At 39.2% G+C, this 68,030-nt stretch overlaps 1 protein-coding gene across 1 annotated transcript; it reads right to left on the bottom strand.

Moving 5' to 3' along the window:
- Positions 1-7,342: 7,342 nt before the first annotated feature.
- Positions 7,343-45,645, bottom strand: PTAR1 (protein prenyltransferase alpha subunit repeat containing 1). Its single transcript, XM_055698805.1, has 7 exons — positions 45,434-45,645; positions 40,967-41,136; positions 32,174-32,240; positions 27,395-27,499; positions 23,477-23,690; positions 18,631-18,944; positions 7,343-18,059 (listed from the first exon to the last, which is right to left on the bottom strand). The coding sequence occupies exons 1-7, from the start codon at positions 45,517-45,519 to the stop codon at positions 17,762-17,764; spliced, it is 1,254 nt and encodes a 417-aa protein (XP_055554780.1). The 5' UTR covers positions 45,520-45,645; the 3' UTR covers positions 7,343-17,761.
- Between the last annotated feature and the right edge of the window lie 22,385 nt (positions 45,646-68,030).

The raw sequence follows: 68,030 nt of genomic DNA, 5'->3' as shown, positions 1-68,030 counted from the left end.
TCAAATATGTACATAGGTACATAAATGTATGTTCACACAGAATGTGTTTTTTACAAGGACAAGAGGAAGAGAAGATCCTAGATCTACATTTTTGTCCCTCTTAGGAGAGTTACAGGAGACAGATGTGCTTCCAAACCAGTATAGACAAATTTAAAGTACTGAGAGCACAGTTCCTTTAAAAAAATGTTTGTGTTGCTGTAAAGATGTACCCAGCTATTATGGTTACATGTATTCTCTTTGGTTTACTTTAGCTTAATTTTAGCTGAAAGTAGCCTGATATCTCAGACCTCTCCTGTGGTTTTGTTGTTGTCATGGTTTTACAATATGTCACCATAAGAATAAATTGAAATATGTTAAAAGATTAAAGAAGGAAGCAAGCAAGCACTTTTTTTTTTTTAATTAAACTTTTATTAAAATGAAGCCTGGTTTTATTGATTGAGAATATTATTTCTTTATATCGATCTATACTGAAAATAATACACTTCATAGCTAATGCATAGGAAGACGCCCTACTTGTAAATTGTTTGCATTTCAATTGTTAAATCAGAACAACGGGTGCTGGAGACCTTCCTGAGCAAAGGCTGCTATGAAAACAGTATGTGCAGAAATTAATTTCACTAGTAGTTTTGAAGCAAACTATGGTAGGTAGGAGTTTAAAAAGTTAAACTGTTATAAGTTTTTTCTATATCCAATATGTTCACAAAAAAATATCAATACTAAGACTGAATACTGTGGTTCATATGTGGTATATCACAAAAATGCCAGGTATTCCTTTGCGGCAGTTATAACACTGCAGTCTCAGTAAAAATTATGCACCCTACTCATTAACCTAAGCACTTTCTATCTACTGTGTTTGTGGAATTTAGAAAATGAAATCACAAAAAATATATATACATCCATATATATTCTTGTATTATTGGAAAACATAGGAATACAGAGATCACTCAAACTGGAATTTAAAATTTCCATGCAGACAGAATTTATCTCCTTTGAGTGCATGACCAATGGCCTAAGGAGGCTGAGCCAGACCAGACAGTGGTGTCCCAGATGCCTCTTCCAGAGGATTCTTGTGCGATAATTCATTAAACAATCTGCATTTTGTTAAATATATGCATGCTGAGTATTCTTTGTTTTTTGGGTCCCTAGTAGGACCTGTGGTGTGCTGAGCAATGCAGAGCACCGCCACTGGAAAGGAATTTCGCGAATGTTAGAAATGCTATATAAAATGCTCTGTATACAAAGGCCTCAGGTTTTTCAAAGCAGGGTCAAAATTAATGGCTATTTTCCTCAGCTTTGGTCTTTAGCTTTACTGGGTTAATAACCTATGTATAAAGCATGGGCAGTGTTGCTTTATTTTATAGGAAAACAGAGAAAACTATGAAATATGGAATTAAAGCACGAACAGCTATGTTCACTGTCCGTAAACAAAATATCAAATCCTATATATCAAATATTAATATCAAAATTCCATTCATTCCAATATGAAGTAAACAGATTGCAGACTCCCTGAGGATAGAGACGCCAGCCATCACAATGTTAACTATCAAAACACTAACCACTAAGTGCTGACACTCTCAGGATCAACAACTATAAGACCAAGGATTTTTGTTTCTTTTCTCCCTTGCCATTACCTTTAGTTATTAATAATCTGTTCTAGCATAACTAACAAGCCCTTTCACAACACGTGACATGACTCAGGCTCTTCAGAACAAAAGTGACAGCAGGCAGGTGCTAAACACAAAAGCACAGATTAAATCCTAGATTCATCAAAATGAAACCAACAGTTGCAAATTACTCCCCTTTTGTCCCACAGCATACTGCTTAGCACATTCAACTACTGCACAGTTACCTTCTTTGCCGGAGCGGGGACACACTCCTTATTCTTCCTATGGAACCTTTGGCACTACAAAAAAAAAACAAAGAAAAAGAAGGGGAAAAAAAAGGCAAAACACTTATTCACCAGTCCAGAAAATAACAAAGCGAGAGAAAAAGAAGTACGACAATATCTTGCAAACTAGTCACCATACAGGGTGGTGTAAGGAAGGTTCAACTTCACTGACATCGCCGCATTCCCAGAAACACTCAGTGTAAAGTAGCTTTTACCCTTCACAAAAAGGACAGATCAGGCTTGAGATCTTCTGAGCAGCAGGTCCATTGGCCTGCTCCCTGCAGTGGTACAGCAGGTCTCTCATGCTGCATGATTAAGTCTCCTTTGGGGTAGCGATCCTGTCTTACAATCAGTGTGACACGAAGACCTAAATAATTCAGCAGGCTTCACCTCATCCCCTCCTTTGTCCTCCAGATTTAAGAGAAAATATGTTTTATATTTCTGCTTTCCTTATAGAAACCTCTAAGAAAGGGACGGAGATACGTACCTTCCTTCTTCTCTCGTCAACGTCCAAAGTTATCAACAGGTTGTTCCTGTGCCACCTTCTACTAGCTCCCACAAGTGATCTGACAGTTTCACCCATGTGCTGGTTAAGTTTGCAGTACTTGCTAGTACTGTTAGCAAGGATAGAAAAGAATTAGTATTACCCCAGTTCATTTTTCAGTTCTTAAATATGACTCAGTGCAGGCAGCTTTGCCCTGCTGTGCACCAATAAGCATTGTAAGTTTGCATCCCCATTTTCAACTAAGTGGCATGCACTTCGTTAATGCAGGTATGTTCTCTCCCACACAAGTTTTAGGCTTTTGTAATTGAAGACCCACTGCTGTCTGAGAAAACCCCAAATCTTGTAAGACAGAAAAGGAATTGATCTATTTATATTTCATATTGTTCCCCTTCCATCTCCATCCTAGCCCATAAGAAACTACTTCTCACCTCTGACACACACTCTCCTCTCCAGTTCCTCAACGAGAGCAGCTGCAGTTTTCCCTGCATGTAAGATGGTGCAGTCACAGATGGAGCAGCTGGAATAGTATTTTGTTTCTGTATTAGCTGAAGTCAAGCACCGCTAAACTGAATAGGCTGTGTTTGCTGAAACCAATCAATCTATTTTTTCAAGGCTTTTTCAAGCTTCTACATTTCCAGTCAAACTGAAAAAGGCTTCAGATAGTAAAGAATAAAGTTGTCACAGGGTATGATAAACTACACTGAAGCAAGGCTTTCAACTTCCTTGAAAACAGGCAAACATATTTGTGCAAGGGTATGCAGGAGAGAGCCTCTGCTCCCCTAAGGGTATCTGGTCAAGGGCCTTTTTAATACCAAAGGCAATAATAAGTAAAAGGGGAAGCCATAAACAAGAACACAGAGAGACACAAACCCAACAGATGAACTAACAGAAACAAAGGCAAGAAAGATCTCATCAGTCATACTAACGGATGGGTTATTAAGAAACCACAGGTAAATCAGAAAGTTGCAACTGATTAAATGCAAACCCTAGCGGGTCAGTGGAGCTGTGCAGACTGACGAAGGAATGTGCAGGAATGGGGACAGGGAGGAAAAAAGTAGTTGCAGACAGCAAGGAGCGCAAAAGGGGCCAGTCACCTGCAAAACGGGGCCAGAGAGTACATTGTAAAGACAGCAGTTATGCATAGAGAGGAAGGTTCCCCTTTCCATTTACGTCAGAAAAAAGCCATATTGCCCTTCGGTAGTGAAGTCATCCCAACCAGTATAGAAATTAAGGTCAACGGATTGTCAGTGGCTACAAAATTTTCATGGCTCTGTTGCCTAAACTCCTGTATTGACTATATGTTAAACAAGTATGTACACAAAGTTTAGGTCACACCGATCCACCCTCTCAAGTCATCAAAACCGATGAGTGAAAGGACTTCTAACCAAAGAAGAAACAAAGAAAAGATAATGGTAAGAACACCGTTCTCCAAATCATGCAGAGAGATGCCTCCACGTGAGGAAGTTCTGCCCGTGAGAGGAGACAAACTGGTAAGGTGTTGCAACCCCCAGAAAATTAGCTGGAAGTAGGACAAAGGTAATTGTGCTAGTGGGAGATGGTGACCTCCATCTCAAATAGCCTCCCCAAAAGAGGGCAAACCCCTGCTTGGGGAGCACGTGCAGCTGGTAAAAACCTTCAGCCGTGCTGTCTGAGGATGTGTGCTAATTGGCGTTAGAAGCAAGAAACTTGTAACCAACCCTGTGTGTGTGAACAGAAATGAATATGTAATACACCGTGAATGTGCAAGTGCTCTGCTGTGCATGTGTACCCTCGAGCAACTTGCTGAGCACGCTTGAGGGATAAACCAATGTTGGCTTTATAAACTATCATTTGGTTCGGAGAGTTTTCCTGGTTACCATTTTTGGTAACACCATGTTTTTCATTAGGTACATGTGTAAAGTAATGAACTAACACCACATAAGAAAACAAATGAAAAATGTGGTATGTTTAGATGGTCATTCTCTTCTACTTGCACTTCATAATATTTATTTGTTCTCTAGCACAGGGCTTCAAATCTTCCACTGTTTTCCAATTCCAATGAATATAAACATTTCCCAGCTACTGATAAGTATATGAAGACCTCTAGAACTTCTTTTGCTGGATGCCAGCAGGTAGTGGTGGCATTGTCTGGTTTTTCAGAGACATGAGCACCGGGCTGTTACCCTGCAGTCTGTTAGGGGTTGCTACACGTTTGAAAGGCAAGCCATGTACTCACTGCTTACTTTGTAACAGAACACTTGAAGCACCTTTGAGAATTACTCTTCTGCAGTATCTGGTAAAGATGTAAAAGGAGAAAGGAAGTGGAAGTGTTATGTCAAGAAATACCTCAGCAGAGAGAAGGAAGTCAATGGCGTGTAGTACGAAAAAAAAAGCATAAGAAGTGGTTTTGTCATTTGGCCAAGTCTTACAATTATCTCCATGAGTTGTATCTGACATGCAGACATGCTGACAAGCTACAAAACCAGCGAGTAAGGGAGGAAGATAGCAGTTTGAGGGCAATTGTTTCCATAGCTGAAGTGGAGCATTTGCAATGGAAGTTTTCTATTTTATTGTGGGACAGCTTTTTTTTATTATTATTTCAGTTGCATATATTCTCAGCTCTGATGGGCCCTGTAGTAGTATCACTATTTCTTTTGCCAAAGTAACATCTGTTGGTGATTTCCATCTCAAAGGACAAGGTGGAACATAGATTTATAGCTGCAGAACCCATGGGGTTTCAAAGGTCTGTCTTGCTTTCTCCACATGAGCTTGCCTGTTTGAACAGAGGTGTTAGTGTGCCTGAAACCTCCATCGGACTGGGAAAAGTGACATTACTGAAGGTGCACTTAGTGGTTTCCACGGCAATCAGTGATCACCAGGTGGAGTCAAATAGAAGCCAGGAACAGAAATATCAGCCCTGCCATTTATCATCATTATCCACCCTAAAGCTAAAAGCATACATCTTTAATGAAACACGTACACCCATCAACCAAAGTAAAACTACAAGGCATCCCAGTTCTCTAGTGTCACTTCAGGTTAGTGTCCCATACAGCTAAACGTGCATACACAGAGACATGGCCTGGTTTTTAGCCAGGAAGATTTATCAGAGCTGCAAACAAATCAGTAGGGCTGTTGCCGAAACTGGTAACCAGGAAAACTCTCCAAACCAAACGATAGTTTATAAAGCCAACGTTGGTTTATTGCAGTGCTGGGAGCACGGGGGAATGTTTCCTCCAAGCGTGCTCACCAAGTTGCTCGAGGGTACACATGCACAGCAGAGCACTTGCACATTCACGGTGTATTACATATTCATTTCCGTTCACACACACAGGGTTGGTTACAAGTTTCTTGCTTCTAACGCCAATTAGCACACATCCTCAGACAGCACGGCTGAAGGTTTTTAGGCTGAAGGTTTTTACCATGTGTGCTCCCCAAGCGGGGGTCTGCCCTTTTTCAGGGGCGGGGTGAGCACCATTTGAGCTGGAGGTCGCCATCTCCCATTATCACAATTACTTTATCAGTTTGTCTCCCCTTTTGCAGCCACAACTTCCTCACTTGGAGGCTTCTTCCTGAATAATTTACCTAACAGTGTTCTCACCATTATCTGTTCTTTGTTTCCCCAGGTTGACCCCCATGGTTAGATGTCCTTTCACTCGTCAGGTCTGATGACTTGAGAGGGTGGGTCATCTTGACCTAAGCTATGCACTTTCTTGATTTAACTGTATCAGAATTTGTTAATTCGGGAGTTTAGGCAGCAACATCAGGATGACAAGACAATCTAAGAAACATTTAAATCAACTTCAGAATTATTTGACCTATGATTCCAGTCATGCCCTGTAAAACACACAACCATCTAACTTTATTTGAAAAATTTTTATGTGCAGTTACATTGAAATATTCTAACATAGCCATTTCTACGATTAAAAAACGCAAGCCCAACCACACATTCTGTCACTAATTCAGTATCTTTTAGATTCATATTTAATAATTTATTAAATTATTAAATTTAAGTTGTGTGAATCTCAGAATTATTTTTATTACAGCCTGGAATTAAAGCTATTTAAAGAGCTATTAATTATTCTGATATAAAAGGGCTGGAAGCAAATCTACTGCAGCATTAACTCGAGTCTGTGAAAGACACCTTAACAAGTCAGACAGTTTTGAATAAACAATGAACAATTTTTGATACCTGAAAGCACAAAACTATCCATGAAGTAGAATGTTATTTAAAGAACTTAACTGCAGATCTAAAACCTTGACACTGTGGATCCAGGTGTTAATGCATATATATTTGCATAATTAGAAAGTTTACAAAAAAAATGAGCATACCTCCACCATCTTTTCATCCAGTTCAGATTAGGCTGCTTCTTCAGGTAGTTTCATAAAATTTATACAGCAAAATTTATGTTCTAAAGGCAATCAGCTGGGATCAAAGTACCATGCTTCTATATTATCTCAGACTTTAAAGTATGTTTTTTGAATATAAGATGGCAGTTACTTGCCTCTAAGATCTGTGAAAAGTTTACCTTCAACTGTAACAGTACTGAAATTGTACAGACCCTGGAAAGACTGGCATAAGCTATTTCAGTTGATTCCAGATTTTAAGAAAGGCAATCACGTCACTGAACATCATGCTAAAACCTAAAAGTTACCAAAACATAAGCATCATTCAGTGGCCCAAGTTCTCCAACACTATACAGTACAGCCAGCTGTCTATTGCTAGAAAGAGATCTCACCGCTCATCACCATCCTTTTATAAACCAAGCTTGAACAAAAGATATAGGAATGCGTAACTGCCGATGTTTAAATAGATAGAAAATAAGTCTGCTGCCATCAACTAAATTCACAATAGGAGACACAGTTCCTGTTAAAAGATTAACACTGAGAAGAGATTAGCAAGAATTAGGAAGGATATCTGTTAATAAACAACGAAATTGGAGTCCAGGATTGTTGTCACAGAAAACAAGGACTTTTTTAGGAGATGAAAAGTTTATTTAAAAATTGCCAACATTTAACAAAACGATTTTACACTATGTTCCATTTTCTACAGAAATACAATAACTTACAGCTGTGCTTAGTCCATTCTGTCACTAATACATATAAAAACAAGTCTGCTGATAAATATGTGAAAAAAACCAATCTATTTACCAACCACCACTAAAATAGTACCTGTAAGTTTTGGAAGACATCTGCATAGAATAGTTAGGACTGTAGGGGTGTTTGTTTTTTTTTTTTCCCCCCCATTTTATTTTGTACTACTAGGATATGTAAAAATTTAATTAACATGCAATACAAAATAAGATAAAACAAGGTAAAACTCAAGTGTGCACAACTGGAAAGCAGCGCTAGGATGCCCTCCTACGTTTCTAATTCAACATGAGAAAACTGAGTATTTTACATGGTGGAATTTCAACTTCCCTTCACAATAAACCTAGTTTTATAATCACAAAAATCTATACTTGGCTAGGTTCCACTGAAGATTGATTAAAGGTTTGGAGAAAATTGCCCAGTACTAGATTAACAACAAATAATTGTAGAACATATCAAATCAACATTAAGTAGATGCATTTTAAAAAGGAAATTACCTGTTGCCTAGTTATAAGCATTTGTGAGATGACAGGGTGACTAACGTGCAGCTTATTGTTACACCAATAAATGTGTATAGCACTTCTGGAGAACAGCAACATCTAAGCTATTCACTATTAAGACTTTCTCCCTTTGATATTGCATCAATTATCACATGGCACTTAAAAGCTAAATGGGGGAGGGGGGGAAGGGGCAGGAAGGCGGGGTAGCTAGGAAGCTTTCTTAGCTATTGATACCCCACAGTACCCAAATTCTTCTCTAGCTGCCCTTTTAAACCTGTAATATTCTACAGCCTTAAGAGTTTATCCCCAACCACAGTGCTAATAAATATACACTATTCTGCTTTTATCCTTGAAGCCATAAATACGGCCATTTGTGAGAGACACAATCCATCACACTAAATATGTCAAAGCTACCATGTAGTGGCTGATATCCTCTCCACAGCATGATCCTATGTCAGTGAAGTCAATAGGAATTCTGTTCAAGATTTAAAAATCAAGCAGATTCAAAACAAATCAACAACCAGATCCTGCAAATTACTTCTATACAAGGACTCGGGAGGGTCTATTTCTCATACTAAGCTTTGCAATTTAATGAAACCCCAAATTAAGTAAACCAAGATTGTACATATCAGCTCAGGACCTCCTTACATGTTCTTTCTACCTTCAGTTGCAGCAGCTAGTAAGAGGAAAAAAAAAACCCAATAAACAAAAACCCAAAACCAAACAATCAAACTGTATGAGCAGAACATATTTGCTTTTTTAAGTTTTGTATTTAAGATTATGAGCAGTACTTTCAGTAATGCCCTGTGATTTTAGGTGCTCATTTTAGAACATCTGGAATGAATCACACTGTCTAGGAAGAGAGAGGAAAGGTGCTGGCATTTTCCAATAAAATTGAGCCCTTTAAGGAGTGCTCTGAAATATAGTAATTCAAAATCAGAAGGCATCCAAAATTATGAGTAACTTTGAAAATCTTTTTTTATGTGATTAATTTTTATAAAAAGAACTTGAGAAAAATATTGAAAATAAAGTACCAAAAAGACTACTTGTTGTTTCTATTCAAATACCAATTTTAGTTGCTAGTCTGTGTCTTGACATACTTTGTCCTGTCTCCTGTTGTAGTTGACTGGCTCCCAGGTACGTGATTAATGAGGCCAGTGTGCTTTTTAACTTGAAATTTAGAAAAACATGTAAATATCTATTAATGAAAAACTAGAAAGAATTAGAAAAACAAGAGGATGTTACAAACCGTATAACGTTAACAAAACACGGTCTTGGGAAAAGGAATAGACACCATAAATATGTCAAGCTGGGCCAGAACAAGATAAGCTTAAGGAGAACCAAATGATTAATGAGACCAATCAGAAAACTTGTGGTCCTATATGTGAACTAGTCTAATTAGCATACTAAAAGATTCACCCTCGAGCAAAGAAGGGCCCTTACTAACAAATACCCCTCCCCACAGAACATGCCAGGTGAAAAAAAAAAGAATGGTGTACCTTTAAATGGAGACGAGGCTTCTAAGAATCAGTGATAATTAAGTGCTACCAAAGGTAGTTATACACTTTGAACATTTGTTTACAAACTGTTTCACTCTGTATTGAGAGAGGTAGCTTTTGTGGATTACCACCTAGTGCCCTTCTTTACACAAAGGAGAATCAAAAGACAGAAATACCTTGACTAGGTGTACGGTGCCAGTTCACACACCAGGAACAGGCCCGCTTACAGAACACTGTGATGACAAAGCACTTAATCCAAAATACGCCTGTCTGTTCCTTTCTGCAGGACTCCTGGAAGGTAACCTCCAGGTAGGACACTGGCTGAGCGCTTCCCAGTTCTCCCACCTTGCAAGATCTTACAAACCCTTTCACCATGTCAAACACTCTCTACAGGCACTTGGAATAAAGCCCGCCACTAGTAATTTGGTTTGTGTATGCACATATTAGCCCAAGTATCATGAAAGTAAGCCAGACCAACCAGGGAAGCAAGAGATCTTGCTGTTTCCAGCAGAAACCCTGATGCTGGCAACAACCCTGCCAGATTCAGACTTCATACATATCTGCCATGGAAGAGTTCTGTTTGCAGACCACCAGTGTTATAAAGAAACAGCTGTACATGCAGGATTCACCTTTTCCACAGGACTTTACATATAGTTCTGCTGCCCAACAATCCACCCACACATATATGCACACTTACTGTGGGAAAATAAGTATAGATGATTTATTCACAGATAAGCTCTCTACTGATGACAAAAAAAAAAAAAGAACCCCCTCTGAAAGGAATTAATCCTATGACAAAGTACAACAAGTGAAGAGCAAACTTAATGCTTTGTGTTCACTATCCTGTAGAACACTGCTCATTTATCAAATTACTTTCCAGTGTCTTACTGTCATGTCATCATTTTATTCTTTCTGCTACAAAATCTACCATTTATCTCATTTATCTGCATTGGAAATCTACATAAAATTTACAATGGTCACAACTGTGGATCTGAGAAGTTTTCATAGAAAAAATATTAAAAATATTTAAAAAATTATATTTTAAGCCAGCTGTACTTCCCCCTAATATGAAAACTGTGAGAATTTTTTCATGTATCTTGACAAAATACACATTTTGCCCTACACAGAATAGTACTTTGATGGATATAATGGTCTTAAAAAATTAGCGTTTAATGGCTCACTACCTTGGACCTCAATGCTACTTAAAACCATTTAAGACATCTACTATTTCTATTACATGAAATTAAAGATGACATTCCCAAGTACACTTTTCAAGATGACTACCCAGTTTTAAATGTAGCCACTTCAAAAAAGAAAAACTGGGACAAAAGGGAATGGACACAGTAAGTACAAATACATCTTGTCTTGTAAAAGCAAGTTTTTTTTCTAATTTATGTAATTTTTCAATAACAGGCAATACTGCATTAAAAAACCCCAAAACATCTATCTACTCATTCTATGCAGCCATTCAGGAGATCTTACTGTATTAATGACATTCCAATTTTATAACTTTATTCACAATAAATGTACAGGAGTACGTCATCCACAAAAAGTTCTTTGTTTCACCATAATTATGTTCAGAAGGTGTCCTGTGAAAATACACACCTCACTGTGGGTTATCCCCATCCTCATCTATACAGTAGGATTAACAGCAGGTTCCAAATGGTGCAGATAAAGATGCTTAATAAACTAGACTTCAGTCAAGAGTTCTGCTCTTCAGAATAGCTGCATCGTACTTTAAGTGTCTGCCAGCTATCAACAACTAAAAGCTTTTGCAATTCTAGCATTCAGACTCCTAACATTACTTAAAAAAAAAAAGAAATTTAAGATACATAGTGCATCTACACAGATACTGTAAAAAGCTTCCCCGTCATTACAACACACGTTTTTGTGAGGTATTGAATAATTCCTGTTGAATAGTACTAGGGAACTCAGGGAAGAAACCCAGCAGCTGTCAGGAGCTTCCTGTAAGACTGCAACAGCAATTTAAGATACAGAATAACACTATGATACAGATGAAATAGTAAGGTCTAGTGTGAATCATTAGGTACAGTATTAGCATGTGGATAGATACAAAACACTATGCTAGACAAAAAAAAATTAAATCCAGTTATTATGTTTCCCTTTTTGCTTAAATCAATAATTTTAAACTGTAAAAATGTACCCTAATTCACTACAATAGACTATGCCCTGAGAAGTAACATTACACACTAAGTAAAAGCCATTAGAAAGTGTCAGGTCTATAATTCAAAAGCATAAACTGTCTACAAGGAATTTCTTGGAAGCACATATTTCCTCCATTTTTCAGCAGTACATTGCTTCTTCAGCAGAAAAGACTAATAAAAGTTTATGCTGATTGTAGCTTTCCCAACTTTAACTACAAGATTTTTTCTTTTCCTCTTTAAAGTCTTCTGGGGAAACTAGATGGCTTCATAGATAAAGCTCTTGCTTTTCACCTCTGAAAGAGGATGTAGGCCTAGTATGAGGTTCTGAAAATAATGAGCCTGACTAACTCCACTGAAGGACATCAGTCAGAGCACTTTTTGGGAGGTAGTCAGAGTTATCTAAACATGAAATGAGGCCACCTCACCAATGCTTTGCTACATTCTTCTTTGCTGGTTGGAAGAACAGAGGAGAGGTTGGGAAGAAAACACACCTTTGAGCACATGGGAGAAAAAAGAATGAAAATTATCTTAAGACAGGGGTACTGAACTCCCTTTGGAACTTATTTGAATGTTAAGTGCATTTGCGAATAGGTGAGTTACCCTCTTTCCTTTGTATCTGACATTAATAAACAGTAAGATCTAATTGTAAAGATGTCTCATCACCAAATGAATACAGGACAAACATGCATTTAAAAGTCACATCTACATTTCACTTCACTGCTTCTTTTTTCAAAATTGCTCTAGAAGATACAACTTAGGAGTTGTGGGCTTCTTTTCCCCCCACACTGTTAAGTACAATGGTTCACTTCCTACTAAATTAAAAAAACCCTAAGCAACATTCTTCCCACACAGAAGGCAAAACAAAACTAAGCAAACAACCTCATCCAAAAATTCAATCAAGTCTCTGAAAACTCACCACTTCAATTATTCTCTGGTAGTCACATTTTGTTTGTTGTATTATATGTTATTGTGAAAAAGCAAGCTTGTTTAGTCTGGCTATGTAGACAAGCCTTTCCAAACCCCTTTGTTTCTGCTCATCAATATTATACAGTACTGTTTCAAAAATTCATTCATTATCTACTTAGGGAAAAAAACCCACTCCTGTCCATAAACACTAGCTACACATTCTAACTAAGCAGCACTAACACAAAACTGGAAATGCCAGAAATTTTGATTGCAAGACAGAACCTAAGCTTTCTCACTATGTTACCACTTTACTTAATTGTCTTAAAATAAGTTCTATATAAGGTTATTAATCAAACAGTATAAATCGACAACTTATGTTTCCCATTATTTAAATGACACAAGGATTTGACTGTATAAAGAATATGTAAGAAGTCAACAAAACACTAATATGCAGGCATGAATAGATTAATACTAACCAGAGCAGCTATAGCAATGCGTTCCAATAACAACTTTATACAATTTTGTTATTGTAGCTATCCTTAATTCTGCATGTGTTGCTCCAGTGACTGTTAGCACAGAAGATAAACCAAATGCCAGGGAAATAACAGTTAATGTATTTAGCAGAAGAGAATTCAATGCCTTAAAAATGCGATTCCTTCTCATTTCTGTAGTTTCAAATTACATTTGTTCCTCAAACCCCTTTGTTTCTAGCACAAATAAATTCTACAAAGACTAATCTGGTGAACAAAAAGAATTTGCATCAATTCAAGTGAGACCTACTGCTGCACAAGATAAAAATCAGTAAAGATGCTGAACTTTATATGAAGACATTTACAGATGTACAAAGTTTGGGGTTTACATTTGAAGGAACTTCAGAGCGAGAGCTTTGTATTCTGTGGCTTCTGCTGGACATTTTCTCCACAAGAATGTTCATTAACTACATTCTAATTCTCTGACCTCTGAAAAACAAAACAACTGAAATACATTACTTAGAGTAGCTATACTCAGTAACCTTTAGGAATGTTAACTACCAATGGTCTGAAACCACTTATCTTTTTTGCAAGTAATGCCCTGTGGAAAAATGACTAAAGTTATATTGTAACATTAAAGAAATTTTAGGATAAAACTGCAGCTGCTACTTCCAGGATGGAATGCAGTTGGTACGCAGGGAATCTACTCCCCAGTAGTTCCCCAGGCAACACAACCTGCAACCTTAGCACATGCTACAAGGAACTGGGTGGGAGCAGGGGTGGTCGGGCAGAGTGAAGACACCTTGGCTAGGCCCTGTTGTACTCCCTGCAGGAAGGGGAACTTTATGGTACCACGTACTGATAAACTGCACAGTAGCTGTCAAGGAAGGAAGGTAAGGGAAGATGTCTGCTGTTGAGCCAGTAAGTGTGGTGAAATTGCTTTCCTTGGATGAACTTTACTCATTATAATACCAAAGCATACCTCCATCTCAAGGTAAGCCTCCAAGGCACGACCACCCCTCAACTAAGCATGCGCTCTATTTTTTTTTATTTGATTGTACCTTTAAAGGTAAAGCGAGAGAATTTTACACCTATCAGTAACAAAAGTATGTATGACTAGTCACCCAAGCTTCACCTGGAAGTAAAGAAATAATAGGAAAGTAAGTTAGGAAGGGGAGAAATTAGGGAAGACTCCATCATAACTGCTGGGATTGGGTGACAGGCCAAACCTGTCTTCTCCCTCATAGGGACACCTATCAGGTAAGAACTATACTCTATGCGTGCTTAATGATTAACTTCAGCTGGCTTTTATTATTAGATTTTGTGCGTATACTATTTCACAGTTGTTCTTGCAGTCAGTGTACTATCAATGACAATCTTGAACCTTAATCTGTCACAAATCTGTATAATATAAAGGCTCTCAGCTGAGATCTGTTTTGTGTGAGTTTCCGGCAACTTGAATAATTGATTTGACTAGTGTATCTGTCACCATAAATCCCTGACTGGGACAGTCTAATCACCCTCCAGTCTAAACACCCTGCAGAGTCTCTGCAGCGAGCTGTGACAGGCCAGTTGGATGCATTGGTCTAGTCTTTCCTTGGACATTGACAGACTAGTTGAACATAAAGGGTTGAGGCAGGGGAAACTTCCCCCTGAACGAGAAATGACCAAATGACTCTGCAGTTAATTCTAAATGGTTAGACAGGTATGTTCCAAAGATCATAGTTCCAGAGCATCACGCATTTGTGAGCTTAATGCAATTTGCTGTATCTCTTCAGTCATTCCATGTAAGAGGCTTCAGGACATTGACAGATTCAAGTAATTTAGTTATGTATTTTCTTCTTTCATATAATTTATCTTGTTACCATGAAAAACTTAAAGCTTGATTTTGACAGCTTGTTGTTTGCATTTCTTTCAAAAGGGAAGATATGACTTGTTTCAATTTAACTTTTAATGTTTAGTTTTCTGTATGGCAGAGTCAGGTCTGCAAACATTTCTAAATGTAACTGCTCTCGCTGGATTAAAGTAAAAAAAGGCGAGGCGTGGTATTTAATCAGGTGTAGGCTTTAAAACCCTACACCTAAAAGTCATACTACAGCCATCAGTGTTTTGTAAAAGTAGTAAAAATTTAAGCACCATCTCTAATCAGAGCTCTCAGAACATTTTCCAAGTATGAAAATACTATGTAACATTCTTCAGTTACATAGGAACAAGTATCGTCTTCCTCCAAGCACACGTAACTCATGCTGACATCAATAAGAACTGCACACGTACATATGAGGGCTGCTGTTTGATCTTAAGTGTTTATGATGGAATGACTGTCAAATTCAATAGCACAGTACTTCCACGACATAGCTCTAAAAGCCAACTGAGACTCCAGATTATAGTCTGGAAGAAATAGATAATGGGTTTCAAGACAGATTCTAGTATAAATCTTTCACTGTAAAAACCTCAATCATTCTAGTGCAAGAAGAGAGCATCTTCTCCTTTCCACAGCTCAAGAAACATTTCTTACCATGCTCCCACTTCCCAGTCTGCTCCTGCCACCAATTTTTTTCTCATGAATAGGTAATTTTTGCCAAGGTAGACAGAACACACAACTGCATTACTAAATGTCTTAGGTAATCTAGGATCAAGAACCATGATCCTTAATACATTACCAGCTGACTTCACACTTTCCAGGTTCATACTAATCATTAATGGGTGGGATACTGTTAACAAAGCTGACCTAGGCTACTGCACATGCCTAAATGTATCTTTCATACTCAAAATTAACATCAGGTTCTCTAGGGTGGGTAAAAGTTCTTGCTCAAGTTAAGTTCTTAAGTTCAGACTCCAGTTTGTACTTGAACCCACCCGTTTGTCAGTGGTCATAGAGACAACACCGTACAATGAAATTATCCTCTCAAGCCATTCCCACACCACCTTCATGCATCAATTACAGTTCTTCTGCAACTAAAGCAATCAACCAAAACAACATCCCAGAGCACCTCAAAACAAATGACCATGTAATACACCACCCTAGCTACACAGAGAGAGGTGTGGATGCCCACTGAGACAAAGCTGTGCCATGGAGATGCTCAACCTTAGGTCAGTCTTATCCAAGTACTGTAAACAAAACTGTACATTTAGAAGTGTCTCTGTTAGCTACTCTGTGCCTGAAATGAGTTATGAACATATTCTCAAAGGCTAGAGGTGGTCTATTTCCATTTTGAATTACAACAGTAATGCCCATCCATCAAATTATTTAGAACTGTTGGAATTCCACATGGTTTGAGTGCCTTTTTTCTTTCCAAACTATACCTTTCGAGCAGGCTACCTGTTTCTTTTTCTCCCTCACTGCTGCTCTCTCTGCCCAACAGAAACAGCAGCTTGAAACTCAGAAGTCAGGAGGCACTTTGGGCAGGAGAAATATAAAGCAATTCTGGTGAAGAGTCTAGCTCAAAAATTAATCCCCTCAGTGATTATACTGTTTGGAACAGAGGCAATGTTGCCATTATATAAACGTCTACAGTTGTACAATATTTCTCCCCTGGGTCTTTGGACCAGCACAATTAAATTAGTGTAAAAAAATCCCTTAATATAGAGAAGTTCTAAGGAAATGTCAAAATAAGCCATTCACGTTTAATTTCACTGGAATAGAAATATGTTTCAAATTCCCTTAAAATTTACAGTTATGTAAACAGAGATGTATGGTTGGAGAAGTGCTCTTAAGCAAGAGTCAACAGAAAAAAATACCAAAGATTGAAAGTCTGCAAAACAAAAGTGAAGAAAGCGCTCCATTGTGCTCTTTTTTTTTTTTTTCCCTCAATTATATAGTCTCAGTGACCAATCAAAAGAATTACTTTTACTCCATCATCAACTGGACTTGCGTGGTCTCGGTTAAGTAACAAGTTACCAATGTGTGATTTAGCAGGCTGAGATTCTGTAGTGTACATAATACATTCAAAAATGTGTATCAAGTGTCATTAATTCTGGATTGTTGAGATAAAATAAATAGATAAATACCAAGTTGGAAATGAAGGTAGTCTGTTCTAAGAAAAATATTTCCAAATATAGTTCTGACTGTGTCAGTGCAAACGTGGGTTTGAATTATTTTCTGTCACATATTCCTGTATCTACTTTTCAGGATTTCAACTTCATAGACTTTCCTACCAAACTCATGTGACAACTAATAAGCAAACAAAAACCCAGTTACAATAGTAAAAGGCATGGCTCCAATACTGTTACCAGAGCCTTAAGAAAGAGACATTGCAGTATGGTGTTCTACCAAAGGTTGCTAATGAAAAAGTAATAGCACTCATAGCTGAATACAGTCTGAATCCAATAAGGTTATTAGCAAGATGCTGCTATAGTAAAGAGGAACAATCTAGAAACAGGTTTAGCTGATACTGACAGATTCTCCTGTACCTTTTCCAGACATTGTTTCAAAAGCATTTCAGACATTTTTTTTTTAAAGCCAAATGATTCAGAGTTCACCTTAATGCAGAATTTATAAAATAAGAAAATGGCATGGTAGAAAGCTGACAGAGTGATTTCTTAAAACGGTTAAAGAACAAACTGTGTTTGGTTACTAAAAAGGTACGCTAGTTCTTTAATAAAGTGACAGACTTCTACTCTGAATATGAACTTTAGGACTGACCATCGAAAGGAGTGAGAAACACATGGTTAGCTAAAACACTTGCAACCAAGACATGCATTTGTGTCTGAAAAGAGAATATTGCACTAAAAGAAGAACCCTGAAGGCTTTAAACCCCTCCTTCACTGACCTAAAAAAGTAACTAACCACTTTCTATAAGCAGTAGCAAACCTGGCTTGGTCTGCATCCCTACAAGTTGATAATACTTGATCAATGAATTTGTATTCCTTTTCTGGACCAAGAAAGTCCTGCATAGGAGCACGCTTCAGGCGTTTTGTTTCTTGGCTATAACCTTGTTTGCTGCTGGATTCATTCAAACCATCAACATCCATTTCATCACTGCTGTCCACAGATGATAACACCGCACTCAGATGAGGAAGTCTGTTGCTTAGATGATGCTGAAGGTAGAACATACACCTTCTTCAGAGGAAAAGGAAGGAAAAAAAGAAAAGAAAAGGAAGAAGAAAAAAAACAAGTCATGCACTGAAAATAATCTGCTGTTGCTACTGAACTGCTCCAGTTCATTTGCCATCCCACCAGATTACCCCAAAAACAGGCACAAAATCTGCTGTCACTCTACAAAAAAGGACTCAGTGTCACCTCGGCAAATCTGCTGTTACCTAGTCAGGCACATAAACCCATCCGGCAAAGCAGAGTTTTTCTGCAGCTGATCCATCTTCTGCTATCTTTTGCTCATCTTTTGCCCTTTAAACATTTTAAGCATGTGAAGGCTGCGCACAGTATCTTGTGCCTCTTGCACAAACTATAGGGACAGGTGGAGCTTATATCAAGATACTTAAGCACAATCAAATTTTCCATTTGATAGTTCTGATTATGCTCTTGAATGTTTTCCAAAGGCTTAAGATATGGTAGCTTAAAAATATTTTATTGAGTAGTACCTTTTTAGATCAGAACAAAAATTTGTCTGGAAACATCAGGCAAAGAACAATCCACAAATCGGAAAGACACTCTTTTGATCAAGTCCTCTTACCTATGACACCACAAGGTTTCATGCCCTGGGTAAATATCAATCAGTTCAGTGCAGAGCTCCAACTCTTCCTCTAAACAGCGGGGGAGATCCACACTCTGCTCTTCCACACAGGCAGCTTCTGCCCCTGCGCTCTCCTCCTTTTGAAAGCTAGTGTTTTGCTTATTTACCATTTGATTTTGTATCAGTACATTCTTGTCAGTCACAGTTCTGCCTATCAAGGAATTGAGTAAGAACTGGCGGTAATGAAATCCACTATGGTCTGAGACATGCATGGATACCCAATATTTAGTGGATGCAAGTTCATCAAGGAGAATCTGAAACAAAAAGCAGTGATAACAAAGTTATCAATCAGTGTACAGAAGGAATCTATTACCGCTGTTTCTGTATTAAGGTAACCTCTTCTCTGTGGATTTTAGCCACTGTGGTAATGGTTTAAGAACACAAACAGAAAACCGAAATATCACTGGCCCTTTTCCACTGTGTGCTGACAAGTATCTTGGCATCCCTGCACAAAAGAAATTACACTTCTTCCAAACTCTGAAAAGGTAGCTGTGTCAGAAACCTTCCCACAGGGTGAGGGAAAAAAAAAAACCAGATCACTTTTGATGAGAAATAAACAGTGGTTTAAGAAGCTCCATAGTTAGGAATAAAACCTATTTAGAGGAGGCAGAGGGTACAACAAACTACATGGATATCAGTATAGAAGTATTTTAACTTTTGTCAGAAGGTGAGTGAGTTGCTTAAAAAAAAAAAAAAACCACAAACCAAAAAAACCCTACTAGAACAAATGGTTGTATTTCATTAAAGGCTTTAAATTCACTCCTCACATTGATCCTTCTCTGGAGTATAAACTCTCCAAGAAATCACAACTACCTTTTTTCGTTTACATCTGAAGGCTGTGGATAACACCTTACCGTTATATTCTTGCTTTTAATCTTTTTTTTTTTAAGCTACCTACATCACTTAACAGTACCAGCTGATGCAAAGCAATTTTCATAGGTGCAAGTCTTTCTCTGCAGCACAAGCAGCACACCACCCACAAAGAAAACCATGGGAATGTGCAAGACTAGTTATACAGCTGTGGTGCGTGTGTTCTGAAAGATATTAGAGCAAATACAAATGACATAAATAGTGCCTTCTCCCTGAGATACTCAACATGCTTTTTTAGGTCTTGACAAGGAGACACCAGCAAACTGAAGGGCACTATTAAGTAACAGCCCACACATGGGGTTTTTAAGGGGGCTGTACTTTAAACCACAAGATCAGCTTCTCTCTTCTCAGCAGAACTCAACTTACTATTTTAAATTTCTGACCATTAAAATTTAAAAACCTATTAAAAACAACATAAGGCTCAATGGCAACATCAGAAAAATCAGATTAGTCTTTATTCAGCTGGAACTGACACTATGCACATTATGTCCAACTTAGATCTTAGAATAATCTGATTCATTTACCAGACACGTTTATAAGCTACAAAGCTATGAGGGAACATTGTAATTATGCATTTTAATGCCTGCACAAAGCAAACAAATGATTTCCAGCATCACTCCTCACCTGAACTAGAAAACCTTTTAGAAAACCAAGACAGAAGATTGCCATTAAACCTCTTGAGATCTACAAAAAACAAAGCCTCTCCTCTAGGAACCTCAGCGTAACAATGGAAAATGCTTCAAACAACTGGAGGTACCAAAAGCCAGCTAATGTCTGAATTCCAACAGTGGAATTTGCTTTCTTAGCAAGCCAGTTTTCTCCATTTCCACACTGAGCAGCACAAGCCCTTTGCCATTTTTCCATGAAGCAAACTGAAAATTATATGAAAACGCCTCCCTCCACCTCCTTGATAGTCTCTCAGCAAAGGGCTCTCTTCTGCTTTCAGCACTGAGCTGAGTACCACGGAACTGGCATTCTGCTCCAGAACAGGACATAAGTGCTCAGTGACCTTTGCCTCAATCTCTGGATCTGTACTCCTCCTTACATCCTCCCTGACCCTGTGCTTGCTTTTTAAAAGTGCTTACCCGCCATAAACTGCAGCCAAAGATTTCCTCCCTGGTCTGGGACACTTGGAAAATTAAAACTGTATCTGAGGCAAGAACTTTTAAGGGTAACCAGATAAATATGGCAATGTCCACTCATGCAAAAGACAGGTACCTTCGAGGTCCAGTCAACTAAAAAAAGCCAAGGCCGTACCGGGGATATCTACTGAATAATTACTTTTTGTCTTATGAATCCACTTCTGTCTTCTGGGCATCACACAAGAGAGGCACCACCTCATGACAATGACCCCACCACTTGTTACTTCACTTGTTTTTTTGTTGTAGGGCCTGATGAGTCGCTCTCCATCCTGTAATTATGATACTGAGTATTTCTGTCTAAAGAAAATGAATAGTTTGCCCATCCCTGCTGAACTACACCCTGTTTTCATACCTGTACAATTTCTCTGAAGTATCATGATGTGTATGGATTTTAACAGATGTATACTAATATTACTCTCTTACTCTGGTTCTCTAATTACACACCCACCTACTAGTAGGTGTCTGAACCTCATGTTTTCTCCCCATTAACCACCGTACTGTCATGTAAGCATGCTGGAGTCAGGGCTTTCTCATCCTTTTCCAAGGCAAGTACTATAATACCAGAAAGATTAGATTGGTTTGGAACAATCTGTTCTTGCCAAATCCTTAAATGGTATTAATGAACACTACTCAAGCACTATATAAACTTGCTATTGGGTTCAAATACTGCAGGAAAAACAAACTGAGATTTCTATGTTCAAAGAAGATGGTTTTTACTGTGTAGTGTAAGAAAGAAGAACCATCTATATTCTGTGAGAAAATCTTCCTACAGGGCCAAAACTTTCTCCTTTAGCATTCTGTATCTTTTTCCCAGAGCTTGAACTGAGATTCAGTCTGCAGAAGCATCAGGATTACCAACTCAAAAGAAAAAAAAAACCCTGAACCCTACCAAACAACCCACATCCTGAAATCCTCCAAAGTGGGCCAACAGTTTCATAAATTATAAACCTGGTTTTGAAGTCTTATTTCAATAATATCACAACATATTCATAACATTTCCTGGCCTCTGTTTCCTTGTACGCTGTAACAAAAACTGCCTCAAACTACAGGCAAAGTTTGTATTGTAGCAGAAACATGACACTAAATAATACAGGGTACTCTACTCACATTTGAGGCAAACTTGCAATGCCACTAAAAAGATGCACTCATGGTGTCAGGAAAAAAAACCCTAGAGACAACATAGAAATTTCCCAATGAGTTAAACACGCTGCTCAAGGAACAGTAGCGCCAGTGAAATTTTGGCAGAGGTAATAAAATCCAGTTGGACAGAAAACTACCACTTCCTTAGTAATCAGCCTAAAAAGAAGGTCACTAGTGGAACTGGGATGGCAGGCAGGCAAATGGAGTTGGGAGTGATCAAACAAATTTAAAACGCTTCCTTCACAGGCATGTTTTGTGACTTGTCACACAAAGCACTGACAACTGCCAATGAATAAATACACCAGAATAATTCCAGTTCTGAGACGAGTTATTCACAATACATTTTTTTCTGTTTCTTTAAATTAGTAAGGAATGGCAAGTGCAAAAAGCACTCAGGGTGTTCCTGATCTTCAAACTACTGTTGTTAACTACAGCATAAAATGACCCAAGTTTTAATTAACACTGCTAACATTCCCCCCCCTCTTTTTAATAAAGCTATTAAAGACTTATGTGAAAGCGTTAGAGGTCTATATTAATAGGAAACAGGGACTAACTTCTAAACTCCAATCTATCCCAATCCTGTAATTCTCCCGAGTTTTCCATAACCACCTTTTCATACAAACTTGCCTTCCTCAAGGAGTCTAGAACATACTTGCTGTTTACTACTAATTTGATACAGCTGTTTTTAATGCTTCCCAGTTGACAACAGAAAACACCAGTAAAATAACATCTATTGCTAGCAAAAGCTGGCTCATAAATGACATAAAAATACATGCTATACTGACTCAACAACCTTCACTAAGTTCATCCCTCACTCCTCCGCATATTTACAGAATGGCAAAATGCAGCGGCTGATGTTAAAAATGTGAATGACACATCATTGTATTAGCCTAATATTCACAAGGAATTCACCTAGCAGCTTAGAAACCACAGTATTATAAAACTGCCTATGCAATTTTTGGTTCTGTCACATTCATTCAATTTGCTGTAGATCTCAATGTTTTAGATACTACTATGTGATCTTAAATATTTGCCACTGCACAAAACATCCCTGCTGGAGTTGAAATAGTTTGATCAGCCCTCAGTTTAAATGCTGTCAAAAGATACTGTTGGAGAATAAGAAACTACTCACAAACACTACTATGCTTTCTCTGAAATTCCTGCTGTCTCTACCGAATCCTTCAGTATTCTGAAACCACAGAGAAGCTGAATAAGGGTATCAAAACAAGACTTTGCAATACATCATCAAAATAAAATGTCAAGCATTATCTTTTTCTCTATTAGGAATTCCACAACTAGTGTTGTAAGAATTTTCAGTTGCCCCTTCTTTATTTCAGCTCAGTCTCATACATCCTCCTGCCACAAGTTCACTAACAGTACCAACAAACAGAACTTTGTACACTGGCAAGAAAAATCTGTTCTTTCTGCCGAGCAGAACCTGCCTACACCAGCAAGAAAAATGCAAAACATACCCATTGCAGTATTTTGCCTGTCTTTTCAAAAACATTCTTAGCTACCTGTGCTAACTTCATACGATACTTCCCATCCACGTCATAGGATCTGCTTGGCAAACCAGTATTTTTTTTTTTCTTAAGACAAGGAAATTTAAGACTTTATTCACTATTGTATTATACCTTGACAGTCAGCTTTCCCAAATGCTGTAAAACCCAGATGCGATGGGACCAGGCATTGTAGTTGCTTGGATATCTCCCAGCAGCTTCAGAGCAGACATTCATTTCTTCCTGTACTAGTTGGTGAATTCTCTCCACAGGTGCTGCTCCAAAGTTTCCTTTAGTCACAAGACTGGGCAAGGAGTTTTCCTGAATTAGTTGTTGCAGCACCCATCGTCTGGTTAAACGATGTACAGTGTTAATGGTGAGAGAGCAATTTTAAGAGGAAAAAAATGTTTTTTCACTTATATAAATCAATCAAACCTTATGGGTATTTCAATTATTAACTAGATGATGAATAAGTAGTAAACATAACCATCTGAAGTCTTCCCATACTGAAAGCTACGAATTTATGATCACACTCTAAAATAATTTAACTCTGCTGTATTTGTTTGCTTGCTGTTAAGCAGTCATGGCTACTTACAGTATGCTAAAATAAAACAGAGGGAAACAGCAAATTTATGAAAAAAATGCAAGGTCTGGATGAGATTTCTAATGAGCAGCTCTTCAGATGCTTGTATAGCACTAAAATAAAGTATCCAAAATGAGCCAGAAAAAAGTGATTAAACAAAAAAAATAATTACCTGTGCTTTGTATTTTTTACATTTGTCAGTACTACACCCAGCAACCCAAATTAGTTTCCGTACATCAGCAGAAAGTGCAAAAGACATACAGTTTCAAAGACTGCTGGTATAACCAAAACAGATGTTTTTACTGCTGAACTACACGTATTTGATTTGAAGTGACTAGGATAAGCACAGACTCCTAAATGTTTTTTTTAATTTTACTTTGGACTGACTATTAATAGTAGTTTAGTAGTATTTTGAGAGGTGTCCTCAATGCTGCAGAAAACATGCATCTGCAGACCCTGCACAAAAAGTCTGCTACAAAAAGGGATCACAGATATGCTGACTTCCATAAAGCAGCAAGTGTCAAGAGAATTGCAATGGGCCAGTGTGGGATGCTCTGGTCTGCGACTGCTTTTTCTGTTTTGCACTGGCTCACATCGGTTCCAAAACCAATTAATTGCTACTTTCAGAAAGGTGTCACTCCTGGTTAAGAGAAATCAATAAATAAAATAGAAATAATAAATTCATTTTCTTTAAAAAGATAATTCTGTTTTGCAATTAATATATAAAACGGTGTATATATATGCATATAACATAGATAAGCCAATCACTGTAAATATTTGGCAACCATTCCACTTTTTCTCTCAACATATTTATAATATCCTTGTTCACTGGTATTTTTCATTTATACTGAGTCTTTTTCTCTTGGTTTTTTAAAAAAAGATTTAAACTATTGGTAAACAATGTTAAAGATAATTTATAAGAATGCAATCGTTAAACTGACTGTTTCTCAGCAGAAATCACAAGCAAAGATTGAAGGATTCATACACTGACTTGCTATGTAACATTTGTTTTAACCAAATATGTACAGCCAAATGAACCATGGTCTTTGACTTCTGTGTAACTTTAGGAAACGCAGTAATTTTGAAGACTTAATTTTTGCTTTTCAAAAATGTTTTTGATCTGAACATCACTATCTAGTATTTTTTCACTTCAATCAGCAGATTCACAAGAATTGGGAAATTCTAAAAATGTCTAGGCACAAAAGCCAATGGGTAGAGGGTCATTTCTTTAATAAAAGATAAATATTTATTTCAATAACATTGAATTCTGAGTGAAAACATAGAAAGACAAATTATTTTGATCCTAAAATAATTTCAGTTTTTTAAAATGAGCATTTTTTTTAAAAAAATCAAATACGTTTTACAAAATCATGGGCAAAAAATACAGGCTTCGTAGTCTCTGTGGCTACAACAAAAAAAAATTATAAAATGAAACCTGAGCTTCTAGTTGAAATTAAATTCTACACTTTTTGCATGGGAGGAAAGACAGACAAGCACAACCTCAGAAGATTTCAAATGTATTTATGGTACCTGTTTAATATCATGTTATTATTTTGGAGGTTCTTATGAGAACGTTTTCTCCAATAGATTTGGGGGGGAAAAAAATCCAATTTCTTCTGTCACTGTATGCATGTTCCTATTACTATTACCATTGCAGTTCCTGAAATTACTGCAAATGAACACAGGATATTCAGTGACAATTACGCAATCAATACATATACTGACTCTATATGCACATGATCTAGCTGAAATCCCTCAAAATGTACAGCAAAAGACCATACGGCAAAATGTATGGTCTTTTGACATCTTTAGTGAGTGTACCTCCTATGTGCAAGAAAAAAATATTTTAGATGTGTTCCACTTAATAATTACCCTGTTCTACTTTTTTGCACTTCTGTTTGAAATTTGATATCATGGGGGAACAGAAAACACAGGGTTAATTATGCTCATGCAGAAAGAAAATTTTTGCACATCTTAATTTCTAGCGTGTATCAATCACAGTCAACACATCCAAATCCAAGCCAAACAACTGTACAATCACCCTCAAATATACTTTTCTGATTCAGACTAATACCAGACAGAACAGAAACTTACAATGCTATTAAATTATTCCTGATTTAAGATTGCACAGACATTCTAGACAGAATTTTTTATTATTTCTAAAAGGTAAATAAGTACTAAGAACCTACCCTTCTGACTAATTTCATAACAATGTATTGATCATCATAATGATGGTTCAGCACTAGTTACATGCAAAAAAACAGTTTCCAGTGTTAGCTACCACATAGGAAAGGCTAATTCATGACAAAACACAAGATTTTTTCCCATTATTTCTACAATACTCCTTTTGCTTCAAATAAAGCTATCAAGCAGCATGAGTCAGTAGCATGGAGATGATGAAAAGCAGTTGAACAACAAAATTAAAAGCCATCGTTGCAGAAATTTGTCAGTGTTGTTGCTATATCAACGCCACTAAGAAATAAATTAACAGAAATCAAGTAGATGTTTATAAATTAAATGCCTAGGAATGTTCCATGTATTACACTCTAGATTCTACATTAACTTTGTGAATTTTAAGGTCATGTACTCACAGAGAAGAGTTTACCAACAACTCCCTCTTCCAAAAATGCATGTTATTAGTATGACTGAAGCTTTATTTTTGATAGATTATGAATCCCCTAATGAGGTATATATGTTGCGTTCAAACCTCTTTAAGGCTGTCTATAACAGGATGAGTTACCCTATGAAAAACACCTAATGAAAACAACCACACACATACCAAGATTATTTATTTCTTTTTAAACAAAGTTGAGCAATGGATCTGTAGTTTATTCGGATGTGCTGCAGGCATTTTACGTACATGCAGTCAAACTGAGACGGTTAGCTTTGTGCATTTGAGTAATTCTGGAGTTATATTTCCCAAAAATACACTATTTTAATATTTAGTAGTGGTGACTTAGTGACATTGCTTAAGTTAGAAATTATAAAAATAAATTCACCAAACTAAAAAGACCGGTATTGGAATGGAAAAGAACCCAACTTTGGGTATAAAGATTAGTTTTTACAGATTCTTGTCTTTCTCAAATGCCTGTAGACAAGCAACACAGTAATACACTGGAGGAGGGAAAGGGAGAAACACAATGCTCAAATGCTCATTACAGACAGAATCAGAATTCTCAGGCTGAGAATTTATGCAAGACGTGATAAACCTTTTTGAAAATTTACACCACCTCCAAAGTTTATTAAAAAAACACACGTGGCAAAAAAGTCACGTATGATTTTACTTGTAAGTGTAAAATATAGGCAGGCATCTTCAAAAGCCAAAGCACAGTACTGGCTCAAAGAATCTGCTGTATTTCTGCATGTCCTCCTTCACCTACGGCTCTTCTTAACACAAGTTCAGTAAAAAAAAGTGCCTAGAAAAAATGTTTTTAAGCTTGGGGAGGCAACAGAATGCAAGGGAAACAAACCTATGAATCCATGTTTCCGGACTCTTTGGAAACTTTGTTAACGCCAGTTTTCCAAGATGCAAATCTCTAAGTGGATTTAAAGTGCCAGACAGTATTAATTCTTTCCTACAAAAGATAAAATAAATTTGTATGAATAAAAGAAATTACCTGAAAACAGAACACAATCCCAGTAACAAATATCATAGTATTTCCTTTGCATCATAATAGAACTTCACTGTCAAACTACAAGAGTTTAAGAAGCCTCTGGCAGATTAAGCCGTTCCACCATTCCACTCTGCTCTATATATACGCAGCCTATTTAATGAGGCCTAACAAAATTCATCCAGATCAAAGAACTTCATCTTAAACTGAACACATACAACCCATTGGTTCCCAAACCTACCCAGAAATCACCGATCTGTATTTGATTTGTGGCTCTTCATCACATTTTCTGTTACTAATCCAAAAGCCAAGCAGTTTGGGCTGTATGAAATGCCTGGTGAGAATAACATTGCTTTTATCTGCACACCCTTAAAGCATCTTCATAACACAGGCAGCTTTTTTCTTTTCTTTGATGCAAGGGCTGCCAATAGGGTTACATATATGACTGAACATTCCTTCTTGAATCCTCAGATCATTCTGTAGATCTGAAAATACAGCTACTTTTCTGCACAGCCCCCCTCCAACTCCCCCCCCACCTGTAGTTTTAAAATATGGTTCAAGGTACAGTATCCAATATCCCTAAATTTAGAAAGAAGTGGGAAATATTCTCTGTGTTGAATGTTTTTCAAACTTAACAGAAAGGCTGAAATCACCAATTTATCGCCAACTTTACTTACGTGTAAAACAACTTTTGGTTTATGAACATAAAGGTTTTCTTTAACAAAACTTGAATGTTCATTCAACATAACCCTTCCCAGAGTACCTCTGACACAGAAAAGCGAAGTATAAGTCTGTATTTATCTTTCTCAGCTTCTTTGCACAGAATTCCCTGCCCCACATGCTATTATTCTTTCTAGTTTCATCACTCTTACTGCCAGTCCCAAGCGTGTTTGTAAACATTGCCCCATCACTGCTTACTCCCAGGACATTAGTCTCAACATCCTATTCTCAGTCTAGTCAACAGCAGCTTTGAAGTAAAGATACAGTAATTTTTACCATTTGCAGACAGGAAACATGCATTTTCCAGAACCTCCAGAAGTCAGAATTAAAAACTAAGAGTGCAAGAAGTAGAAGCTATTTTGGTATGGGTCTGGTGTTTTGGTGTGGGGTTATTTTTTGGGTTGTGAGTCTGTTTCATTGTTGTTCATTGGTTGTTGGTTTTTTTTCATATAATTTATGGTTCATCATACTAATATGCATGACAACAGCTTCAGCAAGAGGAACACTAGCAGATGAAGAGCAGGTGATCAATTTTCAAACCAAAAAATGGGGGCAGGGACACAGACGAATTACGGTCTGAAAAAAGCTGCTCTCCAGTAAGAAGGTAAAACTGTGGTCTGACATGGAACATGTAATATGGTTTTAAAGTAACGGCCCGAGTCTCACAAATAGATTGACATATTCCTTTATGTAGGCACTTATTACCATTTTCTGTCTGCTTTGGAAGTTTCCAGTAGAAAACTGACTCCACCTAGTACACTTGCTTTGTGTTGTATACCCACAGTCAGAAGCTAATGGCAGCAATACTAACAGTGAGCAACATATTTCAAATTCAAGAAAAATGGTGAGATGTATACATCTAGGCACTAGCCTAGACCCTTCTTCTCTACTGAACTGGCAGCTGAACAAATCCTTAAGGAAGTTTTGCTCCTGACACCTAGTGAAGTCAGTACAGAACTATCTGCAGAGGTCAGAAACATAGCTACTGGGACATTTGTTTTTATCTGCATCAAGTTTCAGCACTCTTCAGATTGGATGCATTTAGCAGGTGCTCAACAGGAAATCCAGGCATACCAGCCAGGAGTGGCAGACTGACCAGACAGTGCCAGTGCATTGACTTACGCAACCCAAACAAGAGAAAGACAGGGAACGTCAATGCTGGAGCAGGTGGAATAATTGCTCCATTACTGCAATGCAAAAGGTAACATTTTGGTAACACTTACCATAAGGACAACGAAAAAGCCGCCTAGATCAGTTTAACACTCAAAACAAATGCATGTACATACTTAAGAAAGATTTAAATAACCAGGCCACCTACCTCCCAAAACCTAAACCTGGTGAAGAAATTGCTCTTTCTATATTAAAGCATTAACTGTGAATAAGTAGGCTCACGCATATTTACTTTTAAAGTAAATTTACTATTTTGCAAAGTTGAAGAACATTACAGACAATTCAGTTTCACTGCTGTAGCAGAAAAGCAGCTTTCAGCTTCACAGATTTTCAAATGAGAGATTTTCCCATTCACAAGTAAGGGACTTCAATCAAAAGTATGACTGAAGTATCCCAAATAAACCTCTTTCAAGCTCTTTCAGCAAACGTTCAAGTTGGGATATGTAACTTCTATTGCCTATTCGCTCTTTTGCCATGTGGACCACCTTCAGAATTCTAGCTCCCATAAAAGATAACCTGAAATGATTTTGACTTGCCTTGTGTTTTTTCTGACACCTTTGAAGTCATTGGTATCTGACAGGAAAAAGTTTGACTTTTAGAGCGTCTTGTTACCTACTGTCATTTGACTTTCAATCAATTGCACATGCCAGCAAGTATACAGGCAAGAACAAGAACACCTATGACAATCCTTTCCAATCACTTACATAAAGATTTGGGTCATTTTCACTTGGAAGGGTTTTCAACTTCTAAAAACACAGGATAACTGAAATTATGATTAACAACCAGAGCTGTCTTGCTGCCCATTCAGTGTAACAGGGATGATTTCCCTTCGAAATCTAAGAAGTGACGTCTCCTGTTTTTTAGCGTGCCTTCCTACACCATACAATTAGCTCTTGCTCAGTTCTCATGGTTTAGCTTAGTCTCTGCCCTTCTATAGCTTCCCTTCTAATTAAAATAAATAAATAAAAGATAAACCTACGCAAGCATATTACAATTGTTTAGAATAGGTAATCTGTCTTGGCTTCGGAGCTAGTTCTTCCTAGCACGTAACACATTTGAAGCTTTATCTTCTCCTGTGCTTCACTAACCAGATGAAACTTTCTGTGATTGTCAGCTGAGCTTAAATACTCATTAGCCTTGCACAATGCCCCTCATATCTTTTTGCTCTGACAAGTCCTGTATCCTTTCAAAGGTAAAAATTTCCTTTTTCCCATTCCCAAACACTCTTCCTGTACCTTCAATTTCAGTGCTATTGAGTCAACCTCTCTCACTCTCAGCAGAGAACAACATAAGGAATGGCCACTGGCCAAGAATTTGGGGAGCAAGGTCACCTCCTCTAGTAATTTGTATACTTTAGTAAACCATAAACATCATAAAGGAGAACACAATCCTCATTCATTATTTAACATTTTTCATTCCATTTACAACTTTGAACTACTCCTCTCATGTCCATAAAAGCAAACTCAGCTGTCAGGCAGACAAAAAGTCAGACTGATAAGGATGAATGCATTTGCATTAAGAGAAGTTTCCACAAAACCTAAAACAAAAACCTTAGTTTTAAGTATCACAACATTACATTACTGTAGTAGTTTCAGTACTTATACATGCTCCTAACTGGGTTTTATCACTTGAAAACTACTCAAACCCACACACTTTCATGACAGTAAGCCCTTCGCTTTCACTTTAATTCCCCTTTCTTATGCCTGAGATGCTAGGAAGATTCAGATCACAGCCGAATCAATCAGAACTACATCAGCAGCAAAAGAAGAAAGAAAAGGGGAAAAAAAAAAAAAAAGGTGCTGAATCTTATCTAGGGCTGACAGCTACCTGCAGCCATCATCTTTCTAGGTCATCTTGTTAATTTTTCCTACTACAATAATACATCTTAACTACAAAAGTCCTATTTTTAATGAGAACCCTCCCAGACACTAACATATAATTTTCTGTCAGCCCTTATAAAATTATTCCTTTAAGACTGTCTTCAGTCTTACCTAGGCAGCAGAAAGGTAAGATTTTCTCACCTCAGAGATTTACACAAAAATTAACAGATGACAGGGTTGTAATGAACTGTTGCTTCTGGGATCCATGAAGAGGAAGGAGGTAAATTCCTGCTCCTCCTCCATAATGACTCCTGTGCAGGTGCTGCAGCATGACCAATGGTGAAGGCAGACTAATTCAAACAGGAACATGAAAGGAGCAGGGTGGGTGAGAATGTGTCCATAACAAAGGATAGCCACCATCCTCCACTTCTCTTGCAGTGTATCTATTGAGGGCTACTCAGCTTTGATCCAGCTGCATCAGTAATGGCAGCAAATTGAACTGTTATCTCTAAAGGACTCAGGTATAATACTCGAAGAGGGGTAAAAAGAAAACAGTGAAGACAGACAGCAGACATCTTTTCGCTGAATCACGGAGTGCTCAACTGGATAAGCCCATGTAAAGGTTACAAATAGCCTTCCTTAACTGACAGAAGTGGCAGTTCAATGGGATTTATATCCCAAAAAAACCTTGAGCCAAACATGTGACTTCACATGCAGCAGTGTAATCTTTAGCCTGCACTACAAAAAAAATAAAGCCAGTCTCAAGCTCAAACTATCTGCAAGACATACAAGATAGAAGAGATTTTCAGTGTTCTTTCAGCACTCCTTAGCTGGAAGTTCTTATGTCACTAATCAGCACTTAAAGCTTACAGCTGACTTGCTTATAAGGCCCAGGTCTTTCTGAGGTCATTCCCAGAGTGCAACCTACCTCACATTCCAAGCAGTGGTGAAGTCAGGATTCAGCAGCAGCAGGGTACACGTGATATCTATTAGCTCTAAAACAATTGAATAAGAGACAAAGATTAGTAATGACAAGCACACAACAGTGTTTTCTCTGCACTGCCTTACTCCCTGCCCTTCCTCAAAGTCTCTGCTCTGTGAGCTGTTGTACCTATGGATGCCTGCCTCTGCAAAACACTGCTCTGTCTCATTCCAGAAGAAATGCTAGCTTAATTTAAGAGGGAGCAACATCTGCCATATACTCCCTTTTCATTATTTAAAATCATGGACTTCTGTCTGACTAACAACCTGCATCTAAGAAGTCTGCAGCCGGCCATTTCTGACCTCTGTCTATACTGCTACGATCAAACACACAGTATGCCCTCAGTGAGGGACACACATTAAAGAGAAACCTTCAGTATTTAATAATTTAAATTGCAGACAAACTGTATACATCAAACTGAGATTCTTCAAAGAAAATCCAACAATTTTTAAATAAAACACTACCATTAAAAATATACCACACTATTTCAGCTTAAGTCTCAGCTGCAGATAGCTGCCATATACATTATTACAAAAGATACACATACTATAAAAAAATCTGTAGCTAGGAAAATGAAACACCTTAACATGAATTAGGATCACAAAATAACTCCACTACTTAACCGCACAGAAAACACTTTAAATACATTCTGAAGTGACAGCCTTGCTTTAGACTAAGGTTTTAAGACTAATCCACTACTAGAAATAAAAACAGAACGTTTGTTTGCATCCCTGCATTTAAGCACTGCAGACTGTAGATTTACCTATTACACTTCTTTTTAGCAATGTTGTAAAAACAAAACTGAGGTATACAGTTCTTGAGAATGGAATAGTAATTTCACCGTAACCTAGTCTTTCCCTTTCCCTTTGCACTCCACTCCACCATTTGAGCAGTTTTGGGTCCCACCAGGGTAACAGCGTGGATTCATGAAGTACCTCCACTTACGCATGAGAAATTAAATATTGTCACTGTGTTGGCTCCCTCGAACTCTACTCTCAGGAGACACAGCATCACATCAGTTAACCTATCCGGCAATCAGTTCTTAAATTTATATGGTAATTTTGCAACTGAATAAGAAACTTGCTTCAAAACTGAATGCCTATCCAGGCTTTTACTGCCAAGAAAATCTGGCTACATTCTCATCTAATCAACTGCAGTGCTGCATTGCACCTCTCCCCTGGGCTGCTCCCCCGTTAGGCCTTGACATTTGTGTAGTAAGTCAGGCCGTTAAGCACACGTTGACCATACCAGCAACTCTGGCAAGGCTAAGGTGTGGAATGGCACTGTCTGTACCAGAACTCCTGTTACCTGGCCAAGGCAAGGAACGAGAATGGGGACCATCAGTTATTCCCTGACAGCCCTGGAACATTCCTGACCCAGATCACAGCCCGAGTGGAACAGCACTGTTGTTACTGGAATATTTAAAAAACTACTGACTCAGGTTACAGCCTGGGCAGAAATTTACAAATTACTACAGCAAATCATTTCACTAAATTATAAAGAGTAGTCCTAAGTTAAACCCTCTGAACTCTCCTGGACTACAATAGGCTGCAACCAGCACCTCCTTGTGAGCAGGATGCTGCTCAGAGCTCGTGAATGCTCACATCTGTGAAGTCAGGAGGATCGCCACCAAAAGCTGACAACAGGGCCTGGGATGAATTTTCAGCTTCTCAAGGCTCAACACTTCACCCAGTGAGAAATGCAAAGGTGCAAAGGCATTTGACAGAAGTATTTCACTGAACTCAAGGGAAACTTTTAACAGGTATGTAACTTTCTATGTATCTCTATGCGTCTATTCCTTTGTGTTTGTGTGCACGAATTAGGTACGTCATAGCAAGCAGAATTAGAATTAATTAGATACCCCATAGCAAGTAGAGTAATACCATATCAATAGTTAAATCACTGCTGTTCTGAAGTAAATCCTATTGATTCACTTTGTAATATTAAATTAGTCAATGATTAAGTGCTACTCAAATCTTGTGATCCACCCTAAAACTGTGAATAAACCTTAGACATCCTTTAGATAGAAACCTTTGAAGTCTGAAACTAAGATTGGACCTAGCCACAGCTAATCTCTATTAGGAGTTTAGAAAGCCAGGGTGTCCACTCTGAACCTTGTGACTCAACAGAAGGACTTCCTTACTCTTTGTATTACTTCCATTAGAAGACCAAGTTGAGACTAAGCCTGGACCTAGCCGCACCTAAGCTATATCAGGAATTTAGAAAACAAGGAGGCCTACTCTCAACTTTGTGACTCGGCAGGAGGGTTTCCCTTACCCTTTTACATTTTTAGTGTCTGTGTAAATCATTCCAGCTTAATTTTAATTTGTATGCTTCAACCATGCAGTAAGTAACAGTGAACACTGCCACTGAACTTTGTGAAGTTGCACTCCCACAAATTCATATTAAAACTATTTTCACTAACAGCTTTTATGGTGAATCTTTAAGTGACCTAAACCATTCATTCACAAGATCACCCTGCATTTAACATACTAAATAGATTGTACTCCAGATTATGTCCCACAAATAAGAGGCGCTTTATTAATTAAAGGAAAAAAAGGATAAGGAAGAAGAGAGTACCTCAGGAACTAGAACCCTGTTTAGTGCAGTTAATATGACTGTAAAATGAAATTTTTAAGTCACTGACGAAATACAACAATAATGGAACATATTAATTCAAAATGCAAAGAAACATGGCTTCACATATTTTTTGAACCAAGACCGAAATAAATTAATACTTATGCGGGTCAAAAAGTAGCATACCTTTGTATCCTACTGTATGGCTACTCTTTCACTTTTGTCAAACAAAGTGATTTTATGTTTTCCATGATGTTCCAACTTACGAGGAACATGTTATGCCATCATGTAATGCAGTGGGGGGGGGAAATATTATTCAGTGCACTCTGTTTGCACTAAGCTGTTATGGTGATATTTTAAAAGTTACCTCAAGGAACTAACTTAACTTTTTATTTTCATGAGTTCTAGCCAAGGTTTGGGGGGTTTTTTCCTTCAATGAAGATTTCCTTTTAAACTCCAATGTGTTGCTAGAGAATGAGTATTTCTCATATGCGTAAGCTACTTCCTAATTTGCTGCCTGAACATATAGGCCTTTTTCTTTGACGCTCCCAATCCCTCAACCAGCAAAGTACTTCAACACCTAATTAATTTTAGGTAGATGAATTGCCCAGTTGAAATATCCAGGATTACTCACATACCTGAAATTAAGCACCTACTACTTGTTATGCTGGCTACTGTTTCCATTTTACTATCCAAAAACTTCATTGGCAACATTTAACAAAACACCAGTTTTATACGGATCTATAGTTAAAATTATGAGCTGACATTGTTTCATGTAGATTTTCCATTTAACCTTCTTAAATACTAATAGTTATTCTATATTTTTAAAATCTCTCGATTTTACATATCACGAACATACATAACCAAATGCTCTGGTTATTCTGCTATTATTACCTTATTTCATAAACAATACACACAAATTGCCTTTAAAAATGCAATAGGCCAAGAGTTAATAAAAACTCTACCAAGATAACATAAGTCTTCTTTAAATCAAATTCACAGTAGCTACCAGCAAATGAGTTTCTTCAAGGCAAAAAAGGAAAAAAAACAACCCAGGCTCAGGAATTACAAGCTTTGTTGCCATCACAACGAAAGGCTAAGCACCTCTATGTGGTTAATTGCACTTTTACCCCATCCAGCAACTTTCTCTCCAGCTGGTGATTATTTACAAAAGTGAACAATCAACCACCAAAAAAACCCCCACCAAACCCAAAAAACCTTTAATACTAGCTGCTCCCCTAAACAGAAAAGTAACATGCATTTTAAACTTGCTTTGAGCTACATTTAATCTAGACTGCTGGCAAACTGCTGGCTTAATATAATTTTTGAAACATTATGAGGAGTTCAGTGCATCAAGTCTAGATTGACTACCATTTCCCACGGTGACCTTTATTTTCAGCTGCTTATCACTTTGCCAGAGGTCAGTGGGCTGCATCTAAAGGCTCTAATGCTCAACCATGTATCCATGCAACAGGACTGTACAATAAAGGAGACGTCCACAGACTTTTTTTATTTGTAACAGGTAGGAAAGGTATTTGCTAAAGGAGGGAAAGGTAAATGAAGCTGTGCACTGCAGGATAAGAAAAGCAGATGCCCTACAACGCTGCAACAAAGAACAGGATTACAGGCAGTTCCAAGTTAAGTCACAAAATATTATGAACTTTTGAGTGTTGATTTTCTAAATACAGTAATTTTGAGTAATTTAGGTTTTAGTAATTATTAGTTATTACCACTTAGAGGTAATACCACTTATTATTATTATAACCTACCACTTATTACTAAGAAATATATTATAAACTAATATATATTATAGTCATAAGATATATATTATATATATAATGTACAATTACTATGGTACAACCATGCTGTGGTAGTCAAGATACATTAAGCAAAACCTTATTAGAGCCTAGTTCAGACTTCTGAACACTTTTTAGAAACAGTTTCCATAGTCTACATGACTCCACTTTGAACAATACGATTTGTTTATCCTACTAAGTCATGATTTCCAGTTAACATAACTACTCTGGTAACGTCAAAGGTCTGGAACAGCACCAGACTGAGCCCAACTTAAACAGAAATTTGTCTAACATTTTGTCCATTTTCCCTGTGACAGAGGTTCACTGTATCCTGAATATCAAAGGAAAGAGGCAGTCAAAAAGAAAATCTCAAAGCAATACCCAATTCTTTCATGTCAATGTTTTTTGATGCTCTGTACAACAAGTAATGAAGATTTCATGAAGTGTGGATTCTGAGCCAGAGACGTCAAACACCACAATTTTAGTAACTGCTGAAAATACTTTTCCATAGAAAGTCTCACGACAGATCTGGCACACAATAGACAGTAGCTGCCAGCTAGTTCTCCCTATGTCAATAACAAACCCCAACATATTTTATTTACAATGTAAAACTACTTTCTGCAGCATACATTTTAAGCAAACTATAGCATCATAGGTACTCACAACATACCTGTCCTTTCCTACATGAAAGTCTCCTGCTGCAAAAGGACAAATACAATATGTTTTCAGCTCATTTTCTTTTTAAATACGATTGTATCCAGATTTTTATTTTTGTAAGCATATCACACTAAGATGTGCTTTTCAGAAGAGTGTTGTAAAAATGGAAACACAGATTTATAGGAAGTAAGGATATTCTGGGAGTACGCAAAACAGTACTTTGCATTAAAAGAGAAGTTTGTAGTGATTTCAGAAAACCATATTGTGATAATGCAAATAATATGCATGCATAAATAAAAAAAAATGTTGAAGAAAGGATAAAAAACATATTGTAAAATGAGGATTTCTAAACTGGAACAATAGCCAGAAGAAAAGTAGTCACTATTCTGGATTCCAAGTATCCAAAAGAAGCCATAACTAAATTAAATATCTGCCACAGTAAGCTATCAATGACTGACTATAAAGCACTCCCTTCTTCCAGGAGCCTGCCTGAAAAATACCAGACACCACATCTGAAAGCAGACGCTTGAATCAGCACCCTGTTCTTCTTCTCTGTTCTATTTAAGATGGATTACAGTAAATTGAACAACACAGAAGTAGTAACATGAGACTAGATTTGCAATCACTGTTTATTACAAGCATCAATAGAATATGTAATTGAGTACTGCAGCAGTAATAAACAAATCTATCCCTTCACTAGATTCAGAAGAAAACAACTACCTGCCAAATTCCAAGCACACACTTTTGTCTACAACAAGGAATCTGCTGGAAAATCCTTGAGAATATTTCAAACATACATAAAGCGTAACATCTCTTGATAAGAGTATGCCTTACAGTTCTCTATGTCCACCTGGCAAAGACTTCCACCTTCCTTCCCTCCACTACTACAGTTCAGTTTCTGCTTGAATTTCCTATCATGTGTGAAACTTTATGGTAAAACATACTAAACTCTATAAGCTATACCTTGCTCTACAAACAGCTTATTAACATGGAGGTCCTGATCGTGTTTTACAGTAGTGACACAAAACCTCATGAAATACGAAAACACAATAGATGACCTCTTCTCACACCTTTTAAACTGGCTCTTGTAATTGAAGAAACAAAGGAGAATGGAGTTTCATTTTTCAGAAGAAAACCAACCAAACAAGTCTCAACAAACAGGTAATTAGATAATCTAAACTTCATGCCATCAGTATTTACCAACACTTTTATGATCTGCATTTTGAGAGGAAGGGTTCTGCAAGGCTTTGCCCCGGAAGGAAGCAGAGACACTCTTCAAGCAGTCAGTGCACCATACCATCTCGGTGGAATAGGCATGTGCCACAGTGTCACCGCCAGCAAAGCAAAAGCACCTGGACTGGTGTAAATGGAGCAGGGTACCAGCACATTAGCACCCAGCTGTCCTTTAGCCAACAGCTATCAGTGATCTCCAGCCTCCCAATCCAAAAGTGATAAAATCTCAGTGGTCTGTATTTCGACTTAAAGCAACAAGTTTTTGTTTGCATTTCTAGGGGACGACTTCTCTGTCACGCTTGAGACCAAAATGAAAAGTCTCCCTGCAAAAGATCTGCACCATAATGAAAATACACCTCACAAACTCCTATTTCAGATCTGCAAAAACCACCACAGTGAGAACCACCGGTCTTCCTAAGGCTGCCTGTGCTAGCACATTCATCTCCTAAAATGCTAAAATTTGTTTCTGGCTACATGTCAGAGCCAACTTTATTTATATTCCTTGTATTAAAGCTCTTTTTCTTGAATTTCATAATCATCTGCATTATAAATTCTGAATCTGCAACCAGATCACAATCACTGGTTTCCATCAAAACTGAATGTATCACAGCAACTTGATGGCAGCTATCAGAAAGATCGAGGTCTTACTAGGTCCAGCCATAAACCACTGAGACCAATAAGAAATGGAAGTTATGTTAGAAATACACATCCCCTAGAAATAAAAGTCTTGTAAAGATGACTGTAATGAGAAAGAATATTCAAGAAAATAAATGATGTGAAAACAAAAAACCCAAAAGGGCAATGTATAATTTACAAAGTCCACAAAAAGTTTTCCTAAATAATCATGTAATGACATGACATCAACCCTCTGTTGGGACACCCATAAAAATCAAAATCTGTTAGGTAAAATAAAATGCAGACAAGCAACAGCTCAGCCATAAGCAACAACACATGAAAACACACTTTCTTAAACTACTCTTTTGAATGCAGAATTAACTCCCAAGCAAAACTGAAACTATTAACAAAAACCAAAACTAGTTTCTTAAACTAGTCTTTTTCATTCTTACTCTGAACAAGACACCTCATAAGCAGTCAAATATCTCCCATGTCACATCTGTTTATAATTCTTTAAAAAAAAAGACAAGATAAAATATTTCTGATGAGAGTAAAACAAACTAAAAACCAGACAGATGAAAAAGGAAATACAGCTTTGCAATTGCCAAGCTGTACAGACTTGTATTACTGATGCCTCTATGTCTGAAATACAATACATATGTTTCTCACTTCCAATCCACACACTACCAGATTTTTCCTTCTGACTCAGGAAAGCAAGACAAAATTTCTTTGGTAAAGATTAACAACACTTCCCTAAATCACTCATTGAATTAAGTCATACCTCTCTAACCCTTCCAGCTTGGGCAAAAGAAAGGACTTACATTTTCAACTAAGCAACCCTACAACATCAGGTTGCCAAAATGCACAATCCAGAGCCTGCCCTCCCCACTAGTAACACCCAGTTCTTTCAGAACAGGTTAAACAGGCTTTAAGATGAGCCAGTGTAGTGTCAAAAAAGGTAAATGGTCTGGATAAGGGAACTGAATGCACCCTAGTAAGTTTGCAGATGACACCAAGTTGGGACGTGGAGTGTTGACCTGCTGGAGGGCAGTCAGGCTGTGCAGAGGGATCTGGGCAGGCTGGAGCGATGGGCCGAGGCCATTCCTGTGAGGTTCAACAGGGCTCAGTGCCGGGTCCTGCCCTTGGGTCACAGCAGCCCCACACGGCGCTACAGGCTGGGGCAGAGCGGCTGGAAAGGGCCTGGTGGGAAAGGGCCTGGGGGTGCTGGTCCACAGCCGGCTGAGCGTGAGCCAGCAGTGTGCCCAGGTGGCCAAGGCGGCCAGCAGCACCCTGGCTGGTACCAGACACAGTGTGGCCAGCAGGGCCAGGGCAGCGATGGTCCCCCTGTCCTGGGCACTGGTGAGGCCGCACCTCGAACGCTGTGTTCAGGTTTGGGCCCCTCGCTGCAAGAGGGATGCTGAGGTGCTGCAGCGTGGCCAGAGCGGGCAGCGAGGCTGGTGCAGGGTCTGGAGCACAAGTCTGATGGGGAGCGGCTGAGGGAATGGGGGCGGTTTAGCCTACTTATCATTCTCCACAACTTCTTGGAAGGAGGTTGTAGGCAGATGGGTGTAAGTCTCTTTTCCCAAGTAACAAGCAATAGGATGAGAGGAAGTGGCCTCAGGTTCCACCAGGGGAAGTTTAGATTGGAATCAGGAAAAACTTCTTCACTGAAAGGGCTGTCAAGCATTGGAATAGACTGCCCAGGGACCTGGTTGATCACCATTCCTGGAGGTGTTTTTGCTAGCTTTATTGTTGGGCCGATGATCTTAAGGGGGTTTTTCCAACCTAAATGATTCTATGGTAAATAAAACATATGCACTATGAATCACACAAAATACTATTCTCCAACTAGGTAACTTACCATCTTTGTTCAGCCACTGTTTTCTTTGTCTGTAGAGGAGAAGTTTATTGTGGACATACGGCAAAAGAAACTTGACACACCAGCTCTCCACACCAAGCTTGTTTTCTACGAGGACAATAGGGCTCCGGTTATATCTGGCTTCAGGGCAGGGTATTAATCCAATCTCATCTCTTAAACAGAAAATAAATATAATTACACTTATTTCCAGTAGATGTTAATCATTTTTCTCAATAGCACAGACTAGCAGTGCTTCCTACCAAGTCAGTTCATCATCTTTTTCCCCATTTTCACTGAAAGCTGTACTCCTTATCCTCAATTAGACTTCCTGATTCTTGCCAGACTGCAGGTACAATAAAATGCATTTTCAGAAAGCCATTGTCTGCAAAACTCACTAGTATATTAACTTGGCAAATAAATGATTCAAGTATGTCTTAAGGCATGGATAAAGATTTCTTAAGCAAAAAAAGTTGATGTATTTTACCTCTGTACAATTTATTCAGACACAATATAAAAGTGGTTTTGAGTTAAGAGCCACTACAAATATTTTGTAGTGCTCTAGTGATAGAAAACAAATATTTTAAGACTTGCTGAAAACTCTGGAAGTAATAGCCATGATTAGATGAGCAAGAATGAACTCAAAATCCTTTAAATGCTCTGTAGGAAGATTCCTTTTGGTGATCCTGGTTCTTCTGACCTTAACTGGAAAAGTTTTGTTAGATTTTCCCAAAGATCCTGAATGAGGAAGGTCCCTGGTTTTTTATTTTTCAATTATCACCTAAGCAGTTTTACTCAGCTGAATTAAACAAGTACCCCTGGTTTTGTGATGGAGATGCAATGGAGCTGTAACAGCTGTTACTGCAAAGGAAACGAAAACACAACCAGTACAGGCACCTGTCAAACCCAAAGCTTCCCAGATGTGCTCTGCAGCAGGCTGACCAGGTGCTCCGAAACCAAAAATCACACAAAAGAAAATCACAGACAGCAATGTCCACGTTTCCCTGTGTCCCATTTTTCCTTCTCCTGTGCAAGGCAGCCTCCTGAACAGGGGCAAGATCTGAGACACAGGGGCCAGTCCGATTAAACAGCAACAGTGTAAGAGAGGCTTTAATCAAGCCTTTTAGAAAGTCTTGATGGCAACAAAAATTCATACCAGCAAAAAAAGCAGAAGAAAGTTAGCTCTTAGTTTCAAAGGGCCATAGCATATGCTATTTTTTCCTCAGCTTTCTCCAGTGTGTAGGGATGTTGGAAGAGCAGCTTTAACACCTTCTTAAAAACAAACAGAGGTTGGCAAGCATTCCACATTCATTTGGACAGAAAGCAACATTACTTTATACTTTCCATTATGCACGACTTCTCCATCAACGCCTGTATAGTGGAAAAAACTGCTGCTGAGGAAGGAGATCCTCAGACCTCAGGCAGGAAATAAAGAGATTGCTTGTGATGTCAGATACAAAGTGTATCCAGGCAATGCGTGAGTGCTGTCCTATTGATGCCCCTGTATCTGCAATTGTAAATTATGATATGCTAAAACCATTAATTATGGGAGTCCCTGCTATTCTGAAACCTTATCTCACTGCAAAACAAAATTAAAGAATGAAAATTAATATTCTGTCAAGCACAGCTCTGTCAATTAACTTCATGAATTACCACAAGAATTTATCAGCTGTTGCTTATAAGGATGTATATACATCCACACCTTCACCTCCTACCAAATACAAGAAGTCTGATTCAGGTGAGCTAAGTTACACAACACTGCTTTAAACATGCCAAAATGACAGACAGGTAGGGTTTGCACAGAGTTGATCAGTCAGCCTGAAACACCCCAACTTCAGAACATGCTCAGTTATCTGAAACTAGCAGAGGACTAGACCACTCCATAATGAAATTCACCAAGATACAGTGCAATGCAAAAAGTGATTTATCTAGTAACTACTCAGGTTTTGCTAAGATCAAACCCGGCCTTCTCATTTAGTGGAAATGTTGCCTCCAGCACTTCAGTATTGTTTTTAATAATCCGTGGTGTTCAGAAATCATATGTTGCTTTTAGTTCCCACAAAGAAACAGAATTCACAATGCAAAATGTCAGGAGGGCAGATTTATATAAGGTGGGGTGCCTGTCTCACAGCCAAAACAGTAATTCAAGCCACCACCTATTTCTGCTCCTGAAGGCCCCTCTGATCTGCAGGAGGAGTAAGTGACAGGGCAAGTCTGTCAGCCCAGAAGACACTGCCTGAAAACACCTGCACCCTCTGCTCCATCACGTATCTAAAGAAAGCTTCTGCAGCAGGACTCACATGCAGGCACCACTGAGTTAGTGCTTGTGAAGTGACTGAAGTACTCTTCATCTTGTGCAAAATACCCCAGCCATGTGACAGAACATGCCTGTTCATGTGATAAGATTGCCCAAACTCACTGCAGGATGGAGGATGCCTACATTTAGGTCAAGTGGCAGGTGCAAGCTGCTCACAATACTGAAGGAGACACCAACTGAGGGCTGCTCTTTGTCAGTATCAGAAGAACCACCAACTATGAAAGTAAGATTTGATTTCTCTCCCTAGATTCCCCAGTTTTCTGATAGTGTCTCTTGAATTTTAGGAGTTATTTCACAGTTTAAAATTTACTTCCCTCAAAACAAGCACCAAAGTCACATTCCAAAAACTGCATGAATTACCTCTACATTTGCAGGATTCCACACTAGGTCACATTCTTAAAATAGAGTGGAAGCAGCCAGACCTTAGTGGGAGATGTTAGCTGTGCTGTCATGAAGTCTGCAGATACTACAGAGCTTCTTCAACCTGTGCAGCAGTTGAACCTAGCAGACAGAACAGCCGCTTTTTCTGCTTAAGGGGGTAAACTAGCACTAGCTCATGCTTCATCACTTGAAGCATGACACATTGCATCAGTCTCAAAGCACACAACTCTCGTAGCCTACTTTCATCTCTGAGACTGCATCTATGAAAGAAAATGGCAACAGCAGCATATTTTTCAAAAATACAAGCTCAAAGTTTGCTACCAATAAACAATTCTGGCAAAGGAGTAGGAGGTAAGAAGAATCAGAACGTTCATTCACAAATACTGGCTGTTTACAGCACATTATGTCTCACAAACTAAAAATGAAGCTTCAGGGCAAAACAGTTCTTTTTTAGAGAGCATCCATATGCTGTATTTTAAAACCTGGCCACCCACCCAAATTGCTTACTACATTTATAGAAACATGAGGGTACTCATTCTAATCCTCTTTTAAGCAAAGGAATAAATTAAGAGCCCATAAAATTTTCCTATGCAGTTGCCTGGCATACATTTTCTGGAAACAGATTAATAGGCCACCACCTTAGAGACTGCAGTGTTTCCGACCAACGGAAACATACCACACTTACACTAGGAGGTTGTTATCCATTATGTGCTTACTCATTTGCCATAGCCAATACGGAGTTTACATAAATAGACATAAAGATACTTCCCTAAACAGTCCGTGTCTTAAAACAACAACGGACAGGGAAGGAAACAGAAATATGGGAGGTACCTAAATCAGGGTCTCGGAGCCGGTCAGCAGTGGAACTGAAAACAAAACACAGGCCATCTGACCCCCAGAATGTTAGATAAACCTGATTCTCTCAAGACAGCAGTAACTGTAGTTTGTGTTTACAGTTATTGTTTGTCTCCTTCGAAACAACACACAATAAAAAGCACCCGGCTCTTTATTTACAGATACAGATTTGAAGGTGGCATTCATCAAACAGCACTGTTTGTACGAGGGTGCAGTTCAGTAGGCTTCAACCCTGAGCTCTGCTTCCAGCAGCGCTACTGCTCTGCCTGGGCGCACAGGGACCCCAACCCCACCGCCCCCAACGGGCTGCCCCGTCTCAAACAGCTGCGAGACGAACCATGCCAAACATCCGACTCAAGCAGGGCTCGTTCAAGAACTCCTCTTTAAAAAGAAATCAATCACTTCCAGGTTTCAGAGCCCTCGCTGGTTTCCATAACGGAGTACTTCTAACCGACGAAGCCGCCCCTGCCGCCCGGCTGACGAGCGGCCGCACGGCTCACCCGCAGCAGGGGCGCTGCCGCAGCCGCGCCGGCGCCCAGGAGTTACTCCAACTCCCGAACGGGTACGTGGCGTTATCCAGAAGAAGACGAGGCGGCCGGCGAGCACCAGCGACCCGTCAAGCACAGATGCCGGAGAAACCGCCTGGCGCCGGCCGGGCCGCTGGCTGGCACGCCCCGGGGAGGTGCCGCGCCGAAGCCCCTGCGCCGGGTGGGAAAAGCCGACGGGTCCCCGCGGCGCCTCACGGCCTGACCTTGGGCCTGGCACCAGCCCTGACAGGCGCCCCCGCCGCAGCCGCCGCCCGCCCACCCGGAGGCGAGCGCGCGGGGCCGCCACGGGCCGAGGAGCGCGCTCGGGACTGAGGGCGGGCAGCGTTCCCGCCCCGGCCCGGCCCCGACCGCCGTGGCCCCCGCCCCACTCACATGCGGGGGTTCCGCTGGAAGGCATTGCGAATGTCCTTCACCACCCGCTGCACCAGCACCGCCACCTCCTCCGGCGACTCGGCCATCTTCCACCTCCGCAGCCGGCCCTGCCGCGCCGCACCGGGCCGGGCGGGCTGGAGCGCTTCCGGGTCAGCGGCCCGCGGTGAGCCGCGGTTAACGCGCGGGCGGCGGGCGGGGCCCGCCTTCCCGCCCACCCCAGCCCCCTCCCGCGGGGGGCCGAGCGCCGGCGGTCCCGCGTAATGCTTCGGAACGGGCCCTGGCCAGGCCCCGCAAGCCGGCGGCGGCAAAATGGCTTCCGTCGCTTGCTCCAGTGGAAGGGCTTTCCTCCCGGGGGGGCATCTCCTGCTGAAGCGAGGCGGGCGGGGAGGCGGCGGCCGGCCTGGCCTGCCGGAGGGCGCGGGGAACCGTCGGGCCGGTAGCCGCGGCGGGAGGGCGCGGCCCCTGCGCCGCCGCCTCAGCGGGGCCCGGGCCCCTTCGGGGGTCCCACCCGTCGGAGCTAGGGAGGGCCGCCTCACCGTGCAGTTGCGAGAGGCCGGGGCAGGGCTGGGGGCGTCGGGAGTGGCGCCAGCACTGTTAAATCTAACAGAGGGCAAGCACCCCTCGCCTTGCGGTGTGCCTGTCACATGCAAACTGCACAGACTTCCTGTCTGCCATTCCCTTTTTTGACAGGTAAATGGTGAAAAGCAGCAGCAGTAATTAATTTATATATGAAACTGGCAGTTTATACCTCTATTATTTTATTATTTGTGCTAGATGTTAAGCCACGTAGCTTAAACAGATAAATGCGCATGTATAGCTTCCCCTGACTTTGAAGAGAGGTAGGTGTACTGATCTGCAAACTAAATGTGAAAAGCTAATTATAATTCTGATCCATACTTTCTGTATTTGGTTGTCATTTAGAACTTTTATTATTCCAAAACAAGTTGTCTTACAAAGCATTAACTATGCATAATTTAGTTGTCTCTCATTTTAAAGCTTGCAATGCCGTCATCATCATCATCTGCTTCATCATTACCTTCGCCACCATCAAGAAGGCCTTGTAGACCCACTCCTATGATCCCTTTAAAAAAAAAGGAGAAAGTCAGGAGAGAAGAAGGGCGCAGTCAAAGAACAAATAGAACGGTGGATGTCCCTCAGAGAAACACTGAATGTGTTCTCACATGCTGAAGTTGCCATTTTTTTGCTGGATTTGTAAGTAAACCAGTCTAAAGCAGAGACATGTTTCATGTTGGCTCTTGCCTTTTTGTTAGCTAGATTCTGTCATTTTTGTTCAGATATGACAAATACAAACTTGGAGATGGTGTCTGCAAGAAACCCCAAGTGAAACCAGATGCTGATGGAAGCTCAGTGTTAAAAGCTGAAGATGTGTTGGAAACCTCTTCAGCTGTGACTGCTGAAAGCTAACTTTTGCTTTTTTACATTGTTTTCCATATATTCCCTGAAGTAGTATTTTTAGGTGTTTATGAACGTCTCTTAACCTTGCTGCTGTAGTTTTCTACATGCACGCTTTATTTTTATTTTCACTTCCTATGAATGCATGTTAGACTCTTATTCCTCTATCAGAGGTTATGTAAAGCGCATACCTTGGAAGTAGAACCTAGGATTTCCTGCATTCCCAATTCCTGTGACTTCCTTTTTTTCACCATTATAATACCACCTTGTGGACTGTGGACTAGCTACTTTGGTATAACGCTAGTTTAAGTAGATAGCTGAAGTGAGGATCTCTTGGTGCTGACAGGTGGCAAACCACCCTAATTACAGAATTCTGAACTTAGTGCCTTTGCAAGTGAGAGATACACAGCACATGTTGTTAGCAGCTCCACTGCAGCATACTTGCAAAAACTTTTTTATGATTCCAAGAAAGTGATTTCTTACAGTAACTACGTAAATGTTGAATTAGCATAGGTTTGGGTTTTTTTCCTTTCAGTAGTTCTTTTTACTCTAGTGCATGCCCAGGAAAAAAAACTAGAATGTAATGGCCTGAGGTAGGTCTAAAATACTATCTTCAAATACTGAGTAAGTGGTCTGATCTATTGTATCTGTTGTAAAAATGAATAATGCTTTAATTTTGATTTGGGCTTTAAAGCAGTAGATTTTTTTTTGTGTAAATAAGAAGACAAGAGCCTGTAAACTCATATGGTACTGGAGACGTGGTTGTTATATTAAAAGGTTGTAGTCTTTCACAAATCTGGGCTGCCACAGATTTATTTGAAGGTGCAGTGTATTAAACTCCATATCAGAAAACTAATTAGATATATTGAGTGGGAAAATTCAGATTAAATAATTCTGGTTTCAGGTAACTGCATTATACAGTTGAGCTCTCTCAGGTTTTCATCTTACAGACGGTACACTTTTATGATGTGTGGTGTCTGAAGTTATTAAGCTGATGCATTGTGATGTCAAATAAGTAAAAATGCAAACTGAGTAAAGGTATTACAACTCTTGATGTGCACTGGGAGATATTTTTAGCTGAAAAATACAAATTGTTTTCTCAAAATAGCTTTGATGTTATGTTCAGCATAACCCAGAATTTTTCGTTTATGCCCCTTTGCCTTGCTCGAAAGGAATAAGGCAGCTTTATGTAGATGACAAATACATTTTCAGGCTCACTGCCTTCTCACTTTGTCCTCTCCAGTTTTAGTGTACAGGTTTGTTTCAAGTAGTTAAAAGCAGCAAATTTAACTTCAGTCAGGTAACACAGTGAATTAAATATTCCAAGTTACATACGAAGTTTGAATTTCGTAAAGAGATTTTGGTGAATTAGACATAAAAGGAACAATGTCGTTACTCATGCCAATGGATTACAAGTCTGATTTTTGGTTTGATGTTGGTTTTTTTTTTAGTTTCAGTATGGGTATAAGTGAACATCAGTCATAACAAATCAAAGTTCTGTTGTGAAAGTACTGAAAGTTGTTGCAAAACTAATACTGTACTTAGAGGTTGCAAAAGTAGTTATTTAGAATAGTGCAATTAACTGCCTATACTGTGTATGACTTCGTGCATGCATTTTGAAGAGAACTAAATATTAAATTGCTATTTTAATTTAAATAGCATAATAAAATCTATTTAAATTGTATACCTTATATATTTATACATGTTGTCAAAGGTTATAAAGCAGGCATTGGTATTAATATTGCACATGATAGTGTACAGTAGTTTTTGGGAGTGATTACTGGTTTTGGGAGTTGTCAGCCAAGCATACTTGCTGTAATTTTGGAGTAATTAGAATATTTTCTGAAATAATTTGTTATTTTATTAAATTTCACATAGGACATAAGAAGAAACTGTGGAAAATATACCATATTTAAATGATCTAAGAATTATATAACTTATCCATAGAAATTTCCCTGGGTAATGCATTTCTATGACATCTGGGGAGGTGTCAGAGATCTTGGAGACAATTTGATTGAGGTAGTTCTTCTGTGATGAGTACAGAACATTATATCTTGCAGCTATCTGAAGTGATACACCAATCTTCTGTTACATTAAGCTTGCCTTAATAAATAACTAATAGGTTGGAATCTTTCAGTTTAGATCCAATTCACCAGATGTGAACTAAAATTGTTAATGTCTTCATAGGCACCTTTACAAAATACGTGTGATGATCTTTGTTTCTGTGCCCCTCAACAGCCTTATGTACAAGTCCAATTGACTTAAATGCTAATGATTTAAGTATCATATTTTGCCTGAAACCCCCTCACAGTTGGTACTAATTGTCCTCCACTTTGGGAGGGTAGAAATAAGTGCACAGAAAAATGGGCACATCAGTCATAGTGATTTCCTGTGGCCTAAGATTGTTCTAAATAGGCCGTAATGGACAGCCAACGGGAGGACAGTTGCATCACCACTGTCCTTGCTTTGCTCTGTATTACAGAGATTATTTGGGAATTTGACAGCTACCGTATAAATGCAGGAAGGCCCAGCTCATTTTTTTCATAAAACAGAAAGCATCAGTCTTCAGATTTTTCAGTAATGTTTCTTTAGCATCAGAAAATATGATGTGTGTATGTGTAGTTTTATACTTGGTAGTTTTGTACATTTGCCTTTCTGGCTAGTAAACAGAAAGATTGTCACTGTTCTGTTTGTGTTGGGTGCACCCAGTCTGAGTTAACAGTACTTTGCTTCAGGCATCACTGACAAATGGACCTGACTGAAATCAGTCCTGTTGTGCAAACGTCGTGAACTTAGTGCTAAGTCACATCTTTTTGGAAACCAACAGTGAGCCAAAACCACAGTACCTCTCTGAGCTAGAAATAGATGGAACTAAAAATTACTACAGTTGCACACCTGTGAATGCACTGAAGGGGAGTTTGACTACAAGCCCATCACTTTACGCTCCGAATATCTGCAGCCAGCAGAGCCCACTGAGTTATCCTGCACAGCAGTGGGCTGCATGGCAATCTCCTGTTGAGTAGGGACACCTCTCAAGGTTATTCCTTGAGGCTGAGGGATCCCTTACCCAGCTGTCTGGTGTCTATGAGAGATGATCTAAAAGATCTAAAAGTATATAAGCTAATTATTTGACATGTAGTAAGTAGTAGATTGTTTGACCACTCTTTAATCATTGTTTAATAAAAGCTTTGGTTAACCCCACAGTGATGACTCCTCTCAGTAGTTGTCACGCAGTGCTGTTACAGTGCTGCTTGGACATTGTTACTTCTGGTTTTGTTGCGAGGAAGCTCGTTTGTGTGAATAAAAATAATTATTAAGTTATTATTGCATCAAAATTTAATATTCTAATATGTCTTTACTGCAATAAATTATGAAGGTTTTTAATGGTTTCTTAACATAGGGAATGTGGTGCAGCTTTGTTTGTCATGGTCAATGAACATCAATGGGCTAGCGGAAACAGTGCAAACATGGTCCTCAAATGGATGAAGGAGAAAAGGAACAGAAGCAAACTTTACGCTGAAATGTACTGAAGAATATAAAAAGTTTCAGAGAAACATCCCATTCTTTACAGTTTAGGTATAATGGACTTAATTTGTGGATATTAGTTTATCTGCATTTCTCCAAATTAATTCTTTTCCCGTCTTATTAGAAGCAAATGTAATTGGTATGCTAAAGAAAAAATTATCTCACCTGTGCTGAATTATCTTTTGTTGCATGGTATGAACTTCCATAACAATTGAAGCAACCTTGATTTTAATTCTAAAGTAACCTTAAGGAAAAAAATGTGAAATAGATAAAAACTTTTAATTTTGTTTTATTAGTATGTATTTAATATGGTGAAAGTGTTCCTGATACATTAAGTAATGTCAAAATTTTTCTTAAAATCAAACTTTATTTTCATTAAGATCTGTGTTTGATCTGGAGCAGTTCCAGCAGCACTTGTATATGTATGCTACCATGTGTTTTAAGCACACCTATCCTGTCTACTGAGTGAGATGTTTTTTAACAACAGTTGATTACAGTATGCACTTGAATTGGCAAACCATGCACAATCAACAGAATCAATTATTGTAAGTCTGTCTCCGTAGTTTTCTATCATCTTAGTTTTCCTCTTTTAAAATGTAATTTATTTATTGTAATTGCTCTGAAGGGGAAAGAATTGTTTTTAATGCTAGGTGCATACTCTCAGTCCAATGCTAGCTAAGACAAAGCTGAGATTTCTTGACCATTTCCACATCAGCAAACTCATGCTGGAACTTTTTCCCCATGTAAATAGCTGTATAGCCTACTTCTAGTTTCAGTATGATATTACTTACAATCGTTAAGGATGGATACAGACAAGTAGTAAATGTGACTGTTTGGTTTTCCTTCCTATTGTAGCTTGAGGGTGGAATAATTGTGTAAATGAATGTATTTTGTGTTGTATTTAGAATATCTTGAAATATTTGCACTTATTACTAAGTGCCACTTTAGATTACTTTTTTGAATGTTTTCTGATTTTCTGAGGAAGGAAAGAGGTCAGTCCCACGAGTATTTCCTTACATGTAAGGGCATTGATTTTGTATATAATAGCATTAATTTTCTTTTAGGATAAGGATGGTAGAGAATGGAATTCTGTGACCACTCTTATTTCCTTTTTGATGTATATTTACATATTTTAACTAATGCCTTTTAACAGCAGTCTTGTGATATAAACAAGTAAGTGAATCAGTGGTAGTGAACCTGATTCTTGACTGATGAAAATTGAAAAGCCTTGTATCCTTCATCTGGAAACAGAAGGCACAAGGGACAAATTCCTTACTGCTGTCAATGTGTGTGTAATGGACTGCTGAATAAGAACTGCACAAGCAAAGTAAAAAACCTGTTGGCTGTGATCTAGTATATAACTGAAGGGATTTTCTTATTTGTAAAAAATTTTTCTCCTGCTTCAACTTTATCATTCATATTGTAGAATATACCATAGGGAATCTGGAAGATGGACTTTGGTACCTAAGAAAGAAGAAATACATAGTGTCTGTATTGATGACATAATGGAGGAAATATTTCAGTGCTGCTTGGAGACATAGAATGGGGTCACAGTGGAGCAGAATGTTTCAGGAATACAAAACAATTTGTGCTACTTCATCCATTCCGACATCTAACACCTCCAACTTTCTGCTTACTTATAGTTCCTATATAGTTGTTTAACACTTACTCTTGATGCAGGGAGAGGAAGAAGTGGTAATCTGTACTAATGAAAATGCTACAGATTGGAAAACCAAACATTTTAATAAGCTTTCATTAAAAATCTATTCTGAATTTTGTATTTCTCTAATGTTCATAGTCCACAGGCTGTGTTACCATTCAGTTTTAAGGACTATGTTTTTGAGAGTTTGAAACTAGTTTATAATTAAAGTAATATGCACATTCTTTGTGTCATAATTTATTTCTCATGTGTGTTATAAATTATTTTGTACTTTTAAAAATGCAATAAGACTTTTACTGAGGTCTATTTATTTTAATATTTTTAAATTATGTTTTCAATTTCAATTGATCTTAATTTTCTTTTTTGTTCTAGGTTTCTGTGATGTACTTCATTAATGTAACTCTGTTTGCTACAAACAGTATTATACACAAAAGTTTTATTACAAATAGGTGTAGATACCAATAGATCAGTACATGCCCATACCTTATAGATCTGGGGTTGTGATAACTGTGCTGATCAGATTAGAAGTATGTATGTCTGTTGCTGAATTGAGTGCAATGCACAGTAGCTCCAAAAGTATGTCTGTTGATGAAGCATTGGACTGTTTCAGAAAATTGCATAAATTTACATACATTTACAAATCATAAAAGTAAATTTAAAACCATGTCAGGTAGTAGAAAAATAAAGTGCATTTTCATTCAGTCAAGGCTTAACCTTATCTCTTGGTCTAGTGTAAAAAAATTTCTAAGATAACTTTCTGTCTTTGATATTAAACAAAGTGAAAACAAAGGATGGGTTAGCCCTTCATATTAGCATATACTGTGCTAACATAGCATATTAGCATATTAGTACAGTATTTAATTATAAAGCCAGAAAAGCAAAATAATATAAGGAATCCTGTAATTGTTTGTATGGAGACTGCATGACTGCATCTTTATTTTTTTCTGTATGGAGAATGTAAAAAGTTAGGACCATCTCTAAGATTGCAGAATCTTCAGTTAGTTATATTCAGTTTAAGTTTCATTTTAATAGAATGAAAAGCTAAATTATTTGGGGGAAAAAGAAGGTAGCAAAAGTTTGAAATGCTATGTAATCTGTTATTTTCTCTGTAAATGTTAATTGGTTTTATATGAGAAGCTCAAGAGTTAATATCAGCATCCATTTGGGACCTGACTGTAATTGCAAAGAAGCATAATTGTGTGGCTAAATTCAGCCATCCATGAAGGCTGATGGATGTGCTGAAACTATACCATAGCTTAAAGCTGTCATCTTGGCAGTTGTAAGTGGGGCAAATTGTGTATTTACATAGTTCAAACACATCCATGTGTTTTTGAAGCAGCATTGAATTCTGGAAAGCGAGCGTTCAGTAATAAATGGTAGCATTCTGCTGTAGACATAACGGGGTGTGTTTATAGCTTCAGCTCAGTGGTTTTAAGGCAAAAGTGTGTGTTTTGTACATTTAATGCCAATTACCACTGCAGTGGCTGGTGTGTGGCCTGCTGAGAATTGTAGTCCAGGCAGGAGCCTCCTCGGGTCCCACAAGGAGAGTGCCTCGCTGTGCTTGTGACAGGGACTTGGCGGATCCAGGGACTTAAGGCGACTTAGTTGAATGTCACTGGTTTTGCACAAGAAGTTGCTCTCTGTATAGGGTAAGGTGAAGTCCAGGTGGCTGCAGCTTTAGAGTAGTGGGGTTTTTTTTGGGTTTGGGGGGTTGTTTGGTTTGTTGGGGTTTTTTTTCCAATGTGTGTGCTAGTCTCCCTGTTACTCTGCCAGATTTGCTTGATCCTTTTTTTTTTTTTCGGTTTGATTTTTTTTTTTAGCTCTTTGCTTTGAACTGACTCTGAGACCTAAATCCCTATATGGGCCTTATCCTTAGCTGTAATATTGCAATAACCTGCCACATCTGGTTTTATGCACTGTGCTTACAGAGGTACTTGCTACATGGAAACACCACCTGAATTCCTTTGCTGCTATGCCTCACTTACATTACAGATGGAGCTGAAAAAAACTAGTTCACAGACTTCTTGTATCACAGCCCGTAACTCAGATTGGAACTGACCTTTCTCTGGGCCAGCATGAGTACCCCCCATCATATAAACCCAAATAGCAGTTATAGTTTCAATCTTTTAATTGCTGCCACTGATCTCAAGATGTGAGGCAAATTGACAGCAGTGTTTGTGGTATCCTGGTGACTCATGCTGGTTGCAACTGTCAGTTTATCTCAACAGTTTTTTACCATTCCTTGTCTTCTTGTGATGATTGTGCCTTACATCTCTTAGTTGAACCATAAATTGTCATAGCCTAGTGAATGATGGTAACAGCAACAATTAGTTTAATTGGTTGTCTTCTCCTGAATTTGTGTGTTAACTATTTTTAGTTTGAATCCTTGCCTTACCCACAAAACCTAATGCTTGCCTATCCCAGTGCTACTGAACGTGTTCTCTTAGCCCAGACTGGTACTGGCAGTCCACCTACCTACTTTCTCAATTTCTTCCTCACCCTAGAGTGTTTTTTCTAGTCTTAATCCTGCTTAATGGTAAACAGGAGGTAGATGGGAGGAAGTAAGCAATCAGAGAACTGGATAGGTAAGGAGTCTCACTTGTATTTATAAGGAAACACCTTTTTTTCTTGCAGCACCCAGATTCATATGGTTTGCTCTGCTTAATCTAACCCTTAAATCTTATCTCTTAAATCTTTTCTTCACTCATACTAGCACTTCTGATTTCTTACAGTTCTTGTGCTGAGAGAATTCTATATTCAAAAGTTTCTAGATAATGTGAATCATATTTAGCATCTGCTGAAATTACATGTCCCTGCAGGTAAACAATGCTTCTCAGTTACAGTATAAGCAATCTCAAGTATTCTTATGAAACACAGTTAAAAATAAAAATCCAAGGTTGTGTGCTACATGAATGTGAGGTATCATTCTCTCTTTACTAAGAGACTAGCAGTGCTTGTAATGGTAGCCCCCAATAAAATGAAAAGATCTGAAATTTGCTGGCAAAGCTTCTCTGAGTGTGTGCAAAAATGAACTGCCACTTCCAATATAAATCTTACAGCTTGTTTTGCATGCATGTAAAATAATGAGGTGAGGACCTACATTTGTAAAATGTACATGCTGTTGGTAGCTCTGCATATTTGAAACTTTTCAACCTGTAGTTCCTCAGGTAAAGAGTAAAATATTAAGAAGACAGCAGTTCATACCATATGTAAAGTAATTTTCAAGTTCTTGTTTAGCTATTAGAATGAAGAATTACTAGCACGTAATTTTTTTTGTGCAAAGTGTAGCAACCTTATTAGCTCATCACTCACTTAGCAGGTAAGAAATTAAGACTGGTTGCCAAGTTAAATGAAGAGCTGTAATTCTAAATTTGATGTTACTTGTCTGTATGTCTTTTTGTACTTCTTTTACATGGTGTTTAAACTGGTGATGTAGTCTGAGTCCAAACTTTCAAGAAATCAGATATGTATGATTAGTTTCTTTAATACACAGTTGAAGTGTTGCCAGAAGCAAATAGAAGTAAAAAAACCCTGGCTAACTAAGGACACTTCTGTCAGTTTTCAAATATACAAAAATTGTACATCAGTGGACAGTGGCCTAGTGTATTATCCTCAAATGTTACGGAGAAAAAGCATAAAGTATACAGCATAGCTTTCATCTTTCTTGGTATCGTATGGCCTTGCATTCTAGCCTTGTATCCTTGTTTGAACAACAGTATTTCATGTCATAGGCAGTTATCCTGGCAAGGATAAATAGCTGTACTGTGACTATATGTAAAATGTAGTTGTTACTGCTTTTTAATGACACTTTGGCCACATAGTATAGAGAAAACTTATTAACTTACAGTGTCATAGTTTCACTACGTGACCAGGAACCTTGCTTGTTAAAACATTTCTGAAATACTAGCTATTAAAAGCAAGAACTTCTTTGCCTTTCTGAACATAATCCCCTGCTTTATTTTTGTCCAATGGTTTTCCAGTCCTATCCTTTTATTAATGTCTGAATGCTCTTTGAGTTACCTAGGGAGCCCTGCTGCTAACAAGAACTCAGGCTCTGTGGTTCTTGATTAAATGCCTCCTGTAGATGGGTTCAGCTCAATTAATGTTGACAGAAACTAGAGCAGTTTTTCAGAAGCCCTTGCTCATATTCAGTCCTTGCTGATGTCGAAAGCTGTGTTTTCTGGCTTTATTAAAATGAAAATTCTGTGAGAATATTCTTCATTTCATACCAAACACAAAGAATGGAGAAGTGGAAGGGCTGTGCAGTAACACAAAACTTAATGCAAACTCGTGCTTTAGAGATCCAGATTGTGATTAAAGACTAGACTTGATATAAATTAGGACACTTGGCATATACCTCAGTTTCTCTTATTTCCTGTTGTGCTTTAAAAAGGAAGAACATATTTGATAGCCCTGTACCTGGAATGTGACAAGGTGGTTGCATTGCTGTGTTGACCAAGGTCACGCTGCTGATTAAGCTGGGATTCTGTAGGTGATTAATGTCTCTGGAGTGTGTGCTGGGAAGTTGTGCTGTTTTTGTCTTGGCAATATGTTCTTCAGTGAGTACTCTCCTCCAGCAATTGAAGTATAGCCATGGTGAGATCAACTCTTTTCTGAAAGTGCTTACCAGTTCTACTTCTTCCATGCAGCTGAAGTTCTTTTTATGGGTAGTAAGGATAAAGCTGAGTTACTTACATCTCCCTAAAGATGAGACAATCAGGTTTTTGCCTACATAGCTAAAAATCAAGACATAGGACTAATTCTGCTGGTTCAGACCAAAGTGACTGTCTGGCTCCAAGAGTCTGAGGCCACATATGGAGACCTGGGGAGGACTAAAAAGAGCTTGTCCATGCGATACTCTCCTCTGCCTTCTTCCCCTACTCTCTTAGTTTCTGACTATTCCTCAGCTCCAAGGAAGTAAAAAGACTGTAGTTTGTTTTGTTAGTAACCTTCAGAAGATCTTATTAAAAAACACTTGAGTCTTCCCTTGAACCCATATACATTTTTTGTCATCTCTACCTGGATGAGGTGTGGTCTCTTACTTCTCTTTTCCAGGTTTAGTAGTTCAGTATTGGGTGGGAGAAACAACTGAGGCTACACATTAACACTTTGTTGGTTACTGGATTCTGGCAGTCTTCAGCTGCACAGGTTTTCTGAAATGTGCAGTTTTGCATTGTCCTACATTCCTGCCTCTTTCCTCCCCTTTTGCTAAATCAGTGTGTGTACCTATGTGTATAAATTTTGATAGGCAAACAAACAGTCCTTCTTTGCCCAAGGGACTAGGAAAGTTGTCTTGCATACTTCCCACTGTGAAAAGTTCTTGCAGCATTTTGCTTTTTTTGTCAAAGCTGTTTAAAAAGAAAAAAAAGTGGAAGCTTAACTGGGAGTGGATCATTAATTAGCAGTTTGACAGTTTTACCTGTTCACCTGCCTAGGGGACAAAGGGGTGAAATCTAACTATTAAAGTTACTGACATTTGCTAGATCAGGTGCCATGTCATAAAATGCACAGAATTAAAGTTGAGGCTCCTTATGCTGCTGAGTTCTTCACTCCTACCTTTGTTAAATACACTTTTTGAAAATACAAATAGCTGTGCTCTTATTTTCATAGGAATATTGTGTAAGAGGATTTCAGGTTCTCTTGTGCACAGAAGAGATGTGAATTAAAGAAGAGTAAGTTGTTGACTCACTGTGATATTTGATGCTAGTGTTCAGGAGTTTCTGCATTACAAATGTCATTACACTAAAAGTCAGTGATTCATTGTGACATATCAGTCAGCAGTAAAGTTATGTATGTTCAGAGAAGACAGCATTTAAGATTAATATTTTAGGGCATTTGTGTTTTTAATACAAGTGACTGATGTGACTGCCCAAGGTTAAGTATCTCAGATGATTTGGGCTGCTGCTCTGCTTTCAATAGAAGAGCTCTGCTCTACAGGTAGAAATCGGGTGACTCAACAAAAAAGGGAGTAGAGATTTTTATCTGCTGTTATTGTGGAGAGTTCACACAAGACTTCTGGCACTTTTAGAACACTCTTTACTCAGAGTAGTAAAGACTTTCGGGGCTTAGCCCTCTGCTTTCTGCGTTCTGTTTGTAGGTTTGGGTGTATATTCAGATGACAGTGATACATACAGCCTCTGCTCATGCCTCATGTGTTCCAGGCCTTGACTAGCTTGGTGACCTCCCCTGGACTCATGTTGGTGTCTTTCTTGTTCTGGGGAACACAAAACTGGACACAGTAGTCCAAATGTGGTCTTGTAAGTGCAGAATATTTGATTTGATTTGGCTTCTTGAACTGTTTTAATTAAATGTCCCAAATAATTCCAATTTTCAAATGGAATTTGACCTCCAGTGCAGTTACCAAACAGACTGAGAAGTACATGTGTACCATCTATCCTGTTTTGAGTGAAAGTTTTTTGGGGTTTTTTTTGATACTGAGGCTTCAACTTGTGAATGCACAGCTCTCAGAAGCCACATAATGCTGTTCAGATTAAATGCTCAAGAGTGGAAGAATACCGTTATATATAAACTAAATACTTTTTGTCTGGCAACTTGCTTTTCAGTGGTACAAATAGAGCTTATTGCAGGATTTTTTTAAAGTCCTTCCTCACTCCCCCCTCATGGGCTAAGGTTACCCCTCTAAGCTTTTCAAAATACATTGACATGGTAAAAGTGAACAATTTTATTTAAGTGTGATGCATGCAAATCTCAAATAGTTTAATCAAACTAGATAATGTAAAACGACCTGTAAGCAGAGGGCTATTGAGAATAACAGCTGTCACCTCCGAAGCCTTCAGATCCTGCAATACTTAGTTCTGGTACTTGCAACTTAAAATGCCATATGGCATTATGCAGATATTGATATGGATTGCTAGAAACAGGGAGGTGGTATCAAGATTGAAGTTTACTTTGAACTGGGGACTTGTTTGTTCCTCCATACTGTAAATGTTTAAATTACATTTTTAATTAAGTTGATGGCAAAATAGTTGTGGATCCATAGTTTGAATGGATGAAGTTTCACCTTTCTTTTAAACGCTGGGAAGTAAACAGAGGGATTCTTGGAATATGTGTTTTTGGTATCTGCAGCTGCTGGTTTGGTCTGTATCCTTTTCAATTATGCTTTTGTGGTGCTGTTGATGACTTGCATTCTGAATACCTCTTATTAAGATAAAGTAGCTTTGAGGTGGTGAATAGGAGAGGGTAGTTGTTAATCTGGAGAACATTCAGAGGATATCACTAGGGAGGAGCTCCACTAGGTGCACATTAAAGTAGTTAAAGAGGAGTTACTATAGTACTGGCAATAGGCTATAGTTGTATACATCTCAGCTAGTTTTGTCTGTCTTTAGTTTAGTGTTAGTTTAGTGATCAGGAAACAGATTTGACCTTTTTAATTCTTTAATGCACAAAATCCTGTTTGCCAGTAAATGTTTTCTTTACTCTGAAGGGGAGGCATAGATCTTGTTATCTCCCAAGTACAATGAGATGCAACTGCAAACGTCACCTGAACTGAAGGTGATAGCAGAGAGAGTAGGACAATAGTATTAAAATAAGATTAGTTTTAAACCTTGATCCTAAAACTGGAGAATGGCCCATTCTGGCTTTCCAAAAATGTGAGTTGAACTTTTTTTTCCTTTCTCCTTTCCTTGCCTTGGCTTGGCACCAAGAGGCAGATCCCAAAGACAAGGCTATAAATGAGACTCCTTTGTATTCAAGAAATTTATGCTAATCTTACTTAATACAAGGAAATACAGAGGGGGTAAGTATTTGTGCCTTCTCCTTTGTTATAGCTCAGAAATTTAAGTGCACACCTGTGAGGCCTGCTTACAACTTTGATTCATGAAACATGCATCTCCATGGCCTTGAGGTTTGGTTTATTCAGCAAACATACCATTTAAATGCACACTTTCCATTGAGACGATTAAATGCAAATTCACTTTCATTAAAATAAGTAGCTTTTCCTCTTTATATGAAACAATAAAGATATATTCACTCCGTGAATAATTATGTGATGTATACAGAAACCGAACAAGGTTTTTCAAATATGGCCATACATTTTCTGCGTCTGATCTGCTGGCACATAGGAATGCCGTTAAGGGAACATGAGGAATAGCTCTACATTGCTCTATGCTGGCTAAGCAGATCTCTCTACTCAGAGAATGTAGTATGAAGAGAAATGAAATGCAATCATGCTAAACAGTTAATTGAACAAAGGTATTTGTGTGGGAGTCTTTCTCTAAGAAACTGTATCTGGCTGTGCTGCAGTTTCCAAGACAACAATCCCCTGAGAGTAACTCCTGTGTTTTTTTGTTCTGAGTTACTCTGTGTATCTCCTAAACTGAGTGATTTAAGGATCAAAAGCTAGTACAGTTCCATTAGACACCTTTTTAATAATGAAACCAAACTGCTTCGGCAGACTAAGTCAAAGTATAGAATCATAGAATCATTTAGGTTGGAAAAGACCTTTGAGATAATCAAATCCAGCTGTTAACCCACAACTGCCAAGTTCACCACTAAACCGAGTCCCTAAGCACCACATCTACATATTTTTAAAATACCTTCAAGGACAGTGATTCTAGCACCTCCCTGGGCAGCCTGTTCTAATGCTCCACCACCCTTGCAGTGAAGAAATTTTTCCTAATACCCCATCTAAACCTCCCCTGGTGTAACTTGAGGCCTTTTCCTCTTGTCCTGTCGTTTGTTATCTGGGAGAAGAGACCCACACCCACCTGCCCACAGCCTCCTTCCAGGCGGCTGAAGAGAGACAGAGAGCTGTAGAGGAACAGAGTCTCCTCCTCTCCAGACTGAACAGCCCCCGTTCCCTCAGCCGCTCCCCGTCAGACTTGTGCTCCAGACCCTGCACCAGCCTCGCTGCCCGCTCTGGCCACGCTGCAGCACCTCAGCGTCCCTCTTGCAGCGAGGGGCCCAAACCTGAACACAGCGTTCGAGGTGCGGCCTCACCAGTGCCCAGGACAGGGGGACCATCGCTGCCCTGGCCCTGCTGGCCACACTGTGTCTGGTACCAGCCAGGGTGCTGCTGGCCGCCTTGGCCACCTGGGCACACTGCTGGCTCACGCTCAGCCGGCTGTGGACCAGCACCCCCAGGCCCTTTCCCACCAGGCCCTTTCCAGCCGCTCTGCCCCAGCCTGTAGCGCTGTGTGGGGCTGCTGTGACCCAAGGGCAGGACCCGGCACTGAGCCCTGTTGAACCTCACAGGAATGGCCTCGGCCCGTCGCTCCAGCCTGCCCAGATCCCTCTGCACAGCCTGACTGCCCTCCAGCAGGTCAACACCCCCCGTCCCTACTCAGCGTCATTTGCAAACTTACTGAGGGTGCACCCAAAGCCCTCGTCCAGATCATCGATAAAGACGTTAAACAGGACTGGCCCCAACCCTGAACTCTGGGGAACCCACTTGTGAATGGCCGCCAGCTGGATGTAGCTCCACTCAGCACCACTCTGGGCTTGGCCATCCAGCCAGCTTTTTACCCAGTGCAGGGTACACCCATCCAAGCCATGAGCAGCCGGTTTCTCCAGGAGAATGCTGTGGGAGACGGTGTCGCAGGCTTTACTGGGGTCCAGGTAGACACTCTCCACAGCCTTTCCCTCATCCACTAGGCAGGTCACCTTGTCACAGGAGATCAGGTTCATCAAACAGGACCTGCCTTTCATAAACCCATGCCGGCTGGGCCTGATCCCCCTGTTGTCCTGCACATGCCCTGTGATGGCGCTTAGGATGATCTGCTCCAGAACCTTCCCTGGCACCAAGGTCGGGCTGGCAGGCCTGTAGCTGCCTGGATCCTTCTTCCTGCCCTTCCTGTAGATGGGCGTCACATTCGCAAACCTCCAGTCTTCTCGGACCTCCCCGGTTAGCCAGGAGGGCTGGTAAGTGATTGAAAGTGGCTCAGTGAGCACTTCTGTCAGCTCCCCCAGTACCCTCAGGTGGATCCCATCCAGCACCATAGACTTGTGCACACCTAATTGGAGCAGCAGGTCACTGACCGTTTCCTTCTGGACTGTGGGGGCTGCATTCTGCCCTTCATCTCCATCTTCCAGCTCAGGGGGCTGAATACCTTGAGGGTAACTGGTCTTACTATTAAAGACTGAGGCAAAGAAAGCATCAAGGACCACAGTCTCTGGTACTGTGTCAAGGACCATTGCCATCACTTGTGGCAGTGTTTACCCCCACATCCAAAAAGGGATGCAGATTCTCCTTGGCCCTCCTTTAGTTTCTAATGTTTTTTGTTAAAACTTCTTTTTGTTATCTTTCATGGCAGTGGCCAGTCTGAATTCTACCTGGGCTTTTGCCTTTCTAATTTTCTCCCTGCATAACCCTGCAACATCCTTATAGTCCTCCTGAGTTGCTTGGCCCTTCTTCTAAAGGTGGTAAATTATTTTTTCCCCAAGTTCCAGCCAAAGGTCTCTGCTCAGTCAGGCTGGTCTTCTTCCCCGCTAACTCATCTTCTGGCACATGGGGACAGCCTGCCTCCGCACCTTGAAGATGTCCTTCCTGAAGCACGTTCAGTCTTCCTAGACTCCTTTCCCCTTCAGGGCTGCCTCCCAAGGGACTCTGTTGACCAGTCCCTAAATGGGCCAAAGTGTGCCCTCTGGAACTCTAAGGCAGCGGTTCTGTTGACCCCCCTCCTTACTTCTACAAGAATTGAAAACTTTATCATCTTGTGATCACTGTGGCCAGGATGTCCTCTGAGCAGCACATCAGCCCCCAGTCCTTCCCTGTTTGCCAACAGCAGGTCCAGTGGGGCATCTCCTCTGGCTGGCTCCCTCACCAGCTGGGCCAGGAAGCTGTCTTCCCACACTCCAGGAACCTCGAGACTGTTTCCTCTCAGCTGAGTTGTATTCCCAGTGGACGTCCTGCAAGTTGAAGTCCCCCACGAGAAGGGCTAGTGATTGTGAGATTTCTCCCAGTTGCTTGTACAATATTTCACCCACCTCTTCTTCTATTGCATTTCGTATTTCTTGCTAGGCATCTTTAAATAAACTAGCTATCATTTTTATTCAGTTTTCCTACAAAGGTATATTATGTGGTGATGCTTTTATTTTTAGAAACATTCTTATATCTGAAATATGTTAACACAAGAAATTTCAATCTTGGACAATTTCTGAAGTGTTTTCTACAAAAAAACCCTACCAAAACTGAAAAGAACTCTTTGGAATAGAATCAAGGAGAATAGATTACAGTTTTATATCAGCTGTGTGGGAGTTTTATAACCCTTCCTCCAACCTGACTTCAGAAACCCAATTCCATTTGCACTCACATGGATGCAAACTTAAATTCAGCTACATGTGAGAGAGGAGGGCCTGGACCTCTTATTTTGTAGTAGTATGACAATGTGCTTGGGTTTGCTTACGTTTATCTAAATGTTACAGCTGTCACTTAGACCATTAATACAGTAAATATGAAGAATACCAGTAAATCTGCAGTAGGTGTGAGAGCTTTCAAAAATGTCAGATTCCACATTGCACTGAACCTGTGTAACATGAACATAAACACAGCCACTGCTACTTGATATGGAAAGGTTTCATGCTTTAAAAAAGTGCTGTAAATGACTGCTTAAAATACTGGACAATATAAGTTTAAAATCATTCTCTACTGACCTAGAAGCACTATCATTCTTTACTGAAGGCAAGTGTTTAAACCACAAGATTATGGAATTATGCTTATTTAAGCTTATTAATCTGAAATATTTTCTGTCACTTGATTAAATTAATACAGCAGTGTTCCTCATGGCAAAACTTCTTATCAAACACCTTACTGCTCCTGAAAGCTGGGAAAATATGCTTGCATATGTGACTGGTGGTAAATGTAATGGAGGAGCTCTTTTGTTTCATCGTTTGAGATGGTGGCACAGTTGTTTTGACTTCACTTCTCAGGTAGGGCTGAGAAAGCCCCATTTCATATTGCATCATCTGACTCCTAGAAAAAACATTTAATACTTATTGCAGAAGGGAGAGATTAAAAGTTTCTCAAGTCCAAGGCAAACACAGATAGCACATAAAATTTCTGATGTGTAGCATTTCCTGCATTCCTTCTCTGTTGAATCCCAGTAGTATGACACCATTTCTAAATGTGAAAAAGAAGAAAACATGTGGCTATGTTCTGCTGGAACAGCAGTTCTTAATGCAAGTGTAGAAAACTGATTTACATATACATAATTTTTTAAACGTTTTTGGACTTGGGCTTAATAGTATTGTGAGGTTGTGGGTTTTGGAGTAACTCCTCAATGCTTATTTTCAGAAACAGTCATTCAAGGATTCCATCTCGCAGTGGAAGTACTAAATGCTATTTTAATACAATCTGAAGAAAAAAAGTGAAAAGAATTTTATGGTAAAAATCACTTGCACTTCACAAACTTTATTATAATGTCCTGAGTTTTGCTGTGGCTGCTGGAAAATGATTTGATGCAAGGACAAGAACGACATACAGAAGCCTGTCCTCAGACACTAGAGGGTGCAATAAAACCTTGTTGCTGGTGCCTTTCGAGATGTGACCTACCTTGGCTTGCAGCTCTGGTTGTAGATTTCCTCTAAAGTGGTTGTGCTAAGGAAATGAAATAAACTCCTCTTAATGAGAAAGTTCTCCAGAATTCTACTTGTTGATCTACAATATGGGATGATGTTTGAATCCTAATCTTAAAAAAAAAAACAACAGAGGCAGAAAAATATCAATATTTTGTATATTGTCCAGGGCCTCTCCTGTATTGAAATAATTTATTGCATATTTTCTGCACCAAATTTGATTGCAGGCTTATTTACTAACGACTGAACCCGTGATGAAGACGATACTTGAAATACTGCTTTCCCCCTGTGTTTAGTAACTGTGTGTTTGTTAGGGAGTACTCACTTGTGTCTGAAACACAGGTGAGTTTTCAGTTTACAGTGAGGAATGCCATCCTGAGTAGGCCTGAGTCTGCTGCTGTTCCCTGGTGGCCCTCACTTAAAATAACAGCTGAATCTGGTGTGTAATATGGAGCTGCATCTTTGGAAGGAGAAGCACTGTGGGTGGAAAGCCACACGTAGTTGTGGAGGAGTGGACCAGAACCAGTGAGCTCCCAGCAGCCTCACCAGTGTGAAGTGAGAATAGAGCAATGAATGACAAAAAAGGTGGGCTATAGCATGCATTTTAGGGGCTTTTGTACTGTTGCATATTCTAGAACCTTCTACTGGATAATTTAGTTTACACGATTGCAGAAAGTAGCATTGTCACCATTGCACTACCACTAAAGAAACTCCCCATACTTTCTCCAGTACAGAAAATTGTATTTTTCAATTCATGACCTGACAGCTAGCTGCTCACTGATATACGCAGAATCACAGACTGATTGAGAGTGGAAGGCACGTCTGGAGGTCATCTAGTCCAGCCTCCCTGCTCAACTGGGAACACCTGCAGCCAGAAGCCCAAATGGCTTTTGAATATCTCCAAGGATGGAGACTCCACAACCTTCCTGGGAAACCTGTGCCAGTGCTCAGTCAACCTCACGGATGGTGGGGATGGTGAAAAAGTGCGGCCTGATGTCCAGAGGGAACTTCCAGTGTTCCAGTTTGTGCCCATCACCTTTGCTTCTGTCACTGAGCACCGCTGAAAAGAGCCTGGCTCTGTCCTCTTTGCACCCTCCCTTCAGGTATTTGTACCCATTAATAAGATTCCCGCCTGAGCCTTCCCTGCTCCAGGCTGAAGAGCCCCAGCTCTCGCAGCCTCTCCTCGTAGGAGAGATGCTCTAGTCCCTTCATCATCTCTGTGGCCCATTGCTGGACTTGCTCCAGCAAGTCCATGTCTCATTTGTACTGGGAAGCCCAAAACTGGACCCATGACTCCAGGTGTGGCCTCACCAGTGCTGAGGGGAGGGAGGGGAAGGGTCACCTCCCTCTGCCTGCAGGCAGAGCTGCTCCTAGTGCAGCCCAGGGTGCTGCTGGCTTCTTTTTTTGGCCACAAGGGCACACTGCTGTCTCATGGTCAGCTTGGTTCCACCAGGACCACCGAGTCCTTTTCTGCCAGGCTGCTTTCTAGCTGGGTGGCCCCCAGCCTGTACTGGTGCGTGGGGCTGTTCCTCCCCAGGTGCAGGACTTTGTACTTCTCCTTGTTGAACTTCATGAGGCTCGTGACAGTCCATTTCTCCAGCATTCTTTGTAAAGAAGTATAGATCCTCTTTTTCATGAAAAATGATAAAATTACAAAAATAGTTCTAGAGGTAGATAATACAGTATTTTCCATAAAAACTCCACCAGATTTGAGATTAATTTACCGGAAGATGTGTGTGAGTTTTCTTCTGTTTTCTTGCATACTCAGATCATCACATATCAAATGCATCTTTCTCAGCCCTTTATAATTATGGATTATATGGAAGTTATATTGAAGAGTTCCAGAAGTCCATGCTAAATGAAAGAAAACTTCCATTGTGGTATTTCTGATAGCATAATGAGCATTTATCTATATGTGTCTTATAGAAATCTGAACTGAACCTCTGAAATTACAATTTGTAGCATGACGAACTGAAGCAGCCCCTTCAATCCAATGTTTGAGGCACTTGTGTTTGGAATTTTTTCCTGATCAACCCAGACCTTTAACTCCTGACCTAAAGCCATGCTGATGGAGGGGGCCTGATGTGGTTGAGAACGGTATATGGCCTGAAAATATGCATTGCATTGTGTGATACAAATCTAGTTCCAATTTAATCCGTGTGTTTTAAGGTAAAAGTCTTCTGCATATGTGAGCTGGGAAGAGGGATTGTTGAAAAATGAAGAAATATTGAAATAATAAGTGAGATAATGCATGCTGAAGATGGTACTTACTAATCTGTTTTGCTGATTTTTGTACCATTTTTAGCTGTGACAGGAGAAGCAATATTTTGTGACAGATACATATTAGTGAGTTTTTCAGCAATAACCTTCCCTGAATGCAGGAAATAACATGCACCTCTAACAAATTCCTGTAAATCTGTTTGATTTAGATCATTTTTCTATCACTACTTGTTTAGTAGTTAAACATTTCTTCATACCAGGTGGAATGCAGTAAGTCTGGAAACTCAAACTAATAGTGATTGATTTTCAGGAAACTGACAGAATGTTTTTCAGGCTCTGGAGCAATTTTCTCAGGATGTCATCCAGATCAATTTAAAATATTCATAATTTTCATTTTTACTTTCAAGTAAAGAGTGTTACAGATCTGTATGGTGGAAGATATCCAGCGCAGAACAAAAAGTTTGGAAAAATTATAACAAAGTTCGACACAGCTTAGTTCGGAGCTGCTTTTTAATCTGCTCTTGGTTATCAGTATGTGTAATTTTCCCTTCCAAGACTGGAGAAAAACAGTGAAAGGATGTTGACTACCAAATTAATACCCTCTGATACTTATACAAGAAAGGCATAGGTGAAATACAGAAATACAGTTTAAATGAAAACTTAGATGCTAGAGCACAAGATGTGGCTTGCAGAGAGAGGGCTTGTGTATGTGTTTTACTCCTTTGTTTTGTTTTCGCTTGGGGGTTTTTTGGTGTAGATATAGTTTGAGGACACTCAAACTTCATAACTAGGTGTCAGCAATCAGATGTTCTGGTGCAACCCTTCCCAGAGATGAGTTAGGACCTTATATTACATTTTATGAATAAAGGTGGGGTTTATTTTTCTTCTTTGCCTGGAAACAATTGCCATTCAAGTAAAGAGCTGTCAGTATGCTATTCACAAATCTGTTGGTGGCACAATATAGTACTTAAGCATGATTATATAGCCATACTGGCAAAACTTCTGCTAGTCTAAATGTAAAAGACCACAACTATATGCTACTGTGACAGTATAAAAATATAGCAGTAATAAAAATAAAATATAGCCATAATAAAAATGAATGTCACTGTCTATAAGTGTGAAAGCACTGTAATGACTTTGAAATAAAGAACACTAATGGTAATTACTTTTTAACTCTTGACAGGAGAAATCTAGAATTTCTAACTTATTTTGGGGCGTTTTACATACTGGATCTTTTAAACTCTTGAT

The sequence above is a fragment of the Falco cherrug genome, chromosome Z (assembly GCF_023634085.1).
Source record: "Falco cherrug isolate bFalChe1 chromosome Z, bFalChe1.pri, whole genome shotgun sequence".
Classification (NCBI taxonomy): domain Eukaryota; kingdom Metazoa; phylum Chordata; class Aves; order Falconiformes; family Falconidae; genus Falco; species Falco cherrug.
The sequence above is the reverse complement of the archived record's forward strand: the minus strand, read 5'-3'. Positions and strand labels throughout refer to the sequence as shown.

Excerpts from the sequence above, each read along its gene's own strand:
- PTAR1 (XM_055698805.1), bottom strand. The coding sequence starts at position 45,519 with ATGGCCGAGTCGCCGGAGGAGGTGGCGGTGCTGGTGCAGCGGGTGGTG. Across the intron at positions 23,691-27,394 it reads CCGGAAACATGGATTCATAG|ACGATGGGTGCTGCAACAAC; the intron begins GTTTGTTTCCCT and ends TCGTTTAACCAG. Across the intron at positions 18,060-18,630 it reads GAAACCTTGTGGTGTCATAG|AAGGTGTATGTTCTACCTTC; the intron begins GTAAGAGGACTT and ends TTTCCTCTGAAG.